At 38.6% G+C, this 72,089-nt stretch overlaps 2 protein-coding genes and 1 non-coding gene across 5 annotated transcripts; 1 reads left to right on the top strand and 2 right to left on the bottom strand.

The window, feature by feature from the left end:
• Positions 1-26,324: 26,324 nt before the first annotated feature.
• On the bottom strand, positions 26,325-26,431 carry LOC127263222 (small nucleolar RNA R71). Its single transcript, XR_007841396.1, has one exon. It is a non-coding gene; the product is annotated as a small nucleolar RNA R71 (small nucleolar RNA).
• Positions 26,432-32,121: 5,690 nt separating this feature from the next.
• LOC127262745 (uncharacterized) lies at positions 32,122-33,348 on the bottom strand. Its single transcript, XM_051291550.1, has one exon. The coding sequence runs from the start codon at positions 33,346-33,348 to the stop codon at positions 32,122-32,124; it is 1,227 nt and encodes a 408-aa protein (XP_051147507.1).
• A 25,783-nt stretch (positions 33,349-59,131) lies between these two features.
• Positions 59,132-62,930, top strand: LOC127263196 (biotin carboxyl carrier protein of acetyl-CoA carboxylase, chloroplastic-like). Of its 3 annotated transcripts, none has more exons than XM_051292222.1 (8): positions 59,132-59,505; positions 60,294-60,347; positions 60,448-60,581; positions 60,667-60,976; positions 61,845-61,916; positions 62,306-62,371; positions 62,515-62,585; positions 62,773-62,930. In XM_051292222.1, the coding sequence occupies exons 1-7, from the start codon at positions 59,365-59,367 to the stop codon at positions 62,536-62,538; spliced, it is 801 nt and encodes a 266-aa protein (XP_051148179.1). In that variant the 5' UTR covers positions 59,132-59,364; the 3' UTR covers positions 62,539-62,585; positions 62,773-62,930. The 3 variants fall into 3 exon arrangements, with proteins under 3 accessions (XP_051148179.1, XP_051148177.1, XP_051148176.1); XM_051292220.1 differs by having other exon boundaries at positions 62,767-62,930; XM_051292219.1 differs by having other exon boundaries at positions 62,515-62,791.
• The last annotated feature ends 9,159 nt before the right edge of the window (positions 62,931-72,089 follow it).

The raw sequence follows: 72,089 nt of genomic DNA, 5'->3' as shown, positions 1-72,089 counted from the left end.
TAAAATCTCACTAAACCGTGAAAACTTCTGACCTCATGAACAGTGGTAGGTCTTGGCCATTCTTGAATCGCACGAATCTTTTCTTCATCAACTTGTATACCCTTTGTAACACCCAGGCCTGCTCAAACCGGAGTGTTACCGCCACGCAACACCGGAAGGCTTAATTATCAACCAACTAGCCCTACGTTGTGGCACTAAAGCTAAAATAATGAATACAACTAAACAAGGATATAAAATTAAAGCACACCGGCTTATCAATTCAATAAGTAAAGTTCGAGTAAAAAACATAAGCTGGAAATAGTTCAAAAGGCATTAGTCCTTAAACATAATTACTGAATTTCAAAAGTATTATGGAAAATAAAGTTGTTGATGTAATTTTTCAACAAAAATAAAGTAAAATTCAAAGATATAGAAAATATCCTTAAACTTGATTAATTAGTGCCTGAGATTAGGAATCTCTAAACACTGTATGGTACAGAAAATAAACTGGAAAATAAAAGACTGAAATTTAAAGTGGTGATCCCCAAATCTGACTTTGCTTTGTTGAAGTTGATTGAAGATGCCTTGCCAAATGATTATCCAAATCCTTAAATATTCTTTGAAGAAACTGTACTGAAAACCGTCGCCCGAACGGTTACAACGTCTCCTTCCCAACCGTCTTCCAACCCTTCTCCTGCTGACACGTGTCCTCAGCAGACCAAAATTATCCCTATATTTCACTCTTTGAGCCGACCACAGATCTTCCGCCCTTTTGGCCCGACTGCCAATCTACAATAGTATGGGTCCGACTGCCAATCCTCCCGACTTGCAAACCATCTGACTTGTTTGGATTAGCTACAGACATCCCGACTAACAAATCACCCGATTTGTTGGTTCTGCCGCAGAATTCTGACTTGAGAACTTCCCGACCTGAGGACCTCCCGACTTGCGGACTTCCCGTCTTGAAGGCCACCCGATCTGCAGACTTCCCGTCCTGAGGGCCTCCCGACCTGCAGACTTCCCGTCCTGAGGGCCTCCCGACCTGCGGACTTCCCGTCCTGATGACTTTCCGTCTTGAAGACCTCCCGACCTGAAAACCTTCCAACTTGAGGTCTTTCCGTCTTGAGGACCTACCGCCCTGAGGTCCTTCCGTCCTGATGATTTTCCGTCTTGAGGACCTCCCGACCTGAAGACCTTCCGACCTGAGGTCTTTCCGTCTTGAGGATCTCCCTACCTGAAAACCTTCCGACTCGAGGTCTTTCCGTCTTGAGGACCTCCCGACCTGAAAACCTTCCGACTTGAGGTCTTTCCGTCTTGAGGACCTACCGACCTAAGGTCCTTCCGTCCTGATGATTTTCCGTCTTGAGGACCTCCCGACCTGAAGACCTTCCGACCTGAGGTCTTTCCGTCTTGAGGACCTCCCGACCTGAGGTCCTTCCGTCCTGATGACTTTCCGTCTTGAGGACCTACCGACCTGAGGTCCTTCCGACCTGAGGACTTTCCTTAGAAATAAACCTATTTTCCTTGATTTCCTCACGGTGTCCTTCAGCCAATTCAATCAACTCAATTGCCAGGCCCATTCTTCTTTTTACCTTGGGCTTTTAACCTAATTCTAAATTTCGTACGTAACAACTTGCCCGCCGCCAAGGGACTTTCAAACGCCATCTAACAATCAATGTTTGGAAGTTCATAAGTCACTACCCTCTTGAAAAATTCCAATAGCAACTGCACCAGTTACTGCCAAACTCCTGATTAACTTCCTTCTCCACAATACGAGCTTTTGTGAATCACAATCCCAAAACACTCTAACCATGACGAATCAATACATTCCTGCCCTTCCTTTCGACGGAACCCTCCCAGAGGGCCCATTTTCAGCCTCGAAAGTACTAACTCCGACGATCCGCCCATATTGCACTACTCCTGAAGATTCAAATCGGATGAGGGAAGTTTTGGAATCCCGAAATTCCTTGGCTATCAACAACCCTAACTACCAAGCAGTTCGCATTCGAGACAGCATCAAAACCCATCTCACGGACCCAAAAGATCCTTACCGCGCTTGGTATCGACGGGTAGCAGAACACTTCCAGACCCAATGGCGATCTCAAAAAATCGACCAGGCAATACTATTGTCCACCATGCCTATCAACCTGCATGAGAAGGTGCTGTTGGCCATGTCTGCCTTCTGGAATGCGGAAAATGGGACTTTCCTCTTACCATCGGGCCCCTTTGGTCCAACTCTTATGGATGTGGCAATGATCGCGCATCTCCCAGTCGTGGGTGAAGACCCTGTGATGGGAGCCCTAGATGGGCAGGAGCCATCAGAAGACCATCCGGGGTGGTCTTTACAAGGTGTGAAGGAATGGGGTTGGACAAAGTTCGCAACCGACCAGCAAGGGGCTCCAGGGACCCCCGTGACCGACCGGGAGCATACTGCTTTTATCCTTTTTTGGCTTTGTAGGTACGTCATTGTTTCCCCTTCCAAATGTGTTCTTCCTCCTCATCTCGACCTGGCCATTCATATCGCGTCAGGTCGGTTCTTTTCCCTTGGCACCCTGTTTTTAGCCAATCTGTTCGAAGGACTCACCAGGGTTAGCCTTCGTTTAACAGATAATGATAATAGAAAATTAGATACTGCCGCATCGGGTCCTTTTTGGTTTTTAGAACTTTGGTTCCGTTTTTACTTCCCCAACGCGTTCAACTTAGGATCTCCGCCCACTATGCCAAACTCTGAAAAACATTTGGGATTAGCCCTCAACCGACTCTGCTCAGGACGTAATAAACTTCAATCTTCCGATCCAATAATAACCGCAATTGTAACGGACACCCGCAGTAACTCTCGATTTTCTATGTATAAAAAATATGCGGGTTATGCTCCCGACCATTTTTGGCCCTTTCCGGCACCAAATCCTCTTCCGACTCCTGAGCCTTGTCCTCATCCCACCTATCCTTTCGCCTGGGACGTTGCTCTCAAACCCAGGTCTCTTTTTAGCAGCAAAAAACTTGATAAAAAAGGGCAAAAAACCTTTTACACTTTTAATTATGAACCTCAATTCATGGCGCGCCAGTTCGGCTGTTGCCAAGGTATCCCTGGACCCGTCGCTTGTCCGCATATAATTTTTCAAAGTCCCGACCGACGAGTCCTACCCAATTCAATCCCTTCTTATATCTCCCAGCTTACCACGTATATAATTTCCAATTCTTATATTCCTTTCCGCTCCAACCCTGAGACTGTAGATACATTCAATGAATGGTGGTCGGTTGTATGGCCCCTGATTTCCCCTAATGAGGATCGGTTGCTGAACATACTCCTTCCCCCCCAAGGATTGGTTCTAGGGGCGGCTAGACATACTAGCACTCAGCAACAAACAGCCGCCCCGGGAATCGGGTCTAGTGTTCCAGTGCGAAAAAGAAAAGCTTCCAAGCTGCAAACACCCCCGACCTCTGGGGCCGACCAGCAAGCACCAGCAGACCTTGGAACTACTAGGACGTCAGCAAGGACCCGACCCCGAATTGGTAATTTTTCATTCTTAACACCGTGAACCAATTCACTATATCGTAACTTTGATTCTACTTATTTCATTCACCAGAACCGACCTTGGTGACACCGACCACACAACCGACGCCAGACCCAGCCGACCATTCAATCGGACCTTTGGTCCAGACCAATTTGCCAATGAGCAGTCGGGCGGAGGACCCGACGAGGAGGCAAACTCTTCCTCCCGTACCGAGGAGTGGTCGGACCAGGCACCCGACCAGGAGGCAATCTTTACCAACAGTGCCTATAGAACCAGTAAGTCCTCTTATCAGCAATACTTAGGATTCTAATGACCAACCTTGGTATATTTAACCACAACAGTTCCATGATATTTTCACAGACACCTTCACCAATCGCATCAGCAGTAGGGGTCTCTTCAGACAGCGAGGGGACTACTTCCCAGATGGGTCGACTGCCATACATGGCATCAGACTCATCCATTTCGAAGGAAGAACCAGCTGCCCTTGCCGAAGCTGACCCTCAAGATGACGTCCCTGATGCTGCTGATCTTGAGATCGTCCAATCGGATGCAGCCGCACTGGAAACCGAAAGTGCCCCAGCTGCGGCTATCCCAGATGCTCCAGAGATCCCGGCTGCAGTGGCACTAGATGCAGCCGCCCAACCTGCAGCCGCCCAGCCAGCAGCGGCGCTACCTCCAGCAATCGAGTGGCAGGCAGAAGAACCACCTGTGGCAGCCCAACCTCCAGAAATGGAAGAAGTTTCTTCATCCGATTCGGAGACTTCTGTGAATTTGGTAAGATTAAACCAATCCATGCCACAATGTTTCTTTTGGAAAACACTAATTGTTTTATATACTACATTCCATAGGGACCCAGGTCGGCACCTCAGCGACCATTCGCAGCAGCCGACGTCGGCTGCTGTTATACCAGCTGTCCGCCCTACTCGACCGACCTCATTGCTGCCCCCCTCACTAACAGCAGTTCGCCCAGAGGTGACACATATCTTATATGAATAAATTTGCACCTCCCTTGAAATACTTATTGACACTGTAAGACTTGCAGGGGCCTTCAGACTTAGCTATCCTAGCGACTGTTCCGGTCCCAGCAGAGGCCCAAACTATATTCACTGAGGCCATTAACCATCCCCTGTCAGAACTAAGGTCCGACTTATTGGACAAACTCATTCAGACGGTTGGTGGCCTTCTTTTTTACACTCCAACGGAATCACCAGCCGTCCCCATTCTGCATCGGCTGATGGAGAGACTTACAGAGCTCAAAACTGAAGTGTTAGTTATTGGACTCCTGTCAGCCGAGACCCCCCAGCCCGACTTCGATCAAACAACACTGGAGAATTCTTTGGCCAAGACCCGAGAATCCCTTCAGCAAACTACTGGACGGTTGGGCGGTCTCCTTAGCACGAAGGCTCAAGTTGATGATGCCATTCAGAAAAAGGAGGCAGAATTGCGGGAGCTAAGGAAAGAACAGTCTACCCTGGATAAACAAATTACCAATGAGCAGCGTCTGCTTGAGAAGTACACCAAGAATGAGGCTGAATTGGATCAAGAGCTGAAAACCCAAACTCGATCCCAATTCATCAGAAGATATCAGACGGCTGCCAATACCAGAAGGCTATCCAGGGATGAAATCAAATGGACACATATAAAAACTGCCCTAGGGGCACTGTTGTAATACTTCCCCCTTTGTAACAACATTTGACTCAGTAATCCATTTTTCTTTCTTCTCTCAAAACAAGGATCACCTTTCAATTTCCAACTTTGTAGGAATCGAAACAAACTCCTTCTTTAAAAGAACACTGTTTCTCACATTTTAAGAAACACATTCTAAGGCATATTTTAAAAATCAAAACACTTGAAGTGTTAACAAACATGGCGAATGACCGACCTCATGTTCCATCAAACAACTGGGAAGGTGTTCTTCAACCCTTCTTTGTAGGTAATCACCCTATTGGAGGCCATGCAGAAGACTTGTTACATATACTCAAGCAACTAGACTTCAAATTCCGATTCTCCCAACGAGGAAGAAGAACCATTCATCGCGTCATCCGCCTGATGGAAAAAATTATTGAGGGATATGAACCTCTTCGTGACATCCTTAGCCGCATTCCTGATCTCCATCACCACATGGAAATGATTGAAAATCACGCAGCAACCATACTTCCAGACCTTGGTTGGGATAATATATTTTCCAATCAACGAAAAGTCTTCTCAAGATTACGGACCATTGTTGACCGTGAACATCAAGCCATAACAGACATGCAAGCACGTACCCATCAAGATCTAGACGACATGCAAAGCCAATGGGAAAGGTACCGACCAGATTTGGAAGATCTTATTGAAGAAGAACCAGAGCTAATATCCACTCACTGGGATGAAAAGTCTGATTCAGAGGCAGAAAATTTCTCACAAATACATGATGACTAACAAAAATGAACCTTTAAATAGGTTCGAACCCCACAAATGGGTTCTGAATAATATTTTGTTTCAGGCAATTTTGTTATCTGAAAAGGCAGGATAATACCTCTTCAGATATTTAGCATTAATACAATCATGTACTCTTCTCCCTTCATGATTTACAATAATGAAAGCGCCATTCCCAATATCTTTTTGAATAATGTATGGTCCTTCCCAATTCGGTGACCACTTTCCCAATTGGTCAGTTTTCTTATATGTAGGAAGAATGGTCTTCCAGACTAGGTCTCCTTTTTGGAATGTCCTGTGAAGAACTTTCTTTCCGTAACTCTTTGCTCTGATTTCACTCTGTTTCATACTTCGATCTATTGCATGGAGACGGTTAACATCCAAATCCTCCAACTGTTGCAACATAAGTTGTTGGTATTCTTTTGTAAGACCACCATCAGTAAACTCTGTTCGGCCAGAGGATACCCGGATATCGGCTGGTAAAACAGCATCTTGGCCAAACGTGAGTTGGTAAGGTGAGAACCCTGTGGCCGTATTTCTGGTATTCCTATGTGCCCATAAAGCCTGAGACAATAACAAATGCCATTTTCTTGGGTTCCCTTCAACCATCTTCTTTATAATCCCAATAATAATCTTATTTGCTGCTTCCGCTTGTCCATTGGCTTAGGGATAATAAGGTGAAGAATGATGTAATCGAACACCGAATTCTGCCAAGAAACTAGAGAACTTTTCCCCTGTGAAAACCAGGCCTTGGTCGGTTGTTATAGACTGAGGAATACCATATCTGTAAATAATTTGGTTCAAAACGAAGTCTATCACTTCTTTCTGATCCACATTTTTCAAAGCAACTGCTTCTACCCATTTGGTAAAGTAGTCAGTCGCGACCAATATGAAACAATGATGTTTCGATGAAGCAGGATGTATCTTACCAATAATATCCATAGCCCATGATTTAAAAGGCCATGGTTTTGCCAAAAATTGCAATTCGGTTACTGGCAAATGGTTTAAGTTTCCATGTCTCTGACATTCCTGGCAGCCTTTGGCAAATTGTATGCAATCTTCAAAAATCTTTGGCCAGAAAAACCCCAAACGATGAATGGCCCATCTCATATTCAGACCTGCCCGATGAGCTCCACATATCCCACCATGTACTTCTGTCATTACCTCTAGAGCTTCTTTAGACCCCAAACATTTCAAAAGTAACCCTTCAAATGATCTCTTATACAAAATTCCATTTATCAATTGAAAACGTAAAGCCTTCAATCGTGTCGCAATTGAAACACTCGCACCTGGATTCTGTAAATACATGATAAGCTCTGTTCTCCAATCGGGCACTGTTTCGCCGTCGGACTCATGCCCGATAGTAACTACGCAGTCGGGCTCCTGTCCGACAATCTCCTGCTCGACCATAACTTCGCAGTCGGGCTCCTGTCTGACAGTCTCCTGTCTGACAGTCTCCTGCTCGGCCATAACTTCGCAGTCGGGCTCCTGTCCGACAGTCTCCTGCCCAACCATTCGGTCACACATTGGGTCTGTCTTTTCTTCTATGCCCGCCTTGACCTCCGACCAAATATCCTCCAGAATTCCTTTACAGGCCCTTTGAGCCAACTCATCAGCACGTTGGTTTTCTTTCCTCGGAATGAACTCAATTATTACTTCTGAGATTTTTGTCAGTAACCGACCCACAATGTCCCTGTATCTGCGAAGATGAGGGTAATTGCAAACATATTGATTGTTTACCTGATTGACTACCAATTGAGAATCTCCCCTTATGATTACAGACTGGACCTTCCTGGCTATTAAAGCCTCCAAACCCAAAATTAAAGCTTCATATTCTGCCGAATTATGGGTCATGGCTTCCAATCGTAGTTGCAAATTGATCTTTTGACCATCAGGTCCTTGCAAAAAGACCCCTGCCCCTGATTTGTTTCCAGAGGTAGAACCATCAAAGAACATCAACCATGTTCTGGTACTTATATAAGGCACACATCCGACCTGTAGATTATCCAGATATGATGAACAACTAAATGGTCGGACACTATCACAAAGAAAATACCCGACTTGTGAGAATTCTGCTAAGAAGTCGGCCACTGCTTGTCCCTTGATTGCCCTCAAAGGGGAATGTTGAAGATCAAAAGGAGCCAATTTGATGGCCCACTTCATGAGTCTGCCCTTCATAGTAGGTCTCTGCAAAATCAATTTGATGAGATCCACCTTTGATATGACCTCAATTCTTCTGGGCAGCAAATAATGCTCGAGTTTAGTACAAGCGAAGACCAATGAATAACACATTTTTTCTGGCATAGTGTAATTCAGTTCTGGTCCTGTAAGGGTTTTACTGAGATAGTAGATTGCCCTTTCCTTCCCATCATCCCCATCCTGTGCCAATAAACAACTAACCACTTCATATGTATTTGCCAAATAAAGTTTGAGTGGCCGACCTTGTTTAGGAGGCATCAAGACTGGAGGGTGAACCAATGCCTGCTTGATAGCATCTAAAGCCATCTGTTGATCGGGACCCCATTCAAACGCATTTTTTCCAGCTTTCAACAATTTAGTAATGGGTCTGACCTTGCCAGCAGCATTAGAAATGAAGCGCCTCAAATAGTTCACCTTACCCAAAAGACTTTGGATTTCTTTAATCGTCTTGGGTGGCCGACTATCAAGAATGGCTTTAGCCTTATTGGCATCAATTTCAATTCCTCTCTCATGAACTAAAAATCCTAAAAAACTCCCGGCTGATATTCCAAAAGCACATTTGGTTGGATTCATCTTCAACTTGTACTTCTTCATTCTTTCGAATGCCTCTTCAAGATCTCTCAAATGTTCGTCAAAACTGGCAGATTTAACAATAACATCATCAATATAAACTTCCATAGATCTGCCAATTAAATCATGAAAGATTGAATTCATGGCTCTTTGGTAAGTTGCCCCTGCATTCTTTAACCCGAATGGCATGACTGTCCATTCATAAATACCTAAAGCCCCTGGGCACCTAAATGCTGTCTTAGTAATGTCTTCTTCTGCCAGAAAGATTTGGTTATAACCTGCATAACCATCCATCAGACTAAGGACTTTGTGCCCTGCTGCTGCATCTATCAACATGTTGGCCATAGGCATCACATATTCATCCTTAGGGGTAGCTAGATTCAAATCCCTGAAATCAATGCATATCCTTATCTTACCATTTTTCTTGACCACTGGCACAATGTTAGCCAGCCACTCCGCATAACGGCAAGGCTGAATGAAACCCACTTTGAGAAGTTTTTGGATTTCTTCCTTGATTTGAGGCATTAAATCCGGACTCATTCGCCTTGGAGGTTGTTTGTAAGGTTTACAACCTTCTTTGATAGGCAATCGATGCTCTATTAGACTTCTTGTCAAACCAGGCATCTCTGAATAATCCCATGCTAAACAATCAATGTTGTTTCTAATAACTTCGAGCATCATTGTTTGTTGCTCTTTAGACAAATAACCACTTAACCTGATCACTTTTGGAACCAATTCGGTTCCTAAATTAAACTCCAATAATGGGTCTTGTGATGAAGCTGTTGGTTCTGTTTTTTCTAATAAATCGGGCCAACGAAATTGTTCATCTTCTTGGAAATGAACATCCAGAATCTCTTTACTATTTTCTGCTTTATGTAATAACTGCTTTAAATAGAACTTATTAATAAGAGAACTACATACTTCTAAGCTTGTATCATTCATAACAAACAAATTATATGGGAATGGGTGTGGCTTTATCATGAGCCATACAATAAAGGTGTTCTTTTAATAGAACATCGAGTTCTGGCCAGTGACTTTATAACCCTTGATTGGGTATTCCCTGGCCATATACAACTGAGACATCGGAGCCAAATGACTGGAATAAAACACTGACTCTTCAACTTGTTCTGTTACATCGAATGGGTGTCATTCGCTTCCATTTTGAAAACCTGATTTCCTTCCCAGAACATTAATTGTTGGTGCAAAGTTGATGGCACACATTGAGAGGCATGAATCCAGTCTCTTCCCAGCAAGAGAGAGTATGTAGTATCTGCGTCCACAATAAAGAAAACAGTGGAGATCTTCTTAGGCCCGACCTCGATCGTGGCAACCATCATGCCTTCAGGCTTAGTCGGCTGCCCTGTAAAACTTGTCATTTCGAATTCCACAGGAGACAGATCATGAATTCCTTTCCCTAGCTTCTTGAGAGTCTTCAATGGCATAACATTAAAGACTGCTCCATTATCCACGAAAACCTTTGTGATTGGTTTCCTACAAATGTGAGCATTAACATACAGAGGTTTCAAATGAGAGATCGCACCCTCTGGAATAGGAGGAAACACAATCGAAGGTGCCTCCGTTTGAGGCTCGGAATCTGTAGTCTTTGCCCACTCTGTTTCCTCTAATTCGTCATCTGCCAAGAATGCCCATAAAGGTTCGTCCATAGTATCATCTACCAGACTTGCCCACATCGGTTCATCTCTCATCTGATTAATCTCTGTCATTCGACAAGGGATTCGTGGTCCCAGACGAGATTTAACCGACCTTGAACTTTCCTCTGTAGTTACAACTTCTTCCTTTGTCTTATCCCGAGATTGAACCGTCAAAGATTCTATGCGGAATTCCTCAGGAGATGGATTGATGTTGATCCGTTCACAATGTTGGCATCGAAAACCTCTAATTATTTCATCTGCCATTCCTTTATCTTTCCCCTGTCCCGACGAACTTCCTTTGGTATAGTCGGAAGCGCCTAATCCGTCATTCGGTTGCTTTCCTGAACAGACCCGACTGGACCGACTTTTTGGAGACTGAATGGCTGCTCCTTGCTCGTTGGTTGTTTGTTCTGTAAAGACCCGAATGGACTGATCTCCTGCCAAGTGGTCGGCTGCTTTTTGTTCGTCGGTTCGTTGTTTTGGTGAAGGAATTCGTTTCCCATACTTTGCAGCATACCTGCGTTTGGCATTGCGAATCTGTGTACGATTCATACCTGGGAAACGAGGATCTATATCAACTGGTAAAGGCTTTTTATTTCGAGCCCAATTGTTCCCGACTGCACCTGTTTTTCTGGTCGGGTGGTCACGCACTAAAACCTTTTCCTTCACCTCCACATTAAAAGAACCGTCTGGACGGTCCCATTTTTCAGCGACTGGCCTTTCAACAACTTTGAGTCGTTCTTCCGGTCGGCCACTGTTTGGCTGACTTCCTTTTTTTGTTCTGGGGCTTGCTTGAGCTCGTTCCCCTGTTTGTCCATCATTGGCCGAACTTTTCCCTGTTTCCGAACTTGGTTGGATGTTAACCATTGCCGTTGTTACTTTCGGAAACGGTTGCTGGTCTACACCTAGAGTGATGTATTTGAGCCGACCTGTCTTGATGGCCTTTTGAATTTCCTTCCTGAAATGAGTACACTGACTTGTATTGTGTGTGAAAGAATTATGCCACTTACAATATGGTCTCCCTTTGATTTCTTCTTTAGTGGCCAATCTTTGCCCCTTTGGAATACGGATCTGCCCATCAGTCAGTAGGATATCAAAGATTTCATCGGCTTTCGAACTATCAAAAGTCGGTTGCTCCTTTCCTTCAGATCCTGGTACTGGCTTCAATTTAGGGCATACATAAGGTTTTCCAGAAAGGATTTCGGCTGCCATCTCTTCTGACTGATTAAAATCAAAGTCACATGTTTCTGTTCCCATACTCGCCATATGTTGGCCTCTATTACGCCTGTTATGCTGATCTTCCTCTCTGAACAAAGACTCTAAACGTCCTGCCTTGGATGCAAGACTTGCCAAATCCTCAACATCCAGGGCAGTGAGTGCCTTTCTTAAACGAGTATGCATATTCCGGACCACTAAATTGGTCATCTCTTTCTCACTGATTACCGTAGGACATCGTCCCTTCATCAATCGCACCCTTTCTATAAACTGTGAAGCAGATTCTTCTGGATACTGTCTCAATTCAAGTAAATCAGTTAAAGAAACAACTGGTAAAGGATTGAAGAATCTAGCGTGAAATGCCATCTCCAGTCCTTCCCATGTCTGAATTTGTCCAGGAGGCAGACTTACAAACCACGAAAACGCCGTTCTAGTAAGAGATAAACCAAACAGCTGTAACTTATAAAAAGGGTTATTGCCAACTTCTCCTAATTGTGCTGTGAACCGACCAACATGTTCTATGGTGGAAGATCCGTCCTCCCCTGAGAATGCATGAAAATCGGGTGGTCGAAAATTCCTTGGGAGAGGGTGTTCATTAATGATCCTTTCTGGGAAAGGTCTCTGATATGCAGGGCGGTTAGCTATCTGAGGAGTTAATCCATACTGATCCCTTAATATATGTGCAATCTCATCAGGATCTACATGAAAGCGTTGATGATCAGGAACATGGAACGGATCCTGCACAGGAATATGAATAGGATCATGTATATATCCTTCAGGCCTGTCCTCCCTTGAATTGTTCGGCTGCGGATTGGTAACCCTTGGTCCCAGTGGAACATTGTTGGGAAAAGTCAAAGGAGATTTTCCCCTATCCATTCGGTTGGGATTTGTGGCACTTGGGAATGTACTATCCACGAATGATGGTCCTGCGAAATTTGCCTGTGGTCTGGACGGTGATACTCCTGGTGGAGTCTGAGTGGTTTGAAGACTAACCCTTGACAGTGCTTGATCTATCATGTTCTGCATCAGACTCTGTTGCTCACGCAACATGTTCGTTTGTTGCTCACGCAACATATTCTGCATAACCAAGGTATGCTGGTTGTTCATTTGTTGAACATAAGACCACCAGTCAGTTGGTGGTTGTGGGATTTCCCCGGCATTTGGCACAATAGGTGGTGGAACGGATTCTCCCACCGGTGCCGAAGATGATTGAGGTTGTGAACCTGCCATATGGACCCTTCCGATGATACGGCCGGATCTTAGACGTATGAAATTATCGCCGGAATTGGAATGAGCAATTTTGTCTTGCTCCCACTGTGGTCGCCAATTTGTTGATGTAATTTTTCAACAAAAATAAAGTAAAATTCAAAGATATAGAAAATATCCTTAAACTTGATTAATTAGTGCCTGAGATTAGGAATCTCTAAACACTGTATGGTACAGAAAATAAACTGGAAAATAAAAGACTGAAATTTAAAGTGGTGATCCCCAAATCTTACTTTGCTTTGTTGAAGTTGATTGAAGATGCCTTGCCAAATGATTATCCAAATCCTTAAATATTCTTTGAAGAAACTGTACTGAAAACCGTCGCCCGAACGGTTACAACGTCTCCTTCCCAACCGTCTTCCAACCCTTCTCCTGCTGACACGTGTCCTCAGCAGACCAAAATTATCCCTATATTTCACTCTTTGAGCCGACCACAGATCTTCCGCCCTTTTGGCCCGACTGCCAATCTACAATAGTATGGGTCCGACTGCCAATCCTCCCGACTTGCAAACCATCTGACTTGTTTGGATTAGCTACAGACATCCCGACTAACAAATCACCCGATTTGTTGGTTCTGCCGCAGAATTCTGACTTGAGAACTTCCCGACCTGAGGACCTCCCGACTTGCGGACTTCCCGTCTTGAAGGCCACCCGATCTGCAGACTTCCGTCCTGAGGGCCTCCCGACCTGCGGACTTCCCGTCCTGATGACTTTCCGTCTTGAAGACCTCCCGACCTGAAAACCTTCCGACTTGAGGTCTTTCCGTCTTGAGGACCTACCGCCCTGAGGTCCTTCCGTCCTGATGATTTTCCGTCTTGAGGATCTCCCGACCTGAAGACCTTCCGACCTGAGGTCTTTCCGTCTTGAGGATCTCCCTACCTGAAAACCTTCCGACTCGAGGTCTTTCCGTCTTGAGGACCTCCCGACCTGAAAACCTTCCGACTTGAGGTCTTTCCGTCTTGAGGACCTACCGACCTGAGGTCCTTCCGTCCTGATGATTTTCCGTCTTGAGGACCTCCCGACCTGAAGACCTTCCGACCTGAGGTCTTTCCGTCTTGAGGACCTCCCGACCTGAGGTCCTTCCGTCCTGATGACTTTCCGTCTTGAGGACCTACCGACCTGAGGTCCTTCCGACCTGAGGACTTTCCTTAGAAATAAACCTATTTTTCCTTGATTTCCTCACGGTGTCCTTCAGCCAATTCAATCAACTCAATTGCCAGGCCCATTCTTCTTTTTACCTTGGGCTTTTAACCTAATTCTAAATTTCGTACGTAACAAAAGTAGTTATAGTTCCTCCGATGAATCATATGACGTGGATGCATCATTTAGGTATAACAGAAGCATCATTACCTACAAAAAGGTAGTAGAAAGAGGGTCAACAACACGGTTGAGTAAGCGCAATTAATCGAAGATAAATTAATACAGTATAATGCCCTAAAATCATTTGAAGAAGATAATTTGAATAAGATGACACATATCACATACGGATAACTCACACACACTAGTATGTTAGCGTCTCCCTTATATCTCATTTCCATTTTCAAATAATGGTGATGAGTACATCACGAAGAAAACTCCATTAGGCCTTAGTTAGGGCCGGCTCGACCCGGTTTTCCAACCTTACTACTTCGTATGACACGTCACATAGTTACACATAACAAGCATAGGGTCACAACCCTCAAGGAAAGCTTCACAATGTGTATCTAAGGGTTCGAATTCCAAAGTACACGTAAGTAAATTTATTTATTAGCTTACGAGGGGTGTCAAATGGCCCACAACCCTCTAGTCTCCAATATAACATACCGTGATGGCGGTCTAAAGACCTTTTTCATCGTGAATGACGGGCACCTCAGAATCACCCAAAAAGGGAACCCACCATCTCGATCCCTCGACCTAGCCCATTCGAGTTCTAGTTCGAGGTTAGTTGTTATCCTAAAATACCTGTATACCCTCACGTGTTTGCAAGGACAGAGGTGGAAGGCTATGCCTTATCAATCGACGAGTTGATCGGCCTCGACGGATAATTTCAATTACCAATTTGACTTAATACTCAACATGTTATTAGGAAAATTTCAAAAGAGAGCTTTAAACTCAAAACATTCCAATTGCCAACATTTAACCAACCAAAAAGTTGAATATTAAAACCCAACAAGTTCATTATAATATCACTTTATTTCGCCAAATAAACATTAAAAAAATATGTCCATCCCAATAGGCATAATTCTTTTCCCCAAAAAAAACCATAACTAGGTTAGGGTAAAACTAGGGTTTCAAATCTATTCCACAAATTCTACGATTTTCAACTTAAGATAATAAAATAATCTTCACAAAAACCTTAAGGGGCATTATAATCAACATTCTAGAAAAAATTGACAAAACCTAACACTTTTAGAGCAAACCCATTTGAAAATAATTGTGAAAAATATTAATAGAGGGGTTCTAGGGATTATAACGTATAATCTATCTAAGATTAACCCCACTTACCTTAAGAGAAAAATCCAAGAGGGGAAGAGTTTGGAGAAGAAAATCTCCAAGGAAGAAGAGGGGGGTGGCGGCTTCTCGCTCCTGCCTCTGTCCCTTTTTTATTTTATTTTATTTTATTTTATACTTTATTAAACATAAAAGACTTGGGCATTTATTATTTATTTTTACCTACTTGGGCCAAATTGGTCCAAACTCAACTTTACTTCTAATTTAAACCCAATTTCTTAATTTCTTACACAAAAAAAAAACCCAAAAAAAAAATCCCAAAATAAAATTGTCTGACTCTGGCATCGGATTATGGCAAGTTCCGGAAAACTTCCAGCAAAAATTTTACGGGGTATTACACCCTGTGCACTAACAACATAACAAAAAAACATGCAATGCTAAACAAAAAAAGAACACTTATTCACATTAACATACAACTTATTCTTCCTCAATAGATCTAAGACAACGCTAACATATTGAATACGATCTTTCAAATCTGGGCTGTAAATGAGAATATCATCAAAGTATACGACTACAAATTTTCCTATGTATGTCCTCAACACATGATTCATCAATCGCGTTAAGGTACTAGGAGCATTTGTAAGTCCAAAAGGCATAAGACCCATTCATATAATCCTAACTTGGTTTTGAAAGCCGTTTTCCATTTGTTACCCTCCCTCATTTTAATTTGATTATATTCACTCTTTAAATCAATTTTAGAAAATAAAGTAGCACTATGCAATTCAAATAGCATATCATCAAGTCTAGGAATTGATGCCTATACTTAACAGTAATCACATTAATGGCCCTACAATCAATACACATTTTCCATTTACCATTTTGTTTTGGCACAAGTAAAACAAGAACAGAACAAGGGCTCAAGTTTTCTCTTACCCAACCTTTATCTATCAACTCTTGCACTTGGCATTAGATCTCCTTTTTTTTCCTCGGGATTGGCCCTATAAGCTGGCCGATTAGAAAGTTGAGCTCCGGGGATGAAATCAATTTGATGTTATATTCCTCTTAATGGTGGCAATCCTCCAGGTAGATTTTCGGGAAACACATCAGAAAATTCTTGCAAAAAAACATAAAACTCGGGTGATAGGTTAGACTTTAAATCTTGAAGTGGTAGACAATAAGACTTACACATCAAAATATAAATCCTATAAGTTTCTTCCCCCCGAATGGATCTAAAATCCTTTAGAGTGAGTAAACTCTCCTCAATATTGGCACTCATTTCGCTAACACTCAACTCACTTTTCTTTTTTCTTGTGTCTTACGTTTCTCTCGTGTTTGATTCTCTTTTCTCTCCTTCGATTCCTCGCTTGTTTTTCTTTAAGCTCACGAATGTGATTAGTTGGATAACCTCTTGATCTTCATGTGCTTTTTTGGGACTTAGTGGTTTCAACACCACTTTCTTGTCTTCGTATGTCAAGGTGAAGGTGTTCATCTTACTATTATAAATAACTTCATTATCAAATTGCCATAGACGCACAAGTAATATGTGGCAAGCTTGCATAGGGACTACATCGCACGTCACCTTGTTGTTTTTCTTGTGGATGTGGAAGTCAACTTCAACTTTTTTATTCATCTTTAACTCGCCACTACTATTCAACCATTGTAGGCAATACGGGCTTCATCTCAAACTCATACTTCTTCACAAATGCCTCGCTAATCACATTTGTACAACTACCATTCTCAATGATTACTACAAATTTTACCTTTGATCTTGCAATGGCAATGAAAGATATTTTCTCTTAGTATTTTCTCCTCATCAGGTTTGGGTAGTGTACTCAAGGCTCGCAACGTCACCACCATAACTTGATTATACTCCTCCTTGTCATTGGATAGAGTAGCTCCGGGAATATCCTCTAAAGCGGGCATTTTATCATGGTCAAAGTCAACCTCATCATCGGTTATTACCTCGCCAGATTCGGTAAGAACCATCGTACGCTTGTTAGCACATTCAGATGCATAATGCCCCTTGCCTTGGCATTTGAAACAAGTAATATCTCGGTTATGTGTAGACTTGGTAGCGACAACTTTCTTCAACTTTGATTTTGGTGCGTCAACCTTTAGCTCAATCTTTTTCTTTTTGGAATCGAGTCTTTTGTGTGGTCCGGGGGGAAGTGTTGTCCAATGCGAACTTTGGGGCAGCCTTTGTGCTCCGATTGCATGACTTGTTGTCCAACTTTTGCGTCTCAATTGCTTCTCAATCTTTATGGCACGTTGTAACAACTTCTCGATGTTTACATAATGATGTAACTCTGGGGAGTCTTGAATATCTCTCTGGAGTCCTCCCATGAATTTCGCCATCGTAGCTTTCTCATCCTCCACTATGTTAGCCTTTATCATAGCCGTTTCCAACTCTTTATAATATTACTCAACCGTGCGGGAGCCTTGCTTAAGTTCTTGCAGTCGTTGGTAAAGCTCTCATTTATACCAAGACGGTACAAACATTTTTCTCATTGTTCTTTTCAGCGACCACCAAGTAGTAATAGGAGCTTTTCCTTTCCTTCTTCTTTTGATGCAAATCTGATCCCACCAATTCAAAGCATAATCAGTGAATTCAAGTACTGCAATTCGTACATTTTTATCTTCCTCACATTCGGAGTAATCAAAGAAGAGCTCCATCTTTCGTTCCCAATCAAGGAAAATGTCAGGATCAAAACAACCATTGAACGTCGGGATTATGAACTTCAGGTTTCGCATAGGATCTTGCATACGGGATCTATTATGAGTTGGTTCCTAGTTATCATCAGATTCAGGAACATATCTTTCACGAGAGATTCGTCCTTTGGGCTCCGGGGTGTGACATCGAGGACTACGAAATTCTGGTGGATCAACTGTAGGCTTGGACTGCGCGCTAATAGAGAGGTGTGCAGTTAAAAGATCCAACTTCCGGTTTAGTCCGGCCATCTCTAACTCAAATCACTCATCGATCTTTTTTTTCAGGGTTGCATTGATTGCATCATAGATGAGTTTGGATTCCAAAGGAATTCGTTGTCTTTCTTCGTCACCTAACATTAGGATAAAGATGAATATATATATATATGTATAGCACGTTAGAATAAAAATTAAGGACAACCGCACTTAGGTTTCTCATCTTAGATAATAATCTCTCCGGGATGTGATGCACTCTCGATAAAATCACTTTTTTTTTCTCTGAACTCTTGTATCGCTCAACACAGGTGTTCTCGCCAATATTTTTGTCTGCTCTCAATCTCAGAAAGTTTTAGAGAAGATTCTATACTTGATGCCAGTAATCAATACATAGCACACATGCGCATTAACTCCAAACGCAAGATATAGAAAGAATTAATATGGAGATAGTAGAAAAAAAATTAGGAGAAAAATATGAAAATAAGTGGAAAAAGGATAAGAATGAATATGGAAATATTAAATAAGGAAAATTAAGAAAAAAGATATGGAAAGATGGGAAAAATGATAAGAATACATAGAAATATATTAATATTATATAGAAACGGAAACAAAATATTCTTAAGCCATTTTTTTCTTATTTATTTCTTTTTTCGGATTTGTTTACATTATTTTTTATTTTTTTGACTTTTTTTCTATTTTTTTGGACTTTTTTTTTGTCAAATCAGAACCGTGATATCAACCACAAGATTATCAACTAGCTCTGTAACTAGATGATCCGAACATAACCGAAGGATTTGAAAACTCGCAAACCACATGAAGTAATGTAATAGAAAAATACGGAATTTGGTGGAAGAATAGAGATGGAAGACTATGGATAGGAGAATAATTTTGCTTCTCAATCTACAAGGTTGGTCGGATAGGCACCACGTGAGAACTAAGTAGCATGCAACAAAACATTGCTAAACCAATAAATGAGTGGAGTGGACGCAACAAGTGGTCCAGCACCGATTGAGAGGCGTCAAACTGCCTCGAATCACTAAAAAACAACCTGATTTTGAACGACTACCAAGGATTGCATTGCACAATCTCAAATAATCAAGCAAACAAGAATCACTCTGAAAGCAAAATTTTTTTTATAAGAAACATCAAAGTAGTGTCTTTACAATGATAAACAAAACCTTTTTGTAGAGGACCTTGAGAGTAGAGGAAATGAAAAATTAGAAAATAAATAAACAAATTAAAAGGTAACAACTAAACTAGAAAACATAAAAGAAGAAAATATCTAATCAAGGAAACTAGTGAAAAGGAAATAAATACAAAGGAAACTTAATCTATAAGTAATATGGAAAATTTGGGATTTTTCCATAATTATTGATACTATTGGTGTTATTGATTTTCAGTCCTGATTCTTGACATGGAGGTCTCGGTATGATTGGTTAAGTGATTTTTAAGTCTCACACATAAGAGATGCAAAATCCGGCAGGTCTATCTTCAAAAATCTTTTCGAAAATTGAGTCCATGGCATGTTGGACTAAACTTGAGATAGCCATTTGAAACTTTTGAGCTCGGCTCTGAGTTATTGGTCCTGTTTGCAACATCGACGTGTCAATAGCCTTCATGATGATCACATCACTAGTCCAAGGAATGATTTTGGTATGAGATTCGCATTGGATCATCGATTTAACTAAAAATAATTCTCATGATGATTGATAAATTAGTTATAGGTATCAATAAGCTTTGACATCCAATTTTTTCTTAATGTGTAGACAATCAAGGTATGCCCATTAATTGCTCTAGTTAGGCTAACAAATCTAGGTATGACCATAGAAATTTAATTGCCTAATTGCATTATGAACTAGAAAAAATTAGTCGAATTACTACTACCTACACGGAGGAGTTAAAATACGATTGCATAATCCACGGGAGGTAACTCCTCAACTTGTGTGATTACGGATACTCTATTCAAATTGATATCAAACTATTGAATTAAATAAACTATTTGATTCAAAACACCTATCCAATTCAACAATCATAAATGCTAAATTTAGGAATTATGCAAATATCAATCATTAATAAGAAATCAATAAACTTATGAAAATCACAAACAATATAAATCTCAACCCTAATAAATCTTTGAACTAGGAAAAGGTCTACTCAGTATTCTTGAAAATGAAGAAAATAATAGAAATAGACAGAGAGCATGAGAGAAGTCTATTAGTGTCGTTCGTTTGCTGTCGAATGGCTCATCCGCCTGTTAAACAACTCTTGAACTGCACTACACACCCCTTCTGCTCCAGGATGCCTACTGCACACCCCTGATGCTCCTGGATGCCCAAAGCACACCAATTGCCATTTTCAGTATTAAATTCCTTTATAAATCTTGACTTCTTGGACCTTAAAAATAGCATTGGGCTTGGAGTTGTTGGTCTAAGAATTTTCTCCAACTATTCCTATCTTCCATCAATTTATTCAATTAACCTTTAAACCTGAAAATATCCAAATATGCAGAAATTCAGTAGAATTCATACCAAATCAACTCAAATAATCCAAGAATATAAACAATTCAAGTGCATGATATGAAAGCTATCATAAAATATTATTATCCTTTGATGTGTACACAACTCCTGACATAGTTTGTTGAATTATGTAGCTGGTGTGACACCCCGACCTGTAAGCCACACAAAACCGGGTGTATCGGGGTCGTAGACCAACCCCACAAGTCAACACGAGTCCTTCTAGCATGCTTATGTCCTCACTTACGGGCACCGTATGAGACTTTCCAAGGGGTCGCCCATCCTGAAATTACTCTAAGACAAACAACTTAACTCTAGATTCCTTTCAATAGGACTTCCGAAAAAGGAATGTGCACATTGTTGATATAGGTAGTCTATTTAATCTATTTAATTACTATCTAACTTTGGATAATCTAATATTGGCTCATCCACACATGGGAGTTGGCCAAGCAACGACCTAACTTCGAGAGATATCACATCCTCCCTCATTATAGAATGCAATGTTCATGTTACACCCCAAGGATTGTCAATCGCTAGGCCCTTTAACAGTCAGGTCGACGGCTGTTGGACTGTCGCAAGTCGTCTTTGATACCAACTGTGACACCCCAACCCACAAGCCACACGATTCCAGGTGTGTCGGGATCGTAGACTGTCGTCACTCATGCACACCCTGGGTGACTTTCCAATAGGTCACCCATCCTCAAATTACTCTAGAGCAACACGCTTAACTCTAGAATTCTTTTAGTAGGACTTCCAAAAAAGACTGTGCACATTGTTTACCTGAGTAGTCTATTAAATGTATTTAATTACTGTTCAACTTTGGATGTCCTAATACCGGCTCATCCAGACATGGAAGTTCACCAAGCAACGGCCTAAATCCGGGGGGTATCACAGCTGATGTTTAGTAGGCGTGTTTGGGATTTTTCGTTAAAAACTTATTAGACATTTTTCGCCGAAATAGTTTAAGTGTTTGCAAATGTTGCAGGGGGTAAGTTTTGATTTATGAATGTTCCTTGTTTTACATGTGTCTAATTTTAGAGTATTGGGGATTTGAGGTGATTTATCAGGTTCTCGTGGAGGGTAAAATAAAATATGTGACAATTAATAATGTTGAAGGCTACCACCACGAGTTGGAAAGATTTCTAAAATCTTTTTTGTTTTTATGACATGGGAACCCGCAGCCGCTATAAAAGTATGCACTGGATAAACCCCCGGACGAACCTAATACTCTGAAAACTAGGCTTGACAAGGCAAGTCACACCAGGCAAACCATATGTGGCAGGTGGACCTGAAGGCATTGAAGTTTGAACTCATGACCTCACGGTCACAAGTTCACTCCCCACACCACTAGGCCATCCCTTACGGAACAAAAAAAAAAAGGATTGCACGAGCCGGGATGACTAGGAGGCAAAACAGCAAAAAACCCCCCTGTGGTTTACCAAATCTGCTGAAAACCCCCTGTAGTCCTAAAACTCCAAAAAACCTACTTGTGAGACGCTCACCCACCCCTTTTAAATCACACTGACGCCGTTAAATTTTAGCCTTATCAGACCATTATGCCCCTGTGGTTTCTCTCTCTACTGTTCTTTCTTCTTCTCTTCTCCACAACTTCTTTCTTCCATTTTCTTTTCTTCCCCAAATTATTCTTCACACATCATTTTTCTCAATTTTTCTCTTCTTCCCATAGCAGTTCCACCCGCTTCTTTCTTTTTTTCTTTTTCCTCAATTTTTCTCTTCTTCTTCTCCAATTCTTTTTCAGGCCATAGCAGTTCCACCCGCTTCTTTCTTTTCTTCTTTTTTCCCCCAATTTTTTTTTCTTCTTCTTCATCTCTAATTGTTCTTTGAAGAATGAAGAATTGCAAAAGAATAAGAAGAGAAAGAAGCTGACGGGCAGAAACGGCTGGAGCAGGGAAGAAGGAAAGAAGAAAAGAAAGAGAATAAAGAAGAGAAGGGAAAGAAGAAGTGAAGAAAGAAGGGCTGAATATCAGTTTTTTTTTTCTTTTCTCCAATTTTATTTTTCTTTCTCTATCTCTTTTTCCCCAATTTTCTTTCTTCTTTATTTTTTCTCCCTAATTCTTTCGTACACGATTGCAACCAGCAGCAAGTTCTTTCTTTCTTCTTAGATTGATTTCAAATCTTAATGTCAAATTGAATTTTTAGATTTCTGGGTTTGGTAAAAACAGGAGAAGTATTTCTGGGTTTGGTAAAACAGAAGAAGAAATCGACAGTGAATAATAACTTACGCATTCTCATCTTCATCTTCATGTCCGGTCAATTAATTGTGATAAATTTGGTAAAATTTATGTTGTGTTTAGCAGATTTAAAATAAAAAAAATGAATGAGGAAGAAGAAGAAAGAAGAAGAACAAGGAAGAAGAAGAACGAGGAAGAAGAAGTTGTTGTAAAAAGTAGTCAATAAGGGTATTTTAGTAATTTTATACAAAAATATATCACTCTATGGACCAATAATCGCATTTTAGGCGCGTGATATACAACCTCCATTAAATCCTAACGGAGGGGGGATTTTTTGCAACATTTTACAAACCACGAGTAGGTTTTTTGGAATTTTAGGATTACGGGGGGTTTCCAACAGATTTGGTAAACCGCGAGGAAGTTTTTTGTTGTTTTGCCTAACTAGGAAGGTGAGAGTACTCTGAGAACTATATAAGTTTATGCTATATTATAAAGAATGTGTCATAATAGAAAAAATACAGAATGTATTTTATCTACCGTGTGCAAGGGTAGGAGACATAACCTTGCCTTAAAACCTTCTTTATGGAAATCGGTTAACAAGCATACATTGATGGTAACCCATGAAGTTTAATTATTTTTGGTACATTAATTGTGTTTTACGATGTTTCCCTTAAATTTTAGTTTTTGTATATTTAATTGTTGAATGGTTTAACATTGAATATGCTTTCATTATATTTTACTTTCACTCTATGGATACCATTTTTTGAGGTAACAATAATTTGTACCAATCGGTGGTCCCCGAACTCTTATCATTGGTTGGAAGCACTTCTCTATCACCCTCTTGGAAAAAAAAAAAAAACAAAAGATATCTTATGCTCTTAACTTCTCTTTTATCTAAAACTCACTATGATGCATATGTAGGTTGTATTATACAATTTTCTATTCTTGCTATGTTGGTTGACAAGGTATATGTACCATTTATCAATACAAATACCAAGGAGTTGCGACCTATTGCCGATCGACCATGATTAAAGTGTAAAGTGGACATTTGAGTTGAAGAAATTCTAAACCCATATCCTATGGGTGCACTGGGGTGTTAAGCAAAATAAATTTTATCCCTTGTGCATGGACCGAGATTGTGATAGAGTCCTTCACTGAGAGAAATAAGGATTTCTTCTATGGAGTAAAATCTCCTATAAGATCTTATGGTGAAGCATACATGCCTTGGGTGGAATGCAAGCACCGGACGGGTAACTGTTGATGAGTAATTGGTTAGTAATTTTACAACATAAGTTGCCCCAAAAATTTCTCTACTTTTCTATGCAAACTCCAATATGAATAAAATTATGTAACATCTATTACACAGGAACATTTGAGTTATTTTTACCCTGTCAAACACAGACACGGATTTAGAAAATCGTTTTACTGGTGGCACAATAAATAAATTAAAAATTAAATATATTAAAATATTAATATTAATATTAAAAAATAAACTATTATTGTATAAAAAATAAGAGTAATAAAATATTTTTTTATATATTTATATTTTTAAAATATACATTTGTTATTTTAATTGAATTAGAATTTTTTTATTTGGATAACAATGATATTTTAAATTTCAAATTTTAAAGAGTCCACTAAATGATAGTTAGAAATCACATGCGTTAAATGTTCATATTATATGCGATATTTGATTGATTTTGATTGAGTTTTACCTAATTTATATGCGTATTATTTATTTGGTGTGTGTAGAGCGCAAATATCAAATTTAGCGTAATTGGAAGAAAAGAAAAATTCAGATTTGCACCACCTAGTTAGTTATGGTCATGACTAACTACACCCTCTTGACATGGAAACTTAATTAAAGGCCAAAAAGCTCAGCTACAAAATAATTAGAGCAAAAATGGATCACACGCAGAAAGGAAGGAGAGAACGGCCAGAGCAGATACGCAGTAGAGCAGAAGACTGACAGACTCAAAGATCGCACATGAGCAAATCGACAGAGAATATTTCCCCTCCCACTATGACTTTATCTTTCTCTATTGTTCTTTGTTATTTGATTATGGAGTAGATATTTTTCTGGTTCGAGGGATGATAATGTTTTGGTTCTTGTGTTTTGGAGATTCTTGATTTTCTTTATAAAAGTTCTTTTTAATTATCAATATTTGTCTAATTCTGAAAATAACAATGTGATTTTTTGATTGATTGGATATTTTGGTACCGATATTTAAATTAGTTTGATAATCTAAAGTCAATTCAGGTAGGATATCTGTAATTGTATTCGCACTTGAATATGTGACAACCGGGTTGAATAATTCCTTATCGGGGGTTAGACAATTGAATCTAATTGCTCCTCTTAGGTAGTAATTATTTTGAATTGGGTTTTTCTAGATTAGAATGCAATTAGGAAATATTTCCTATGAGCGTACCTAGGTTTTTTAGCTTAATCAAGGATAGTTAACGGTCGCACCTTAATTATCTACACTGCAAGGAAAAATTGGTTGTCAGAGCTTGTTGATAATTATAACCAATTTATTGATACTTTAATAAGAACTAACTTTATTGAATTAATGATAAAATGCAAGTTTCATAACTACATCATCCCTTCAGGCAAGCATCCCTTTGATAACTAGTTCTCCGTTAATTTAATTGTTTTGTTATTTTGTCTTCATTAGATAATAAAAGAAAATTCCCCCCTTTTATTTACTGCATTAGAACGCAAAAGAGTGAATCACACAATCCCTGTGAAGACGATCCCTTCCCTTGTATTATATTAAATTGTGATCACAGAATAGGTGAATTATTTGATTGACCGTGCGACCAGTCAATTTTTGGCGCCGTTGCCGGGGATTGGCGCTTTTTTTTACTCTTTTATGTTATTTCCATTTATCCTCTTGTTTATGCCTTGTTCTTCTCGTACAGGTGAACTGATATTTAATCTTAGGATCGAGAAGTTGAGCGAAAGCTGCGAAAAGAAGCCAAACAATGAAACACTGCTCAAATTGCAAAGCTGGCTGATTCTTTAAACCACTTCAAAATCTCTAGCTTTAGCGACTCTGAAAGTGATCAAGAGACTGTCATGGCTGAGGATACTCATACTCTAAGGGAGTTGGCTGCTCCCGACTTGTCGCAACATCCCTTATGCATTAACTTTCCAACTCTGAATAACGCTATTGCTTTTGAACTGAAATTTGGCTTAATTCATTTATTGTCTTATTTTCATGACTTGTAGGCGAAGAACCTCACAAACACTTGCAAGAGTTCGATGTGGTGTGCTCCAACATGAAACCACCAGGTGTTCCTGACGAACAGATCCAACTCAGAGCCTTCCTATTCTCACTCAAAGATGCTACAAAGGATTGGCTCTACTATCTCCCACCTGGAAGCATCGACACATGGAATGAGATGAAGAAGAAATTTTTGGAGAAGTATTTTCCAGCTTCCAGAGCTGCTATTTTGATGAAGAAGATATGTGGCATCAAACAACAATCAGGTGACACACTCCATGAATATTGGGAGCGATTTAATAAGCTTATCATTAAATGCCCACAACATCAAATTCCTCCACAATTATTGATTTAATATTTCTATGATGGTTTATCATTGATGGACAGGAACATCATCGACGCTGCAAGTGGTGGAGCTCTAGTGAATTGCGAGGATGGCTGAGAATACACAATAGTTTGGCTCGAGGGATGTTGGACACACGAGTGGAAAGAGCAATGACCATTATATCCAATCGACGCAGCAACAACTTTCTAAGATGACGAGCTTTTTTCGCAAGATGGTCGTGGAAAAATCTAACTCGAGTGTCCAGGTCAAGCTGTGTGGAATATGCACAAGTGTAGGCCACTCTACGGATGCATGCCCGACCCTCCAAGAAGGCTATGCAATGGGTGTAAACGCTGCAAACTATGGTGTGAATGGACCTCCGGTGTACAACTCATACTCCAACACCTACAATCCAGGCTGGAGAGATCATCCGAACCTACTCTATGGAAATGCACAACAGAGTAATGCTCCTCAACCATTCGGAGCTATGCAGTAGCTACAACAACCTCGTTTCTATGAGAAAATCACTTCAAGCACAGACAAGCAACTCCAGTCCGTTTTTGGAAGACTTGGTGAAGTCTATGGCTACCACTACCCTGCAGTTCCAACAAGACATGAAAAAATTCCAACAAGAGATGAGATCGACAGTTGACAAATTACATGGTCAGATCAATCAAGTGTCAAATGAGGTAAGAAAACTACGTGAAAGAGGAAAGTGGCCCGCTCAGCCTAAGCCAAATCCAGCAAATGTCAGTGCCATCACTATCTGCAGCGATACGATGGTTGAATGTCCTTCCCGACCTAATCCAAAGAATATGAGTGCTATAACACTCTGTAGTTGGAAGCAAGTGGATGGTCCAACTCCCATCTCAAAGGAGGAAAGCGAAGAGGAAATTGAAAATGAGATTGAGAAGGAGGCTGATATCCACAAAAAGGTACATCCTAATTCTATTCTTTCTACTGAAACTAAATCGGCTTCTTTCCCTGATAGGTTGAAGAAACCAAAAAAGGCAAATAAACAAAAAGAGATGATGGAGATATTCAAGAAGGTGGAACTTAATATCCTGCTCTTGGAAGCTATCAACCAAATTCCCAAGTATGCAAAATTTTTGAAAGAACTGTGCACCAATAAGAGAAAATTGCGAGGAGATGAGTACATTATAGAGGATGAGAATGTTTCTCCTATTCTCAAAAGAAAGGTACCACCTAAAACAGGTGATCCAGGTATGTTTGTAAGATTGGAAAAACTGAGATAACTAAGGCTATGCTAGATCTAGGAGCTACTATTAATGTCATGCTATGATTAATATACGACCCTTTAAATCTAGGGCCTCTAAAAGAAACAGGAATTATTATTCAACTTTCTGATCGAACCAATGCTTATCTTAATGGTATGATAGAAGATGTACTAGTTCAAGTGAATGACTTAATTTTTCTTGTTGATTTTTATATTCTAGATATGCATGATGCACATTTCTTTAATCCACCGCCTCTTTTGTTAGGAAGACCTTTCATATGCACTGTAGAAATAAAGATAGATGTTAAAAATGGCACACTCATCTTGGAGTTTGATGGAGAAGAATTTCATTTCAATATTTTTAATCTCATCAAATGTCATGTTGAATCTGAATTGTTATATGTCATTAATGTTATTAATTATGTGCTGAAGGAAACTTGTGAAGCTGGTAATAAGAATAATGTTCAGAATTAATGCGAGACGAAGTCTAGCTCAAAGGCTATAAAGAAAAGCATTTTTTGGGAGACAACCCAAATCATTTAATTGTTTTCTTTAATGTTTTTTTTTTTTGTTGTTTAAATGCCCTTAATACTTTTGATGGTTTTGTTTGATTTTGTGTAGGTCTTTTAAAAATAATTACTGGCTCTTGGCATAGGTGCAATCGACTTTCTTAACCAAAAAAAAAAATTCAGATCAAGAGGTAACTTTTAGTCATGGTCATAACTAATTGGTACCTCCCATGCTAATTTTTTTTTCTTTTTTTTTCACCCACCCATCCAATTTTTAGAATGATAGAGAGTATTTAGTCATGACCATGACTAAACACTACCTATCACACTGTCTACTTCTCCCCTCCCTCTATCCAATTTTGACCCTAAATCTTCAAAAATAAATAAATAAATTCCTAAATCCTAATCTCTCTCTTTTTCTCTCTCTCTCACACCCGCGTCGATTTTCTCCACCCCTTCGCCGCGTCAATCCTCTGCCCAGAACGGCGCCGAACCGCCGATTGCTCCTTCTCCTTCTCTTCTTCTTCTTCTTCTTCTTCTTCTTCTTCTTCTCCCTCTTTTTCTTCCTCCCCCGTTTGATACCAGCCAGTCACGTCGCCCTCGCCAAACCCCGCCCAGACCGGCCATCACCCTCTTCTCCTGCTCTGTCTCCCACCGCGATCTTCCTCTTTGAAGAAAATGAAAATACAACTACTGTGTATCTTACAGTTGATTAACCAAGGAAGAAGACGATATATACAAAGAATCTACCTCTAACAAACTATGATAACCTAATGGACTGGCCCAAGAAAAATAAACCTAAATCAACCAAATAAAATATAACAGCAAAAAGAAATAGGCCCATTATATCCTAACCCAATTTATCACCATTGTCTTCAATCTTCTTAATTCTCTGCTTCTCTTCTCTTTCCATAACTTGACACCCTCCCCTCGAACCGAGCGTGTCCACACACAGCTTGGTACGAAGGTTTTTGAATAATGGTCCAGGTAGAGCTTTTGTAAAGATATCAACAATTTGGAGCTTGCTTCGTACATGCACCAATGTAATGAAGCCTCTAAGAAAATGACATCGAACCAAGTGGCATGCTATTTCAATATGTTTGGTTCTCTCATGAAATACAGGATTTTTTGCAATGTGAAGAGCTGATTGGTTGTCACAATGAAGAGGAATTGGCAATGAAACAGTCACCTTTAAGGCATTGAGGATGTACAAGATCCAAAGGAGTTCACATGTTGTGGTACATATGCTTCTATACTCAGCTTCAGTTGAGGATATACTTACAGTAGGCTGCTTTTTTGCTTTCCAAGAGATGAGACTGGATCCAATAAATATGCAGTACCCAGTTATAGACTTTCGAGAGTCCGGGCAAGTGCCCCAATCTGCATCACAATAAGCTTCTAGCTGAAGTGAGGAATCTGCATCAAACACAAGACCATGATTCATTGTCCCTCTAAGATATCGAAGTAGGTGGAGAGCAGCTTTCCAGTGTGATGATGTAGGTCTGTCCATGAATTGGCTCAACTGTTGTGTTGCAAATGCAACATCAGGTCTGGAAAAATTCAAATAAAGTAGTCTTCCTATAAGCCTTCTGTACTGAGAAGGCTCTTTGAGTTCATCACCATCTTTGAATGATAGCTTCAATCCGGCTGGCAGAGGAGTGGACACTGATTTTGCATCTAGCATTTTCATGTCCTCCAATATGTCAAATATATATTGTCTCTGAGATAAGGCTAAACCATTCTTTCGATGTTTGAATTCTATGTCAAGAAAGAAGTTTGCCTCTCCCAAGTCCTTAATTGTAAAGGCCTCATGTAAAAACATTTTTGCTTTTTGAATGAGATTAGGAGATGAGCCTGTCAACAGTATGTCATCCACATATGTTATTAAAATCAGTAGGTCAGTCCCAACATGCTTAACGAATAAACAATGATCATGAGTGGACTGATCAAATCCAAACTGAAGTACTTTCTCAGTAAGTGTTGTATACCATACACGACGAGCCTGTTTAAGCCCATAGAGAGATTTCCTCAGCTTGCAGACTTGCCCTGGATGGGTGTGGTAGCCGAGTGGAGGTTTAAGATACAATTCTTCGTCCAATGTACCATGAAGAAATGCATTGTTGACATCCACTTGTTGAACAATCCATCCTTTTGAGACAGCTATGGCAAGCATAAGCCTTACAGTGACGCTTTTAGTCACTAGTGCAAAGCAATCATCATAATCAATTCCATGCACTTTCAAGTAACATTTTGCCACCAATCTTGCTTTGTATCTATTTATAGAGCCATCCTTATTCTTTTTAATTCTGAATACCCATTTGCTCCCTATTGCTTTCATACCTTCAGGAAGGTAGGTTGATTCCCAAGTCCCATTAGCTTCTAATGCCTTTATTTCTTCATCCATAGCTTCAATCCATTCTTGTTTCTTAGCTTCCTCTAAGTAAGTGAAGGGCTCTTCTATTGCATTTTCAAGTGTATCATGAGCGCACACATAATCTTTCATCCAACATGGCTTTCTTGTGATTCTTGGTTGTCTCCCTTCCATCTCAAGGGTAGCAAGTACACTGTCTTCAGTCGCTGTTGTAGCAGATCTTGAAGTGACATCTTTGGATGAGAGTGAGGATTCACAACCAACAACATATTTGGATGAGAGTGAGGGTTCAGGGGGAGCAGAATACTCTGAGATGACCTCATACCTCACTTTCTCAATAGTTGAATCAGCAGTAGAATTTGCAGAACTTGAAAAACTCATTCTTCTTACTTGATCATCTTCAAATAACCTCACTGGGCTAGAAAGCACATCAGTCTGTTGTGCATAAGAGTGCGATGATGATTGATGTGTGAAACCTGGAAATATATGCTCATAGAAGAAAACATCCCTTGTAATTAGTATTTTGTTTGAATCAAGATCAAACACCTTATATCCCTTTGTGCCCCGTTCATATCCTACAAAGATGCCCTTAACAACTCTTTTGTCAAGCTTTGTCATTGAAGGATCATTGTTTGATGCATAACATAAGCATCCAAACACTCTTAAATGTTCCAAGTTAGCAGTGAATTTGTGGAGAACCTCATAAGGAGATTTCCAGTTAATGACAGGAGTAGAAAGCAAATATATAATGTAAGTTGCTACAAGAAGAGCTTCTCCCCAAAATATAGCAGAAAGTCCTGAGTGAAATAGCAGAGACCTCATTACTGTCAAGATGTGTTGATGTTTTCTCTCAACTCTTCCATTTTGTTGTGGCCTATAAGGACAAGACCTTTGATGTAGAATTCCATTTTCCTGCATCAAATTTTGGAAGTTATGGCTCAAAAACTCTGCTCCATTATCCGTCCTTACGGTTTTGACCTTGGTTCTGTATTGAGTCTGAACAAGTTTAATGAAGACTGAAAGTATGATTGGAGCCTGTGATTTCAGTTTCGTCAAATAAGTCCAAGCGCTTCTGCTATGGTCATCCACAATTGTTAAGAAGTATCTACTACCATTCAAAGATGCCTGACTATAAGGACCCCATATGTCAACATGAATCAACTCAAAACAAGAGTTTCCATAAGAAGTACTTTTATTGAATGAGAGTTTTTTTTGCTTTGCATAATGACAAGCATCACAAGGCGCATTAGGAGAAACAGGTTTGGATAAGTGTTGTAACACTTTATCGGATGGATGACCTAACCTGAAGTGCCAGGAAACTTCTTCATCAGCAGCCATAACTTCCAGTGAGGGATTTAACCACAAGTAATAGAGATGCCCTTTTAGTCTCCCCTTTCCAATCTCACATCTACTTGTCCGGTCCTAAATAGAGCAAGAATTAGCCACAAGGTTCACACATAGATCAGAGTCCAGGCACATCTTATGAATTGAGATCAAACAGTATTTGAAGTCAGGGATATGATAAACATCATAAAGAGTAATTGACTGATTTAGCTCTATACTCCCTGTGTGTGTTGCAAGCTAAGTTGTTCCATTAGGTAAGTGAATCTTAGCTGGCTTCTTCAAGAGTTTTAAGTGTTTAAAAAGAGATAAGTTATTGCTCACATGACATGTAGCACCTGAGTCAAGAATCCATAAGCATTTATCATCAAAGTCTGTATAAAGATTCATAAACTCCTTACCAGCATGCTCCACCTCAAGCATGTTCAAATGATCAGGTGGAGTTTTGGCCTTCATAAAGGCCTTTTGAATTTCTCTTTGGATTAACTCGGCTAGGGAATCGGTGGATAGCAATGGATTGAAGACAGAAGAACCACTGTCATCAGCAACTTGCATTGCAGTCTGTTGCTCTGTGACAATGTAAGCTCCCTTCATTTCACTCTTTCTCCTTTCTTGTATGGCCTTATACCAGTCAGGTGTTCCATTTAGCTTGAAACATGTATCCTTGTTGTGACATGTCTTCTTGCAATGTTCACAGATTATGCTTCTTTTGTCAATCTTTCTCTTATCTGTAACTTTAACAGCATGCTTGTGAAAGCTCATCAATATAGTGGGATGTGTTTCATGAAGCATACCATGTATTTTCTGTTGCTTTTCTACATTTGATAGTATTCCATACACATTGTTGAGAGATGGGAGGGGGTCCATCATCTGAATCTGACTTCTTACAGCATCATAAGAGTCATTTAACCCCATCAAGTAATCAATGATGTCTTGTTTGTTGATGTATTCATCCATCTCATTTTTGGTCTCAGGCATGGGAGCCAAGCACCTTAGTTCATCCTTTAGTTTCTTCAATTTTGTGAAGTAGGTAACCAAGCTCAGTCCACCTTGAGATAAGCCAGAGATTTCCCTTCGAAGACGATAGATTAGGGGGCCGTTGCACTGGCCGTATTCCCACAGTTCATGACTGGTGCTCACATATCCAAAGGCATCAGTCAAGTGAGATGCAATAGAGTTGAGGATCCATTGTAGTATCATGTTGTCAGTCTTTCTCCAAACAATGGCTGAGGCTACATCATTTGGCTTAGAGATTTTACCCGTGATAAAACCTTCTTTTCCTTTTGCAATCAGGGCACGCATTATCCCCCTACTCCACAGTAGGTAGTTAGTATCATTGAGCTGGGTAGTAATCAAGCTCATACCAGGTTGATCAGATGGATGCAACTCCAAGTGTGCCATAGATGTTACCACTTGAGCCGCTGCATTCAAGCTCTGTACATCAGAGGCAGAAGAATCAATTGACATGATTCAAGGTTGAGAACTCCCAATCAGATAAAGAGAAATAATGATCCTTTAATCGCAGAGCAGTAATCCCAATGCCCTAGGCGCTCTAATACCATGAAGAAAATGAAAATACAACTATTGTGTATCTTACAGTTGAGTAACCAAGGAAGAAGATGATATATACAAAGAATCTACCTCTAACAAACTTTGACAACCTAACGGGCTGGCCCAAGAAAAATAAACCTAAATCAACCAAATAAAATACAACAGCAAAATGAAATAGGCCCATTATAACCTAACCCAATTTATCACCATTGTCTTCAATCTTCTTAATTCTCTGCTTCTCTTCTCTTTCCATAACTTGACACTCTTCTCTCCTTCTCTCCTTCTCGCCGAACAACCGTCACCTCCCCCCGACGAATTGTCCTGCGCCCAGCCGAACCAGCCGAAACCAACCAGCCACCGAAGACAGTCCCGGAGACTTTGCCCTTTCTCCACTGCATCGCTGCTCTGTGAACCGCCGATGTCGTTCTGCTCTCCGATATTCGGTAGTATCTCTTCGTCCCACTATTTCTACTACTTTCAATCTTCAATTTTGGGATAATATGTTGAGATAGAGCGATTTATGTTCTGAATTTGCCAATTGAGAACTCCTGTGACAAGTAACTAGGAATTTTGGTGTGAGCTTTGAATTCGATTTTTATTAGCAGTGAGAGCGTTGTGGCATGTTAGTCCCAATTGACAATTTGAATTGCACATTGAACTCGCTTGGTTGACTCAAAGGTTGTATTTGTCTCTATGATCCTTGGAGTTCTATGTTTCGATTTTGGGTGGCTAGATATTGCATTGGCTCGATTATAACTATAGTGTGGCTGAAATTTGGGCTCCCTATTTGTTAAATCTTGTTTTGGTTTGTTAGGACTTCACATTCTTTGTTATGATCTTTTATTATCAAACGTTCTTTTGGATACTTTGTTGTGCTTGACTACTTTATTTTTGCAGAGAACTCATGAGACACTTCAAGCCTCCCTAAAAATGGCGTATGCGCAACTCTAAAGGCATTGACAAGCAAAACAAAAGCTCGCAATTGTTCCACCCCCTACGGACTCCAGGGAAGTCCCTTTCTTCTTCTATTGCTTTCTTTCCATTGAGGACAATGTATGTTTTAGGTGTGGGGAGAGAGTTATGCAAAATGTTTGGGCAAATTTTTTCATTTTGTGCTACTTTTATGCCTGATTTGTTGTTCTTTCGCATGTTTTTAGATTAGTCTGAAGTGAGTCAAATGTGGTTTGTGTGATAGGTTTGTCTAGCATGATTAATAACATTTGATTGGTGATATGTTGGGTCAAGTCGACGTTTGAACCCTGTGTGAGAGTTGACCCTATTTCCAAAAGTTAAATTAGAAAATAAATTTCATATATTCAAGCTTTTGGAAATTTCTTTCATGTGTAATTTGTAGTGCTTAATTAGATGACCTAGAACTTGAGTGATTATGCATGTTGAACTTGCAATCTTGCGTTTTGAAAATGAGAACGTGAATAGGTAACCCAATTAAGTCTTTCTTTATCACCCAACACAATATATTCCCCTAGTTAGCCCATTTGAGACTTCTTAGCCTATTGTTTCTTTTATAATAAATTGTCTTTTAGCCTAATACCCTTCTTTTGATTAAGCCTTCTCCGATTTGAACCCTATATTATAAAAAGTTACTTTAAGTCCATGTTGTGATGCACTTTATTTCTTCGGCACTAGTTAGAAATAAAATTTGGGTACGAATAAGTCGTAGTATGCAAGAATGATTATAGGTAGTGAAGGTATATATATATATAAAAAGGCAAAAGCCAAAAAAAAATCAAAAAAATCAAAAAAATAAAAAAAAATTAAAAAAATCAAAAAAAAAGAAATAAAAAAAATTAAAAAAAAAAAGAGAAAAAGAAAAAAAAAAATTAATCATTTTAATGAAGTATTTTTATTTAATTTCGTTATTGAAGTTTGGGTAGTAAATAGAATAAGGATTTCATTGTTTATGGCGATTTGTTTTTCATATGCTAGCATCGTGTTCTTATTGTGTTATTTTCTGACATATTTTAGCCCTTGTATATCCTTTTCCCCAGACCATAAGCCCTGCTACAACCCTTATTTAAAGTCCATTTGATTCTTTATGCTAGATTTGAATATTTCAATAAGGGAGATTTGATTTTTACTCAAGCCTATAGGATAATTTTTTGTTGCACTAGCTGAGTGTTCAGCCAATTATATACTTAATTCTTTCAGAGAGCATGTGCAAATACACTTTATCTTGTGAGGTTGACTTGGCTCGATGTGTTGAATTTCGGATTGAATTGGTTGTGTTGGATTTTCTTGTCATATTGAGTCACCTGCGATTTCTTTAGCTTATTTTGAATCTATGTTTGAGGACAAACATGATATAGGTGTGGGGAGATTTAATAGTTAGAAATCGCATATGTTAAATGTTCATATTATATGCGATATTTGATTGATTTTGATTGAGTTATACCTAATTTATATGCGTATTGTTTATTTGGTGTGTGCAGAGGGCAAATATCAAATTTAGCGTAATTGCAGAAAAGAAAAATTCAGATTTGCACCACCTAGTTAGTTATGGCCATGACTAACTACACCCTCTTGACATTGAAATTTAATTAAAGCCCAAAAGTCCAACTATATAATAATTAGGTCAAAAATTAAATAAAAAGAGAGGATCACACATAGAAATGAATGAGAGAACGGCCAGATCAGATACGCACAAGAGTATGAGACTGACAGACTCACAGACCGCGCATGAGCAAATCGACAGAGAATATTTCCCCTCCCACTATGACTTTCTCTTTCTTTATTGTTCTTTGTTATTTGATTATGGAGTAGATATTTTTCTGGTTTGAGGGATGATAATGTTTTGGTTCTTGTGTTTTAGAGATTCTTGATTTTCTTTATAAAAGTTTTTTTTTAATTATCAATATTTGTCTAATTCTAAAAATAACGTTTGTGATTTTTTTGATTGATTGGATATTTTGGTACCGATATTTAAATTAGTCTGATAATCCAAAGTCAATTCAGGTAGGATATCCGTAATTGTATTCGAAATTGAATAGGTAACAACCGGGTTGAATAATTCCTTCTCGGAGGTTAGACAATCGAATCTAATTGCTCCTCTTAGGTAGTAATTATTTTGAATTGGGTTTTTCTATATTAGAATGCAATTAGGCAATATTTCCTATAGGCGTACCTAGGTTTGTTAGCTTAATCAAGGATAGTTAACGGTCGTACCTTAATTATCTACACTGTAAGGAAAAATTGGTTGTCGGAGCTTGTTGATAACTATAACCAATTTATTGATACTTTAATAAGAACTAACTTTATTGAATTAATGATAAAACGCAAGTGTCATAACTGCATCATCCCTTGAGCCAGGCATTACCTTGATAACTAGTTCTCCGTTAGTTTAACTGTTTTGTTATTTTGTCTTCATTAGATAATAAAAGAAAATTCCCCCTTTTTATTTACTGCATTAGAACGCGAAAGAGTGAATCACACAATCCCTATGGAGACGATCTCTTCTCCTGTATTATATTGAATTGTGATCACGGAATAGGTTAATTATTTGATTGACCGCGCGACCAGCCACTAAATATTTTTGGATAATTGTAACATTTTAAATTTTAAGTAAGAGCACTAAGAATTTTACTGGTAGCACACTTATTAAATTATGAAAATATTCTTCTGGTGAAATAAAATCACCGGTGGCACATGCCACCACTCTTGTACACCTCTGTCCGCCCCTAGTCAAACACAATCACTTTTCCTATTTGGTTACTTAAAGACATGCTTGGTATCTATCATAGGCCACAAATACATAGACAGATAGTAGAGTACCCATTCAATACGATGATGATATGGAACGACCAAATGATGTCAACACCAAAGGTATGTTAGGGGTCTGGTAGGGCAACAAATAATTCTTTAGATAGCACCTAACATAGGCGAAATATGTCAAAATATAAAAAAAAAAAAAAAAAAAAAAAAAAAATTGCAAAATACCTAGATAAGAGGTTGGAGTCAGGTTACAAATGACTTGTATCAGACCAATAATAGGAATGCACATCCCGCCAAGAGTTGTTATAATAGTCAATGCAGCTCTAGATGCAATGAAGGATTCACTGGGAGAGGTTTGGGTAACCACGCAATGAGATCTATCGACCTTGATAGGCGTTAGAGCTTCTTGGCCATAAAATATTCAAGTAGCACATCTGGGCTTTCTCCTTGATGCAGTTAATTACCATTTCATAAAATGTCAAAACTTCAATTACTTCACATAGTTGTTTGTCAAGCATTCATGTGTTGTCACCCTAGAGTGATCACCATACATCACATGATTAGTATACAAAGTTGGTGTTACAACAGGCATAACAGAGTATCGGACTCTCAGATGCATCAAGTGGACATTAAGGTGTTGATTCAAATGTGGATACTTTAGTTAAATTCACATGGCAGCCTCCTTGGGTGGCCAAGATCATGGTTCTTCTAGGACCAACTGTTGATTGCCCACATTGACAACGTACAACAAACTTTGTGGCTATGTGCAAGGACTTTGGGCGCTGTCTTTAGAGATTCGATGTTGGGATCTCTGATACCTGGCCCCTTCAATTGAGTAAAGTTCAAGTTGATTGATTTGACTATTCATATCAACAATATATATTTTTTCGGAAGTCTACTTTAAGAAACTCTAGAATTAAGCGTGCGAGTAATTTTCGAATGTGGTGCTCTAGAGATTTCAGGTTGGGTAATGCCCTCAAAAATCTCCCAAAGTGGACGTGACTAGAGTTGAGTAGAGTTTAAATCGATTGATTAGATGACTCGTATTAACAATATACACATTCATTTTTAACTTGAAAGGACTTGTGGTGAGTTGTGAGACCGGTTTATAATCTTGAACAACCATCGGAGTTGCATGGCTAGCAAATCCAGGTGTTCCAACTCGGGACCCTAAGGGATGTCACCCTGGCCGGCCCCGCCTTTTTGTGTTCGTGAATGAGACAAATTTCAAATGTCTAATTAGTAATTAACAATCCTGATTATTCTCATTTTCGCATAGTAGGAGCACCTCATGGCATGTATAAAGCCTACTTACTGATCACGTTCCTCATCATTATATATTTTGTTATGTTCTTGGACTACGTAGTGTGCCCAATTATATTTCATCAAAGAGGGTAATTAGGTGGCAATTGCTTTATTACCCTTGTGCATGAGACTTGAGTTTTGTTTTGTTTTCCCCTTTTTTATTATTATTATTATTAAATGTCAATAGGAGTTTGAATTTTACATTCTAACATATTATCTATTTATAAATGGATTATTTTTTCCTTATATATACTACATTAAAAACATGACTACATTTATTTCTTTATTTTATTCATATTTGTTTTAAGGGAAAATTGATTTGTAACTCACCATTTATTTGTTTTGCTAAATGATTTGAATATATATTTTTATATAAAGTATAAGAATGGTATAAGTAATATAAAAATAATATGTGTGATATATTAATGTTTTTGAGAAATATGATATTTTTTCATAAAACAAACAAACTCAATCTTTTTAAATTTAATCCAAAAAAAATTCATAATTGTTAAATACTTCTTCCATCTTCTATAATTATGCCAATTTTTTTATTATTCGTTAAATTTATATATAATCTATTTATACTAAATAACTTTATTCACTCATAAATTTATTATTCTCAATTTAATAAATAATAACCAAATTGTACTTCTTTTTCTACTTATTTCATTTTCTTTATCGATTTTTAATAAAAATTTTTATAGTACTTTTATTTTACTTTTTATCTACAACAAATAAAATTTAACTTAAGTAATATTTTTCACATCACGTTTACAATTATTTATTTTAGTATTTATTACTTATTATTTTATTATAAACATGTCATAATTATATGTTTATATTAATCACATTTTTTAATCATTGTATTACTCTTTTCAAACTTTAGAATTTTCAAAAATAAAAATAAAAATTCAAATTCAAACCAAAATAAATCCTAAAAACTCACTTAAAAACATTAAATTCTAACTATAAAAAATATATATTTAATTAAAATGTACTAATATTTAAAATAGTTCAAGTCTATTTCCAATTAAATACTCCTTTAGGTTCCGTGGTTAGTTCATTTTCTTTTGGACATGTAATTTAAAAAATATTATATTATATAGTTAATTAATTTGATTAGGTGATGTAATAAAATATTATTTTAAATATTTTTTATTTATTAAAATATTAAAATAAAAATAAAAATATTTTATTTTAATTTTAAATATTAATTTTTTTATTTACTGAAATTATTTTAAAAATAATAATAATTGTATATATGGTAAATCAACAAAAAAATTAGTTTTTTAATAATTTAAATGTAATTAATACAATAAAATATTGTAATAATAAAAATTTAATATAAAAAAATACGTAAATTTTTTTTTAATTTTGTTGTTGTTAGAAATAGCTCACTATGACATACCAAATTTTATACTACATCATATACTATAAAATTTTTGGTATGGTATTTCAGTGTACCAATACCATACAAATATTTTTGCATATCAAATTTACGGATAAAAAGAATACCGAATTATAGAAATAACATGCATACTCGTACAAAAAAATATATACCGAAAAAATCATATTGTACAGGTAACGATGTATACTTAAATATTTTCAGTATACATAGAAACTAAAATTTTTTCAGTATTTCAGTATATACCGAATATATGATACGGTATCAATATTTATTTGATAAACAAAAAAAATTGGTAAGGTATACAATATAATTCGATATTTTTCCATATACTGTCCCGAACCATAACCGAATATGAAACGGTATTAGAATATAAAGTTTTACATCAAAATACGAAAATTAAAAATAATTTTATAATTGTGCATAAATAAGTTTTATTTTTTATATTTTTGAACAAAGAAGAAAAATCAAATCTCTCTGGGTTATGTTTGACACGAGATTTAAAAAATATTGATATTATATTGATAGTGGGTAAAAAGCATGGGTAAAAGACTTTTTAACCCTTGTGAGTGTACAAATGTAAAAAGTAGTGGCAATTGTATAATAATAATGAAAACGTAAGGGTAGTTTTATAGTGATATTGTTATTTATGGAAATGAGACTATTGATTTGGGACGAACAAAAATGATAAACAGGACTATTGTATTGGGACGGAGGGAGTATTATATTAAAAATAAATTTAAATTTTAAACATTATATAAATATCTTTGTTAAGAAGGAATTCGGACATCCAATCTAAAACTGATAGGTGGAGTGACCCTTCATTCTTTTATATAATAGGAGAGTTTCCACATATTTAGCAATGTGGGACAATATTCAACAGTTTTATCCCAACTTCTAAATTCATAACTAAATAAATAATAAAACAAAAGATAATAGTGGTTTATGTTATAAAATATATAACAAAATATGAAAATACTACTACTAATAATATATAATAATATAGATATTGTAATATATGTATAGATATATATATGTCTAGGGAGAGATAGTGAGAGAGGAGGTAGAATACGATAGCGAGAGAGAGAAACCAAAATTATTACCTTCATTTCATCAAGTACAAAACCTTTATATAGGCAATTAAAAAATGATTAGTCACCATATTAGACCATGTGGCATTACAATATTATAACACCTATATGAATATATAATGACTCATAACACTTCCCCTTAGGTGTTATTAATTGTAATGAATACGCTTCGTTAAAATCTTATTAGGAAAAAATCCAGTGGGACAAAAATCCTAATAAAGGAAAAAGAGTACGATATTCATGCATTAACAATACTTCCCCTGATGTGGATATTACTTGAAATATCGCTCCCTCTGATGTGGACATCATTTGAAATCTTGCAATCGACGCATCCCGATGATCTTTACTAATTTCTCGAACATTGCGGTCGGTAAAGCCTTGGTCAACAAGTCTGCTAAATTTTGGTCTGATCGAATCTGCTGTACATTTATTTCACCATTTTTCTGGAGATCATGAGTAAAGAAAAATTTCGGTGAAATATGTTTCGTTCTATCTCCCTTGATATATCATTCTTTCAGTTGCGCTATACAAGCTGCATTATCTTCGTACAAATTAGTAGGAGGATTATCTTTTTCAGATTTCAAACCACAATTCTGTAAAATGTGGTGAACCATTGATCTTAGCCAAACACACTCTCCACTGGCTTAATGAATTGCTAATATTTCTGCATGATTTGAAGATGTGGCGGTTAATGTTTGTTTGGTAGATTTCCAAGATACTACTGTACCACCACAAGTAAACATATAGCCAGTATGAGACTTGGCTTTATGCGAGTCAGAAAGATACCCAGCATCTGCATATCCAATCAATTCATGTCGAGATCCTTTTGGATATAATAGACCAAGTTCAATAGATCCTTGGAGATAACGAAAAATATGTTTGATTCATTTCCAATGTCGTTGTGTTGGCATTGCACTAAATCTGGCCAGTAAATTTACAGCAAACGCTATATCTGGTCTAGTACTGTTAGCCAGATACATTAGTGCACCAATAGCACTTAAATATGGTACTTCAGGACCAAGTGCTTCCTCATTCTCCTTTTTTGGTCTAAAAGGATCTTCAATAGGATCGAGAGTTATAACGACCATTGGAGTACTCAATAAATGTGTTTTATCCATTGCAAATTATTTCAATACCTTCTGGGTATATGCAGATTGATGTATCAAAATCTCATTTTCCAAATGTTCAATTTGTAGACCAAGACAGAACTTTGTTTTCCCAAAATCTTTAATTTCAAACTCCCTTTTCAAATATTCAATAGCTTCTTGAACCTCTCCAAGGGTTCCAATTAAATTCAAGTCATCCACATAGACAGCTATTATTACAAAATTCCTCCTATTTTTCTTTATAAAAACACACGGGCAAGTAGATTTATTGGCATATCCCTCTTTCAATAATGATTCACTGAGACGATTAAACCACATGCGACCAGATTGTTTGAGCCCATACAAAGACTTTTCTAATGTAATAGAATAACATTCTTTTGGCTTTGATTTGTATGCATTTGGCATGCAAAATCCTTCATAGATTTTCATGTATATATCACTATCCAACGAGCCATATAAATATGCAGTTACAACGTCCATCAGACGCATATCCAAATTTTCATGTACTGCCAAACTGACAAGATATCGAAATGTTCTTCCATCCATTACTAGAGAATATGTTTCATTAAAATCAACTCCAGGTCTTTGTGAAAAACCCTGGGCAACAAGTCTTGCTTTATATCTGGCAATTTCATTAATCTCATTTCGCTTTCGAATAAATACCCATTTATAGCCAACAGGCTTAACACCTTCAGGTGTTTGAACAATGGGTCCAAAAACTTTTCGTTTTGCCAGTGAATTTAATTCAGACTGGATCGTATCTTTCCATTTTGGCCAATCTATTCTTTTCCGACATTCATCGACTGATCTAGGTTCCGGATCCTTGTCATTTTCCATTAGATCAAGTGCTACATTATATGCAAAAGTATTACCAATAATTGTATCATTTCGGTTCCAATGCTTTCCAGTAGTAACATAATTTATTGAATTTTTAATAATTTCATTCTCTTCAGAAAAAATTCTATTATGATTAACATCCTTATCAAGTTTATCAGGATCAATTTCTCTAGAAATCTGATCCATGTTACTACTTGTTTCTTGAGGATTCAAATCCTCAATCCTTTCATTTCTTCCTCTTTTCTTTCGAGGATTTTTATCTTTGGAACCTACAGGTCTGCCACGCTTTAGCCGTGCATTTGATTCATTAGCACTTTGTATTTTGTCTCCAAGAATAACAATTTTAGCAGGTACATTTTCAGCAGCTATATAAGATCTAGTGACCCTGCTGGCGTCACAAAAAGCATCAGGCAACTGATTTGCTATTCCTTGAAAATGTAAAATTCTTTGTACCTCTAATTCACTTTGACTTATACGAGGATCAAGAAAACTGAATGGCATTTTCCAAGTAATTTCCCTTTTAAGTTGATCAGTTTCTCTCCCTAATATCGGGAAATACGACTCGTGAAAATGACAATTAGCAAAGCGAGCCGTAAACGAATCACCAGTTAACGATTTAAGATATTTAATGATAGATGGTGATTCATACTCGACATATATCCCCAATCTCCGTTCGGGCGGTGCAATTGGCACATAAACTGCGCACCTAAAAGTTCTCAAATGTGAAATATAGGGTTTTTCATTGTACACTAATTGTACTGGGGAGTAGCTATGATAGCTTGTCGGTCTTAATTTTATCAGTATTGCTGCATGCATAATTGCATATCCCCAAGTAGATACGGGAAGTTTGGATTTCATTAGCATAGGTCTTGCAATTAATTGCAGCCCTTTTATAAGTGATTCAGCTAGACCATTTTGAGTATGTACATGAGGTACAAGATGTTCAATGTCAATTCCAATAGACATGCAATAATCATCAAATGTCTTAGATGAAAATTCATCAGCATTATCAAGACGAATTTTCTTTATTGGGTGATCTGGAAACTGAGCTCGTAATCTAATTATTTGAGCAAGCAACCGCGCAAATGCCAAATTGCGGGTAGATAATAAACATACATGCGACCATCTAGTAGATGCATCGATAAGTACCATAAAATATCGAAATGGTCCGCATGGTGGATCTACAGGTCCACATATATCACCCTAAATTCGTTCTAAAAATGAAGGGGATTCAGTTCCCACTTTTGCTAGTGATGGTCTAGTTATTAATTTCCCTTTTGAGCAAGCAACACATATAAACTCATTTGTATTTAATACCCTTTGATCTTTCAAGTCATGGCCATTGGTATTTTCAATAATTTGTCTCATCATAGTATTACCGGGATGTCCAAACCGGTCATGCCAAATTATAAAATCTGTAGACTTCTTGTCTACCAGATATGTTTTAACCACATTAATCTTTGTGCAATATAATCCGGAAGACAATGAAGGCAATTTTTCTAATATATATTTATGTCCATCAATGAATTTTGTAATCAACAAAAATTCATTATTTGCCTCACTTGATGTCTCAATATGATATCCATTTCTGCGAATATCATTAAAATTCAACAAATTTCTTTGAGATTTACTAGAATATAGTGCATTTTGGATATCAAGTTTTACTCCTTTGGGGAGATACATTATCGCTCTTCCAGAGCCCTCAATTAATTTCGCACAACCGCTTATGCTATTCACCTCAATTTTTCCCAACTTCAGGTTGGTGAAATATTTCTTATATTTCAAAATGGTGTGCGTTGATGCACTATCAATGAGACATGAACTGTCTTCCATATTTTTCATTATAACGTGCTCAGCATTCATATTTCTTCTTCTGGGAGAAATATAAGAATAAATATATCAAAAATTTGGAGAAAGTACATAGCTATCATATGATTACAAAAAATAGGGAGTAAAAACTACATGTGTTACAAAAGTATATACACATATCTATATGCATTTATATCGCATTTCCGGGATTTTCATAGTACCTACCTTCAGGGTGTACTAGAAAATCAGATACATCTAGCTGCGTATTATCATTACATTTATCACCCCCACTTCCACTGGCAATGTTCTCTGAAAAATTAATTTTTGGGGGATTGACATTTTCCGGTGCTTTAACTTCTTCAGGTACTTTGTCTTTCTGTTTCAGGGAATTTTGGTATAGCTCAACGAAATAAGAATTGGAACGACAATTTCTGTACCAATGTCTTGTCATTCTGCAGCGATAACACTTATCCTCGTTTTTCTTTGAACTCTGACCAACATCATTCTAAAGCCGCTTCATAGGCTTATTTGATTCCTGTTCATCAAAATATCCCTGACGGTAATAATGCGAAACAAACCTGCCACGACCTCGTCCACGGTCGGCTCCACGTCCACGACTCATTCCACGTCCACTGCCTTATCCGCGACCTCGTCCGCGGTAAAATATAGGCATATTATTTAAACACTGAGTTGCATTCACTTCAGCAAATGGACTTGCACCAGTTGGCCTTGATTCGTGATTTTTTAACAATAATTTTTTATTTAGAAATTCCACAACCTTCCGAGTAACACAACAAAAAAAAATGTTATATTTATATGCACTTCCTTGGCAAAGCCTCGTGCTGATAACGTGTTATAAAATATATAACTGTTACGTATGAAATTTATAATTAGGTTAAAAAGCCCAAGTTAGAAGAAGATGTGGGCTTGTAATTGGGTCTGTTAGACTTTTTAAGGGGTATTTCAAGATAATCGGGTAAACTGGACGTTTTTTAGGAAATAGGTGGGTCGGTGAGTAAACAAGTCGGACGGTTCATAAGTCGGCTGGTCCGCAAGTTAGACGGTCCGCAAGTCGGACGGTCCGCAAGTCGGATTATTCGCAAGTTGGACAGTCCGCAGGTCGGATGGTCTGCAGGTCGGACGGTCCACAAGTCGGATGATTCGAGAGTCGGATGGTCCGCAAATTGGACGGTCCGCAAGTCGGATGATTCGCAAGTCAGACGGTCCGCAGGTCGGAAGGTCCGCAAGTCGGACGGTCCACAGGTCGGTTGGTTTGCGGTCGGACAAACAGGCCGGGTGGTCTGCGGTTGGACCAACAGGTCGGTTGGTTCATGGTCGGACAAACAAGTCGGAAGGTCTGCGATCGGACCAACAAGTCGGTTGGTTTGCGGTCGGATAGGCAGGTCGGTTGGTTTGCGGTCGGATAGGTAAGTCGGGAGGTCCGTGGTCGGACAAACAAGTCGGAAGGTCTGCGGTCGACAGGGAAGTCGGTTGATCCGCAGTTGGCTTAGTGAATCGTTGGTTGTTGTGGAGGTCGGATGCTGCGGAGAGCGAGTGAGAATAGTAGCTTGGTCGGTTGGGCTACGCGGGTAACAAGACGGTTGAGAACACGTGTCAGCAAAAGAGGAATTAGCAGACGGTTGATAGAAGGCGTTGTAACCGTTCGGGCGACGGTTCCAGGTACTATTTCAGAGGAATATTTAAGGATTGGGATCTGCAACTGGCAGGGGATCTTCAATCATCTTTAAACGACAGCAAAGTCAGTGATTCGGGGATCATCATTTAATTTTCAGTCTATAGCATTTATTTTCCAGTATTTTTCTTTTGTACCGCGCAGTGTTTAGAGATTCCTAATCTCAAGCACTAATTATATCAAATTCGAAGATAATTTTCTATTTTCGGATTTTACTTTTTATATGTTGAAAAAATAAATCAACAATTTGGCGACCACAGTGGGAGAAAGGCAAGATTGTTGATCCTACATCAACAGAGAATTTCATACGACTGAGGTCCGGCCGAATCATCAGAAAAATCAGTATGGCAGGCTCACAACCTCAATCATCATCAGCACCGGTGGGAGAAAATATTTCACCACCTGTCATGCCAAATCCATGGGAGATTCCCCAACCACCTACCGATTGGTTGTCTTATGTTCAACAATTGAACAATTAGCAAACTTGGGCTATGCAGAATATTTTGCGCGAGCAACAAAACATCATGTTGCGCGAGCAACAAAATCTCATGCAGAACATGTTAGATCAAGCTTTATCAAGGGTTATTCTTCAACCCACTCAGATGCCGCCAGGAATATCACCATCAAGAATGCAAGCAAATTTCGCAGGGCCATCATACGTTGACAGTACATTTCCAAGCGCCACAATGTTCAACCGGTTAGATATGGGAAAGACCCCTCTAACTTTCCCTAATAATGTTCCTTTGGGAACAAGAGTTGAAAATATGCAGCCAAACGCTGTCAGGGAAGAGAGGCAAGGAGCACATGTACAGGATCCCATCTTCATCCCTGATCATCAACACCCTTGTGTGGATCCTGAAGAGATTGCGCAAGTGTTGAGAGTGCATTTCGGTTTGAATCCTCAGATGGCCAATCGCCTTGCTTATCAAAGACCTTTCCCTAAAAGGATCATTAACGACTATCCACTTCCAAGGAATTATCAACCACCTGATTTCCATGCTTTTTATGGGGAAGACGGATCCTCCACCATAGAGCATGTGGGTCGTTTTACGGCACAATTGGGGGAAGTTGGAAATAATCCTTTTTATAAACTGCAATTATTTGGATTATCTCTTACCAGAACAGCTTTTTCATGGTTCGTAAATTTGCCACCTGGGCAAATAAAAACTTGGGAAGGTTTGGAAATGGCATTCCATGCTAGATTCTTCAATCCTTTACCAACTGTTTCTCTTACCAATTTATTGTAATTGAAGCAATATCCAGAAGAGTCAGCCTCACAGTTTATTGAAAGGGTGCGATTGATGAAAGGACGTTGTCCTACTATAATCAATGAAAAAGAAATGACCAATTTAGTGGTCAGAAATATGCATGGCTGCCTAAGAGAGGCACTTACTGGTCATGATGTAGAAGATCTGGCAAGTCTCGCTGCCAAGGCTGGACGTTTAGAGTCTCTTTTTAGAGAAAAGGATCAGAGTTTCAGACGTAATAAAGTTCAACATATGGCCAGTATGGAAACAGAAGCATATGACTTTGATTTTGATCAGACAGAAGAAATGGCAGTCGAAATAATTTCAGGAAAGCCTTATGTGTGCTCTAAATTAAACCCAGTGCCAGGAACTGAAGGAAGAGAGCAACCTACATTTGATAATTCAAAGGCTGATGAAATTTTTGATATTTTGCTAACTGATGGCCAGATTCGAATTCCAAAAGAGCAAAGGTTGGCTACTAAAGAAAAAATCAAAGGAAGACCAAATTGTAAGTGGCATAACTCTTTCACACACAATACAAGTCAATGCACTCATTTTCGAAATGAGATCCAAAAGGCCATTAAGGCAGGTCGGCTCAAATATATTACTTTGGGTGTAGAGCAACAACCTTTTCCAAAAGTAACCACAACAATGGTTAATATACAAGCAAGTCCTAGATCGGGAAAAGGAAACTCATCAAACAGTGCCGACCAGAAGAGAAACTCAAGGTTTGTGAAAAGACAATGGCCGAAAAATGGGATAATCAAGATGGTTCTTTTAACGTGGAGTTAAAGGAGCAAGTTTTGGTTTGGGACCACCCGACTAGAAGGACTGGCTTGGTCGGGAGCAAATGGGCTCGAAATAAAAAGCCTTTACCAATTGATGTGGATCCTCGTTTTCCAGGCATGAATCGTACTCAGATTCGGAATGCCAAGCGCAGGTATGCTGCGAGGTATAGGGATAAGGTCTCTTCATCGAAGCAGCCGAATGATATACAAGGTGCTATTGATTCTCCGGAAGGAGGTCGGTCCATACGGGTCGCCTCATCGAAGCAGCCGAACGACATCCGAGGCGCTGCTAATTATCCTGAAGAAGGTCGGTCCATTAGGGTCGTCTCATTTGAGCATTCGAATGATGTGCAAGGTGCTATTGATTCTCCGGAATGAGGTCGGTCCATAAGGGTCGCCTCGTCAAAGCAGCCGAATGATATGCGAGGAGCTGCTAGTTATCTTGAGGAAGGTCGGTCCATAAAAGTCTCTTCCTTAAGGCAGCCTAAGTATGTGCAAGGCGTCTTTGATTGCAATGAGGGAGGTCGTTCCATACAAAAAAAGGGTAAAGGAGTATCAGATGAAAGAATTTAAGGTTTCAGATGTCAGTATTGTGAGCGGATTAACATCAATCCATCTCTGGAGGAGTTTCGTTTGGAGTCTCTGACAGCTCAACCTGAAACTGATACCAGAGACGAAATTCTGGAAGCTGATTCAAGGTCTGTCAAGTCTCGACTAGGGTCACGAGTTCCCTACCGAATGACAGGATTTAATTGGATTGAAGAAGAACCCTTGTGGGCAAGTCTGGTGGATGATTATATAGAATAGCCAGAATGGGCAAAGATTTCAGATCCTGATTTTCAGTCAGAGGTTCCTCCAATAGTCTACCCTCCCATTCCAAAAGGCACGGCGTCTCATTTAAAGCCTCTGTATGTTAATGCTCATATTTGTGGGAAACCAATCATGAAGGTTTTTATAGACAACGGAGCCGTCTTCAATGTGATGCCATTAAAGACTCTCAAGAAGTTAGGGAAGGGAATTCACAATTTATCTCCTGTGAATTTTGAGATGAGTAGCTTTACAGGGCAGCCGACCAAACCAGAAGGTATGATGGTCGCTACAATTGAAGTCGGTCCTAAAAAGATTTCTTCTGTTTTCTTTGTGGTGGATGCGGACACCACATATTCAATCCTAGTAGGGTGAGACTTGATTCATGCATCTCAATGTGTACTATCAACACTGCATCAACGATTAATGTTCTGGGAAGGCAATCGGGTCTTCAAAATGTAAGCAAATGACAACCCTTTCGATGCGTCAGAACAAGTTGGAGAATCAGTCTTTTATTCCGGTCATGTACCCCCAATGTCTCAGTTTTTTATGGCTAATGAATACCCGAAGAAGGATTTTAAACTCATTAGCTAGAATTCAATGTTCTTTTAAAAGAACAGTTTTACTATATGGCTCATGAAAAAGCCAAACCTATTTTTTATAATATATCTTTTATGGAAGGTGCAAGTTTACAAGATTGTAGTGTACTTATTAATCAGTTTTATCTAGATCAGCTTTTGAAAAAAGTAGAAAAATTCAAAAAGATTCATGATGTTCATTTCCAAGAAGATGAACAATTTTGTTGGCCTGATTTATTAGAGAAGACAGAACCAGCTCTTTCAGCACAAGATCCTTTATTGGAATTTAACTTAGGAACCGACCTGGTTCCAAAAATAATCAGAATGAGTGGTTATTTGTTTGAAGAGCAACAAATATTGATGCTCGAAGTTATAAGAAACAATATTGATCGTTTAGCTTGGGATTATTCAGAAATACCTGGTTTAGAGCGAAATCTGATAGAGCATCGGTTACCTATTAAAAAAGGTTTTAAGCCTTACAAGCAACCTCCAAGGCGTATGAGTCCTGATTTGATGCCTCAAATTAAAGAGGAAATTCAGAAACTTCTTAAAGTAGGTTTCATTCGGCCTTGCCGTTATGCAGATTGGTTGGCAAATATTGTACCAGTGGTTAAAAAGAATGGTAAGATCAGGATATGCATTGATTTCAGGGATCTTAATATGGTCACTCCTAAAGATGAATATGTGATGCCTATGGCTGATATGCTAATTGACTCGGCAGCAGGACACAAAATTCTCAGTTTGATGGATGGTTATGCAGGATATAACCAAATCATTTTGGCAGAAGAAGACATTCATAAGACAGCATTCAGATGTCCAGGAGCTTTAGGTATTTACGAGTGGACGGTTATGCCTTTTAGTTTGAAGAATGCAGGGGCAACTTATCAGAGGGCCATGAATTCAATCTTTCACGATCTTATTGGTAAATCCATGAAGGTATATATAGATGACATCATCGTCAAATCTTCCAGTTTTGAGGAACATCTCAGAGATCTTAAAGAGGCTTTCAAGCGGATGAAGAGGTACAAGTTGAAGATAAATCCAACTAAATGTGCTTTTGGTATAACAGCCGGGAGTTTCTTAGGATTTTTGGTACATGAGAGGGGAATTGAGATCGATGCTAATAAAGCCAAAACAATTCTTGCCAGCCTACCACCCAAGACAGTTAAGGAAATACAAAGTCTTTTGGGGAAGGTAAATTATCTCAGACGGTTCATTTCCAATGCTGCTGGCAAGGTCGGACCAATCACTAAATTATTGAAGGCTGGAGGAAATGCTTTTGAGTGGGGACCAGACCAACAGGTAGCTTTAGAAGCTATAAAGCAAGCATTGGCTCAACCACCTGTGTTGATGCCTCCCAAAGAAGGTCGGCCCCTCAAACTTTATTTGGCAAATACGTATGAAGTGGTCAGTTGCTTATTAGTACAAGATGGAGATGATGGAAAGGAGAGGGCAATTTACTACTTGAGTAAGACTCTTACAGGACCAAAATTAAATTATACTATGCTAGAAAAAATGTGTTATTCTTTGGTGTTCACATGCACCAAACTTGAGCATTATATGTTGCCCAGGAGAATTGAGGTTATTTCAAGGATTGATCTCATCAAGTTAATTTTGAAAAGACCTACTATGCGGGGCAGACTTATGAAGTGGGCCATTAAATTAGCTCATTTCGATTTATATCATTCTCCTTTGAGGGCGGTGAAAGGCCAAGCAATAGCAGTTTTTTTGGCAAACTTCGCAGGTTATGAGCAGGAACCGACTGGATACACATCTTATGTAAGTACCCGAAATTGGTTAATATTTTTTTATGGTTCTACGCCAGGAGACAAATTGGGTGCAGGTGTTTTCTTGGAAGGACCAGATGGTCAAAGGGTCAAGTTGCAGTTGCAACTAGAAGCTATGAACCATAATTCAGCGGAATATAAGGCTTTAATCTTAGGATTGGAAGCTTTAATAGCCAGTAAAGTTCCATCCGTGATTATAAGAGGAGATCCTCAATTAGTAATTAACCAAGTAAACAAACAATATGTTTGCAACTATCCCCATCTACGCAGATACAGGGATATTGTAGGTTGGTTGCTATCAAAAATCTACGAAGTGGTAATTGAGTTCATCCCTAGAAAGGAAAATCAATTTGCAAACGAGTTAGCTCAAAAAGCTTGTAAGGGAATTCCAAAAGATATATGTGCAGAGGTCAGCTTTGAAGCAGAAGCTGGAACCAACTGGAGAACATAAACTATCATGTATCTGCAAGACCCAGGAGCGAATGTACCGATTGGAATACGGCTGAAAGCGTTGCGATTCCAGCTGATAGAAGGAGTATTATACAAAATAACATTCGAAGGATTACTTTTGAAATGTTTGGGGTCCAAACAGGCTGTGGAGGTGATGACAGAAGTACACAGTGGAATTTGTGGAGCTCATCGGGCAGGTTTGAATATGAGGTGGGCTATTCATCGTTTGGGTTTCTTTTGGCCAAAGATTTTCGAAGATTGTATACAATTCGCCAAAGGTTGCCAAGAATGTTAGAAGCATGGGCAGTTGAATCACTTTCCAGTCACGGAATTGCAAGCTATGGTAAAACCATGACCCTTTAAATCTTGGGCTATGGATATCATTGGTAAAATTCAGCCTCCCTCGTCCAAACATCATTGTTTTATTTTGGTTGCAACAGATTATTTTACCAAATGGGTCGAGGCGGTTGCTTTGAAAAATGTGGATAAAAAAGAAGTGATAGAGTTTGTGTTGAATCAAATCATCTATAGGTATGGTATTCCTCACTCAATAGTGACCGACCAAGGTTTGGTCTTTACTGGGGAGAAGTTTTTGGCAGAGTTTGGTATTCATTTGAACCATTCTTCGCCTTATTATCCCCAAGCTAATGGGCAGGCAGAGGCAGCTAATAAGATTATTATTGGAATTATAAAGAAAACGATTGAAGGGAACCCAAAAAAGTGGCATTTGTTGTTACCTCGAGCTTTATGGGCACATAGGAATAACAGAAATTCTACCACTGGGTTTTCACCATATCAGCTCACCTTTGGACAAGATGTTGTATTGCCAGCCGAAATTCAAGTGTCATATGGACGTACAAGCCTTACTACTGATGAGTTTACTGAGGAATATCAACAAATTATGTTGCAGCAATTGGAGAGTTTGGATATCAATCGACTCCATGGAATAGATCAGATTGTGAAGCAAAGTGAAATCAGGGCTAAGACTTATGGAAGGAAAGTTTTTTATAGAACATTCACAGAAGGAGATCTGGTTTGGAAAACTATCCTTCCTACATATACGAAGATTGATCAATTAGGGAAGTGGTCTATGAATTGGGAAGGACCATTTATAGTTCAAAAGGAGATCGGAAATGGTGTCTTTATTATTATAAATCAAGAAGGTAAAAGGATACATGATTGTATTAATGCTAAATATCTGAAGAGGTATTTTCCCATCTTTTCAGATAACAAGAAAGCATGAAACAATAATTTTCATTCGGAACCCGATTATTAGGGGTTCGAACCCAAAAAGGGTTCACTCATTATCAGATATTGAATCATGCAGAGAATTCCTTTCTTCTGAGTCAGAATCTTCATTCAAGTGATTAGGGATTAGTTCTGGTTCTTCATCAATAAGGTCCTCTAAGTCAGGTCGGTACTTTTCCCATTGATCTTGCATCTTCTCTAGATCATAGTCGGTGCAAGCTTTCATGTCTGTTACGGCCTGACGTTCACGATCAACAAGAGTGCGTAATCTCGAAAAGACTGCGCACTAATTGGAGAATGTATGATCCCAGCCAAGGTCTGGGAGTATGGCTGTCACATGGTGTTCAATCAAATCCATATGATGATCAATGTCAGGAAGGCGATTTTGTATATCCCAAAGGGTTTCATATCCTTCCAGTACATTTTCCATCAGGCGAATAACACGATGAATGGTTTTTCTGCCTCGTTGGGAAAATCTGAATTTGAAATCTAATTGCTTGAGTATGCATAACAAGTCCTCAGCATGGCCTACAACTGGATGATTATCCACGAAGAAAGGTTGAATAACGCCTTGCCAATTGTTTACAGGGACATGAGGACGATTTTGTGGCATTTTAATAAATATTTTCAGGCGTTCTCAAGTTTCAATTTGTGGTTAAAACTTTGTTCGTTGATTTGCAAGGGACTGCAAGTGTTTATAAAGGAGATGAGTTGGATCTGTTCCCTGGAGGGTCGGAGTTTTGGAAAGTGATCCTTAACAAAATGAGAAAAAAATTATTTACTAAGTCAAGGTTTCCAAAATTTTGCAGGAAAGACTCTAAAGTAGTTTTAATCTGAGACCATTTATCCTCTGTCTTGGAAAGTCGTCTGGTGTTAGCAGCTGACTGATATTGCCTTATGAGTTGGGATCGGGCATGAATCTTCAGTTCTTGGTCCAAGTCGGCTTCATTTTTCTTGTACCGATCAATCAGGCGCTGTTCGTCGCTTATGTGGCCTTCCAGAACAGATTTTTCTTGATGAAGTGCTCTTAATTCCGCTTCCTTCTTTTGCATTGATTCATATATGTGGATCTTGGCACTAAGAAGTCCGTCCAATCTTCCAGTCGCTTGTTGAATTGACTCCCTGGTTTTAGTCAGGGAAACCTCCAGACTTATTTGGTCCAAGTCAAGTAAGGGTGTTCCAACTGACAGGAGTTGAGCGAATAAGATGTCATTTTGAAGTTCGGATTGTCGCTCCATCAGCCGATGAAGAATGGGGGTAGCAGCGGACTCTGAAGAAATTTGAAATAGAAGGCCACCAATGGCTTGAAGAAGACCGTCAAGCAAGTCTGATCCCAGTTCGGGGAAAGGTTGATCAACAGCCTGTGCAATTATAGTTCGGACGTCCATCGGAATTGGAACAGCCGACAAAGGGGCTAGATCAGGGCATCCCTGGGAGAATGGATGTTTATTTAAGATTACATGGAGCACAAATATCGAGAATTACTTGTGAAAGCTTTACTTACTTCTGGACGGTTCGTGGTCGCAGAAGGTGCCAGGATTGTTATGGGCCTGGAAGGATGGGTGACTGGTATTGCAATGGCCGATTCGTCGGCTGCTTCAAATAGACGCTGTGGTATGGATCTGGGTCCCTGAATGATGGAAATATAGTGTATTTAATATCATGTAAACAGTAGCTAGTAATTTGGAAAAAGGAGTTTAAAGTGTCTACCAGGTTAACACAGGTCTCTAAATCAGAGGAGGGGATTTCTTGTAACTCTTGTAAAAGACCCCTCGGTTGAACAGCTGCGGGTTCTTCTTCCCGTCTGCCTGCTTCTGGAGCAGGGTCGGCTGCCCTTAGGTCGGCTACCCTTAGGTCGGCTGCTCTTTGGTCAGATACGTTTAGGACGGCTGCAGCCGGTTCATCGGGAGTGATACGGACGGCCGCATCAGAGACATTTCATTTAATTAGAGCGACCGACTCGAGAGAAATTGCAGCAGAGGTGGCCGCACCAGGGGCGACTGCGGCAGAGATGGGTCTGAAGCAACATAAGGCAACCTACCCATATGCGAGGCAGTCGCCTCAAAGATTGGATGACGTCCCTGTTGTTGCCAGGTTGGCATGGTGAGGGTGTGTTTGCGGAGGTTCGTCTCTTGGTCGGTGGTTCAGGTACTTGAAGTTGGTCAGCTGATGACTTTGGTGATTCTGCTGGGTTTGAAGTAGTCTAGACAGTCGCCCTTGTCAGGGTCAGACCTGAATATACGAATGGTGATGCATAAAAGTTTAAGGAAAGAATCAGTTTAAATCAGGATTACTGGAACATACCTGGACGGGGTCGGGTCTTTACAGGCGCCCGACCTGATGAACGGTCTCTCAAAGTCTGTTGATTTTCTTCAGAGAAGGGGATAGCTCGAGTCTGAGAAGCTCTTCTTTTCCTCTGTGGGGCGCCCGATCCATTGTCTGGGGCGATCACTTTTCTTCGGGTATTGGTCAATGGGGTCGCCCCTAAAACCAAGGTAGGTTGTGGTAGGAGAATGCCCAATAGACGATCTTTGGCAGGGGCAATTAAGGCCCAGGTGACCGACCACCATTCGCGGAAGGATTCAATTGAAGCTGGAGAAGTTCGGAAGGGAATATAGGAGATGGAAGTTATGTAATTGGTTAATTGGGACACATAAGGAGAAATCAATTCAGGAATAACTCTCCCGTCCGGACTTTGAATTATTAGATGTGGACAGGCGATGGGGCCAGGCAAACCTTGTTGGCATCCGAATTGGCGTGCCAAAAACTGAGGTTGATAACTGAAGGTATAAAACACTTTGTGGCCTTTCTTATCAATTTTCTTGCTAATAAATAAAGACCTAGGTTTACGAGCACCATCCCAGGAGAAGGAGTAAGTTGGATGAGGAACTGGGACTGGTTCGGACAAAGGTGAAGATACAGGGAATGGCCAAAACAAGCCGGACGCGTAACCGACGTACTTTCTGTACATGTAAAATCGGGAGTTACTACGATCATTGGCTAGAATAGCAGTTATGATAGGGTCGGATGCTTGAAGGTTATTGCGACCTAAACAAAGTCGGTTAAGGGCTATCCCTAAAGAATTGTCAGGAGTTGGAGCAACAGGGGGATGACCGAGTTGGAAAGCTTCTGGGAAATAAAGACGGAACCAAAATTCCAAGAACCAAAAAGGGCCCGATGCGGCGGTATCTAATTTTTTGCCATCCTTATCTGTAAGGCGGGTGCTAACCCTGGATAGTCCTTCAAAAATATTGGCAAGGAAGAGAGTACCCAGAGAAAAGAAACAACCTGAGGCTATATGTATGGCCAAGTCAAGATGAGAGGGAATGACGCATTTCAAAGGGGAAACTATGACATACCTACAGAGCCAGAAGAGCAGGAAGGCAGCAGGCTCCTGGTCGGTTACAGGGGTCTCGACTGCTCCTTGCTGGTCGTTTAAAAATTTGGTTCAGCCCCATTCCTTTACGCCAGCCAGAGACCAGCCCAAATGGTCTACACTGGGCTCTTGCCCATCTAGGGCACCCATTACAGGGTCTTCACCCACAATTGGAAGATGTGCGATCATGGCCACATCCGTGAGTCTGGGGCAGTCTGGGGCTGTAGGAAGGAGGAAGGCGCCCATCTCAGAGTGCCAGAATGCCGACATCGCTAAAAGAACTTTCTCATGTAAATGACATGGGAGAGTAGATAGAAGTATTGCTTGGTCGATTTGTTGGCGTTTCCATTGATCTTGGAAACGTTTTGCTACCCGTTTGTACCAGGTGCGGTAGGGATCTTTGGGATCCGTCAGGTGCGTTTTGATACTGTCATAGAGACGGATAGCATTGTAGTTGGAATTATTGACAGCGAGTGGGTTTCCTGCCTCCAAGACCTCCCTCATTCGGTTAGAGTCTTCAGGAGTGGTGCAGTATGGGCGAATAGTAGGAGTGAGCATTTTCGTCGCAACAAATGCTGTTTCTGGAACTGATCCATCGAAGGAAAGTGCAGGTATGTATTGATTTGCCATGATTTGGAGTTGCAGAGATTGAAAGACAGCAAAAGCCAACAGCGAAGGTGAAGAGTTTTGCAGCAAATATGATGTTGCAGCAACTAGTTGCAGTTGTAGAGGCGGTTTTGCAGGAAGGGGTATTGTTATATATAGATTACAAACTTCCAAACGGCGATTGAGGAATGGCGTTTGAAAGTCCGATGGCGACAGACAAGTAGTTACGTATGAAATTTATAATTAGGTTAAAAAGCCCAAGTTAGAAGAAGATGTGGGCTTGCAATTGAGTCTGTTAGACTTTTTAAGGGGTATTTCAAGATAATCGGGTAAACTGAACGTTTTTTAGGAAATAGGTGGGTCGGTGAGTAAACAAGTCGGACGGTCCGCAGGTCGGCCGGTTCATAAGTCGGCTGGTCCGCAAGTCGGACGGTCCGCAGGTCGGACAGTTCACAAGTCGGATGATTCGCGAGTCGGATGATCCGCAAGTCGGACGGTCCGCAAGTCGGATGATTCGCAAGTCGGACAGTCCGCAGGTCGGACGGTCTGCAGGTCGGACGGTCCACAAGTCGGATGATTCGCGCGTCGGATGGTCTACAAGTCGGATGATTCGCAAGTCGGACGGTCCGCAGGTCGGAAGGTCCGCAAGTCGGACGGTCCACAGGTCGGTTGGTTTGCGGTCGGATAAACAGGTCGGGTGGTCTGCGGTTGGACCAATAGGTCGGTTGGTTCATGGTCGGACAAACAAGTCGGAAGGTCTGCGATCGGACCAACAAGTCGGTAGGTTTGGGGTCGGATAGGCAGGTCGGTTGGTTTACGGTCGGATAGGTAAGTCGGGAGGTCCGTGGTCGGACAAAGAAGTCGGAAGGTCCGCGGTCGACAGGCAAGTCGGTTGATCCGCAGTTGGATGAGCAAATCGTTGGTTGTTGTGGAGGTCGGATGCTGCGGAGAGCGAGTGAGAATAGTAGCTAGGTCGGTTGGGCTACGCGGGTAACAAGACGGTTGAGAACACGTGTCAGCAAAAGAGGAATTAACAGACGGTTGAGAGAAGGCGTTGTAACTGTTTGGGCGACGGTTCCAGGTACTGGTTCAGAGGAATATTTAAGGATTGAGATCTGCAACTGGCAGGGGATCTTCAATCATCTTCAAACGACAGTAATGTCAGTGATTCGGGGATCATCATTTAATTTTCAGTCTATAGCATTTATTTTCCCGTATTTTCAGTGTTTAGAGATTCCTAATTTCATGCACTAATTATATCAAATTCAAAGATAATTTCCTATTTTCGAATTTTACTTTTTATTTGTTGAAAAAATACATTAACAATAACAAAATATGAAAATACTACTACTAATAATATATATAATAATATATATATTGTAATATATGTATAGATATATATATGTCTAGAGAGAGATAATGAGAGAGGAGGTAGAGTAGGATAACTAGAGAAAAACCAAAATTATTACCTTTATTTCATCAAGTACAAAGCTTTTATATAGGCAATTAAAAAATGATTAATCACCTAGACTATGTGGCATTACAATATTATAACACCTATATCAATATATAATTACTCTGTAACAGTTTATAAAATGTAGCTAAGTTTTTAATTTTATAAGTAAACATATTAATTAGACTAATTTCATAGAAAGACTAAAAAATAAAAGTAGAGTAATTTGATTGGAACGTAAAAATTACATTATTTCATAATTCATTAACGCACGCATGACGCACCATTCATCTCATTTAAATTAATTAATTAATTAATATATTATGTGACGTGTCATAAATGGGCCGAATATTTAGATTAGAAGCACTTTGGTTAAACCACCGCCGCATTGAAGTGGACCGACTTCTTCTTCTTCTGCAGACGAGACGAGCTGTCAAAACGACGCCGTTTTCGTGAGTTCCTTCCTTCCTTCTCGTACGTATCGCCCTCCACCTCGTTGGCGTCTCCTAACGTTCTTAATTTCCATCGCCTCGCCCCCTTCTTCCCCATACTACAATACAAATTCCTCCTTCCCATTCAAATTCCTCTCCATTCTTACTCCACTTTAGCCTCCGCCGATGGCGTCTTTCAGTGTTCCATGCCCCAAGGTTTCGCCGCCGCCGCCGCTGCTTGCTGCATCGCAGAAGCCTCGCAATGCCGCTTTCTTCACTCGATCTGAGTCCGGATCGAATCCTGCATTAGCGATGGCTTGCTCCCAGGTTATTTGTTTGCTGGTTTTTGGTAACTTTTGTGAAGTTTTGATTCTGCTGTTGTTATGTGGGTTGGGAAATGTTTCTGTAGTTAGTTTGCTTGTTAGGTGCTGTTCGTCTATAGATTGGAATGTTTTGAATGTGTTTTTCTTATTAGGATTGGCTCATACGCGAAATCAATTGCAACTCGGTAAAGCACTTGGTATTAGTAGGCATACGAATCTGTAGATAATGTCATATTGGATGCTTTTAATATGTAATTCAAAAGGTTGGAAATCAGAACGTTAATTTGGAAATAGGAGTAGGTAAGTATTGCTTGGATTGATCAGGTGTGTGGTTGTAAATGTCGTCATGTTGCTCAATTTGAAGCACCGCGCACATTGAAAATGTTGATTGATGATATGCAAATATTGGTAATGAGATGAATCCACTTTTTGAAATTATAAACTAATATTGAAACTATTAGCATTCAATGAGAGAGGAAGCTTTTCATAAGACAAGAAATTCAGCTATTCTGCAGGGTTATCTGGTATTGGGGCTCCTCCTAAGTAAGATGAATTTATCAGTGAATAAAAATGTAGAAGGCATGCACCTGTGAAGTGCCAAATCATCTGTGCGTTGATTCGCAACGGCACAATTTAAATCTATGATCTGGTGTCTGTGTGAATATTTTGAATGCGGGGAAGGTGTATTGCTAACAGTTTTAAATTCATAAAATAAGCAGTGATTTTCATCGTCCATGTGTAGCTTGGATTACAATTAATAGAATTTGCTGAAAGATTCTTTATATGCGACAGAGATATGGTCGTGGCCTGTTGGATGGCCTTAAGATGCATGCCCAATTGAATGATGTAAGATTTACGTTACTTTTTATCTTTTCTTTAATTTGTCTTTCTCGTCCCTGCTCTAAACTGAGGTTATACGAATATGAATATACGTTATACTGACTAGGTTGCTGTTGAGAAAGTATCAAATGCGCAGCCAGCACTTGATACGGCGCTAACTGGTGAATCTGAAAGCCAAGATGAAGTTCCATATGCGTCGTCTGCCTCACCATTTATGACACAAGTGATGGATCTTGTCAAGTATGTTAAGAATGTGTCCTTATAGCATCTATCTACCAACCATGTATACTGACCTCGCCATATCTAATCTCATTTACTCAATCAGGCTCGTAGATTCTAAAGACATTGTGGAGTTGCAGTTAAAGCAGATGGACTATGAGCTCCATATTAAGAAGAAGGAAGCACTGATGCAACCAACTCCAGTTGCTTTCGCTCCACCTCCTATTCACCAGGCTATGCATCCACAACTGCCTCCGGCTCCGACTGCTACTGCTGCCCCTGTTCCATCAACTCCAGCTTCAGCACCCACTTCAGCTGCCCCACCAAAACCGAAGTCATCACTCCCATCGTTCAAATGTCCAATGGCTGGAAACTTTTATCGTTCTCCAGCTCCCGGGGCGCCTCCTTTTGTGAAGGTTAGTGCGGATATTGTTTTTGGCATAAATTTAATGCCCTTTTTAATTAAAATTTATGATTTTTCCTTCTAAACAGCAAAGATCTACATTATCTTGAGCCTGTTTCTTGTTTTGGAATTTCACCTTTAGTTTTGTTTTCAGCTTCATATAGAAATTGATCGAATAAATGTATGCTGAACTTAATGCCAATTCTTATTTCCCAATGATTAATAAATAAACAATCCAAGTTGGTAAACAAATGGGATATTGATTGTATGTTCTTGTCTTTCTAAGAAGAATTCCTCACACGTATGTGTTACATGAGAAACAAAAATAACTGTTTAGTGAAATTTGAATATTCTATTGGTGAGGTAGATAGTCTTGCTAGCGTCTTCCCTACCCTCGCCCCCCCCCCCTCCTTTTTTTTTTCCCTCGCCTGAAAGAGGAATGCTTTCTAAAATTTCCAATTAGTTATGTGTTCCTAGTTCGGTTCATTAACAGGTGTGTTTGTTTTGTGTTTAGATATGGGGAATCGTGCTTATAATATAAAATATAATGTTGTGTTTATTTGTTGATTTTTTGTGAATGAATAAAGTATTATATAATTTAAATTGTATTTTTAAATAATATTTATTGAGAATCCTATCATTAAACAAATGATTTGAGTGAACAAACCTAGTGTTTTGCGTGTTCTTTTCTCAAGTGAACACATAAAATTTGATTTTTACTTAGCCACACTTATAAAGAGGCACTGCAAAATTAAAGAAAAAAAAAATAAGAAAAATCATTAGGACTATGTTCCATGCTAGTATCTTTTTCACTTGCCCGCACAAGCTTGTTTTTACTTCATTCGTTTGATCACCATGTTTGTGTTTGGTGGATTTTCTAGGTTGGGGATAAGGTGCAGAAAGGACAAGTGATATGCATTATTGAGGCAATGAAGCTAATGAATGAAATTGAGGTAAGCTCAAATCTTTGCTAAAACTCTTTTATTCCTTTATCTCCAATTACTGATACACCTCGGGAGCATGAATTTTAAGTTTAAGCGCACAAGAAATTCTTGAATTAGTTCATTTAGTTGGGAGTGTTTTTCTCAATGCTTATTCTTACTTCTTAGAAACGCCAAGAAATGTCCAACACTTGCCAAACCCTTCAGAAGAAATTAACTATGTGCGACTGTAATAGAAATGAAAAAAATTAATTATGATTGTTTAGCAGTCATCCCCTAGTGAGGTTGTAAGTGTTATTGCCTTCGATAACAAACGCTGGTGCCTTCAACTACATGAATTTACATAGGAGGAATTATACATGATTCGAAGTATAATATCACCACTTCATCATAATTTTCAGGCGGATCAATCTGGCACCATTGTCGAGATACTTGTAGATGATGGGAAACCTGTCAGTGTAGATCTGGTAATCACCGATTCTAATTCTCCTATTCATGCAGAAATTTCACTTCTATAGAACCAAATAATAACATAATGAATTGTTTTCGAGGGCTTTGTGTATCTATCTCCCTTCTCTGTATTTGATTTTATTTGCTACTCCTTTTGCAGCCATTGTTCGTCATTGAGCCGTGAGGAACGGATGAACCAAGTTTGTTGCCCATGTCGAAGTCAATCAAAAGGTAAGTTAAAAAAAAAAAAAATTGTGAAATTATTGCATTTCTGGAAAACTTCATGGATGCAGATTATGACTGCTTACATTGTTTTGGTTATTAAAACTCTTTATGGCTCTTGCGATGAACTCAGAATAATATATATAAATTATATATAGTTTTGTAATGGGAAATTATTGATCATTTTTAGTTGCAGATTTGCAGCCGTTGGGTTCTGTAAGAATTTTAATTCGTGCCCTTTTGGGAGGTTCTCTAAAGGACTCCATAGTTTAAGTATTTGATGCATTGTGTGTTATAAAATAAATAATACTCTCATGTTTAAATATATTATATATATATATATATATTGGCTGTTTAAATATTTTAGTTCATTCCACACCACCAAGCCCATCTTTTATGCGATTTGAATGGGTAATTTTACATTATATTTGGTGAAAGCCTTATTTATTTATATTAACATTCATTAAATTGTTCTAAATATTATATTTGTTATACTGTTAATATAGAATAACAAATAGAAATATTAATTATTTATACTGCGATCTATTATTTTATAAATTCAATACAAGATTTGATCAGGTGGATCCACAAAGCTCAAATAAATAGAGCTCAAAAATATAATATATAAATATTATATAGATATATGAATACATATCACCATCTACATCCAGAAAGTTGTATACTTCGGAAAATCTTGTATGGTTTGGGAAGGGGTGTTGATTGTTCAAACAAAAGGAACTTTGGTTCCGTGTGAGCAAGTTAGAAAGATTGACAAATGGAACCAGCCAATTTAATTAGTTCTTAATAGCCATAAAATGATTATTTTATGTTAATTCTTTTGTCAAAGAATGTTCCTATTCTCTAGAGGATAAGAACCAACTATGTAATTCTACATTATTTAAGACCTCTTAATAGATGTATTTCAAATTTTTTTACCAATTTTTGAAAAGTTGCATTCGTTAATATTATGGTTAATAAGTTTGCTAAATTATTATCTGGTCAAATTTATTGTACATAGAGTTGTTAAACGAGTTGAGCGAGCTCGAGTATGTGGTGTTCGAGCTCGAATATCCTATCGTAACCGGCTCGGCTCATTTACAAATTCGAGCTGAAATAGTGGCTTTTAAGGCTCGAACTCGAGTTCGAGCTTTGCTCGAAAGGTTCAAACTTGAGCTCGAGCTCAACTTGAATTATAAATAGTTTTTAATGTATATACTTAATGTAATAAAGTATTAATATTTCTTTAACAATAAAAATTATTATGCAAAAAAAATAATAATGATACAACAACTCTATGTAAGGCAAGAGTTTGATTTTTTGGGGGTGATAGTGAAAAAATTGTTAGAAAAGCCACCTTGCCGGAACTCTAAATAAAGCTACTGGTAGTACAAAAACAAAGTTTTCCGAAACAGGTGTGCGAAGGTAGGCTGCAAGGACGTTCCTGACTTTCAAAGGGCCCGCGGCGAAATAAAAGTTAAGGGCCCTTAAATATATATATAATATTTTTTACCTATAATAAAATATAAATAAAAAAAAAAATATTTTTTCTAGCCTATATTTTAAAAATTGCGTAACGGCTTCCTTATATTTTAACAAACACTATATGAAAACCCCGCCATGCAAAAAATATAAACGAAAAGTCATATTCTCATCACAAAAAAATATAAAAATGAGTCTAATGAAACATTTTTTAAAGTATAAGGGTTCATGCTATTTTTAAAGTATACAGGGGATTTACACTAGTTTCGAAATCACAAAGGAGTTATTGATAATTTTGTCTAATAATAATAATAATAATAATAATTTTTTCTAATATTTATTATCTTTTTTGTGCAAAAAAATTAATTAAAGTAAAAATAAAAGACCCTTAAATATATATAAATGATCTACTCCGATTTTCTTTTTCTTTTACCTGTAATAGAATATAAATTATTAAATAAAATAATTTTTGTAGAATTTTTTTAATAAAATATCAATAATAGTATTAATATTAACAATCTTAAAACAAAAATTAGGGGTTATAAATAATTTATATATTAAATAATTTATATATAACATAAATAAGTAATTGGCTCAATTTAGATTGGGCCCTAGGCGGTCCCCCTTTTCGTCCGGGCCCACGGACGGCCTGGTAGGCTGCAGCTACCTTTCAATAACTACAATAAAAAAACCAATTATGGTGTGTTTGTTTGTGGATTTTACTTTTTGAGTTTGAATTTGTGATTAGTAAATGTTTGAATTTGAATAGTAAAAGGTTAAATTTGAATAGTTGTTTGATATGATATAAATAGATGTTGATGTGATATTTTGAATATAAAATAAATTTATAATATAATATATAAAAAAAAGTATTATTTGATGTAATATTTTTAGAGAAAAGAAAGAATGTAAATAGTAAAAATCTGTGGTAAAAATATTAATAAAAACTTGATTTACAATGCAACACTAGTGATCTCATATTAAAAAAAAAAAAGAAAAAAAAAAGAAAGCTAATTCAGTGAAGTCATGTGGTCAAACCCCGACCCTTATAGGTCACCTGCTACACTTGGTTCGTCTACTGTGATTTGTTTTGTCGGACCTAGTTTGTAAGGTATTAGGTTCAATTGGGAGTTTACCTAGAACTCACTCGTCGAGTAGCGACTGCGAGTCCCTACGTTATCAAAAAAATAAATAAAAAATAGCAAAAATTATAACATATATATAATATGAATCAATAAACTTACCAAATTTCATATGAATTATACTGAGAATTCCATAAAAGAAAATATTTTTGATCAAAACTCTAATAATACTCAGTATCTGCATTCACAAAATCCAAAATTTATTAATAAATAAAAAACGATATGTTTTAGTGGTAAATGAAATAAATATAAAAGTTTACCTTAATATTGAAATCTCAATAAATACTAGTAGAAAATATAAAAAAAATAAATATATTATAAAGAAGATTGTGAATCGATAAAACTTTCAGGAAATTCAACTTCTTCAAATATACTTGATTCAACCTTAATTGCACGCATTCCTATAAAATAATATGAGAAATCTAGTACAAATATATAAAATGATCAAACATGAAAAATAAATAAATAAATAATATGAATTCAAATTACTTACACGTGATTTATTTTTGAGTACGTAACAACTACGAATCAAATAATTTACACACAATAGAATTTGTACTATTTCAACAGACATAGAAGCACGCCGATCATCAATCACTCTACCTTCAGCACTGAATGCAGATTTTGAAGTCACTGTTGTGACGGAGACAAAAAGTATATTTGCAATTTGCTGGATTATAAGGGTATTGCAAGAATAAACGTGAAACCGAGTCGAGGATGGATCCTCTTTCCGAAAATTAGATACGCCCGGGTAGTGCCTCCGGTGGCTGGCGTTCTAACCAAAAGATAAAATGGTTTTCGTCTCCAATGAGAGTGGCACCTCTAATCGTTGAAGCTCCGGCGAACAAAAACGAGAGAGGAACTGAGCTGGGGAGGTTGCCGGAAAGCTGGAAGAGAGGAGAGAATGACGAGAGAGTTTTTGGTGTTTAGAGTGAAAGGGGAGCCCTTTATATAGGTGTCTCCACTCGGCCAAACTAGCAAGGGATCAATTACGATCATAATTACGACCTTAATTATCGATGCAATTTATTATAAATTCAAACATTCCGTTTGAAGCAGTCGTAATTGATTCCAATTACAAATCTTCCGTTTGAAGCAGTCGTAATTAATTCTAATTACACACTTGCCGTTTGTGACGATCGTAATGTATTCTAATTTCAAACATTCCGTTTGAAACAATTGTAATTTATTCTAATTCCAAACTTTCCGTTTGAGATTATAATAAATCTATCTAACGGATAATATTTTATCCAAATAATACTGCGACTTAGGTCATATACCCTAGTTTAATTTGGGGTTACAAATTTGGTTTGTCTCGAGACATGCAAAATAGTCAAAATATTAAGCAAACCTCATATACAATAAATAAATAATATTTATTTATTTGGTACACTGGCCCATTGCATTTTCACTCACAAAATAATCGATTTCAAAATAACCGATTATCCAACAATCCCCCACATGATTAGAAATGTCCATAAAGGACAGAAGCCCAGTTCAATCCCGGTGAGACATTGACATATCAGGAAATGTAGTTTTTGGCTTTGAAACTTCCATAGTCAACATTACAGAGTGTACTAGTGGCCCAGTTGACGTGATGCATTGAACTGTTCCACCTCTGCGTGCACTGAGTCAATAATATTGACGTGTCGCTATCTCAGTCTCAACTTTGTTATCACATTTTGATCCATTTCGGCCATGGATCTCGTCTTTGGATTCATAAGTGTTTCATTTGAAATGGCCCACACTTCATACTTATATAGATAATCCTATATCAAGGTATCTAACTCACACCTTTAGGATCATTAAGAGTCATTGACTTAACCTCACCACTTTTGCATATTATAACACTCATTGAGTGTTCGTGTTGTACTCTCACAGCTTAGTTTTCCCATTGAACCAAGGTTTGAGATTTCCAAGTGATTTGGTTGGGTTACCACTGTAATTGTCTCTATCTTGTGGATTTCAAACCCATTCCCTTTAGCAGTTTGTACATTTGATCTCTCTGCAACTCTTTGGTTAGCAGATCTGCTAGGTTTTCTATTGATTTTACATATTCAATAGTCAAAACCCCACTGGTGATCAAATGTCTTACAATGTTATGTCTACGTCGAATATGTCGGGATTTACCGTTGTAAATTTCATTCTTAGCCCTTGCTATTGCATCTTGGCTATCCAATTGGCATCGCAGTACCCTTCGAGTACCGGTGGATATTTTTCATAGTGTATGCCAAAATTCAGAGTATATATAAGATAACTTAATACTCTTACTAGCGCTTTCCAGTGTTCATGACTGGGGTTGCTAGTGTATTGACTCAACTTGTTTACAAGACAAGCTAGGTCAGGCCTTGTACAATTTGTTAAGTACATTAGGCTTCCAATAATTTTGGCATAGTCTTCTTGAGCCACATGATCTCCCCTATTCTTGCTCAAGTGTACGCTGAGGTCCATTGGGATTTTCACTGGAGTGTTTTCGTAAGCATTGAACTTTCTCAGTATCTTTTCCACATAGTGAGAATGAGTCAAAATAATACATTTGTCTTGTCTTAGAATTTTTATTCCAAGGATGACGTTGGCTAGCTCCAAATCTTTCATGTCGAAGTTACGACTCAACATGCATTTGACCTCATTGATCTGACTGACCTCTTTAGCCATGATTAGTATGTCGTCTACATATAGACATATTATGATAAAACTGGAAGGTGTTTCTTTGATGTAAACACACTTGTCACACTCGTTTATTTTGAAACCATTTGATAACTTAACATTATCAAATCTCAAGTGCCATTGTAAAGGTGCTTGTTTCAGCCCGTACAAAGACTTTATTACTTTGTACACCTTTTTCTCTTGGCCAGGAATGACATATCCTTTTGGTTGTTCCATATATACTTCTTCTTCTAATTCAATATTTAGAAAGGCAGTCTTCACATCCATTTGGTGAATCTCAAGATTGTTTAAAGACGCAATCGAAAGAAGTATCCGAATGGATGTTTTCCTGGTTACCGGTGAATATGTGTCGAAGAAGTTAAATCCTTTGGTTTGTTTGTAGTCTTTTACTACGAGACAAGCTTTGTATTTTCAATAGACCAATCAGCCTTGAGTTTATTTTTCAAAACCTATTTACACCGTAGTAGTTTGCAACCTTCGGGTAGGTCAGATAACACCTAAATTTTATGCATTATTGAGTCTATTTCACTATTTATTGCTTCCTTAAAAAAAGAAGCATCGGGACTAGATAGTGCTTCCTTGATCGTTGCTGGATCATTGTGTAACATATATGTAACAAAATCCGGACCAAAGGTTTTCTCGACCCTTGTCCTTTTGCTACGGCTAGGCTCTGAAGCCTCTTGATCAAGGTTATTGGTCATTTGTCTTTTTACACCCCATAGTTCTTCATCTACGGATTTTGGGTTGGACTGCATCATTTTCTTACAAGGGTAGATATTTTCAATGAATGTGGCATTCATTGATTTTTTCGTAGTTCCCTCGGTCATCCCAGGGATTTCCGATTTGTGAACTATGAAACGATAAGCACTACCGTTTAATGCGTATCCGATAAATATGCAATCTACCATTTTTGGGCCGATAGTGACTTGCTTTGGAGGCGGAACTTCCACTTTTGCTAGGCATCCCCATACTTTGAAGTATTTGTATTTGGGTTTCTTTCCTTTCCATAGTTCGTAAGGGGTGGCATCATTACCCTTAATTGGAATCTTGTTCAGGATATAATTTGCATTTAGTACCGCTTCCCCCCACAGGTTTTGGAGAAGTCTTGAACTTATCAACGAGGCATTCATCATTTCCTTAAGTATTCGATTTTTGCGTTCTGCAACGCCATTCGATTGAGGTAAATATGGAGCCATTTTTTGATGAATTATACAACTTTCGTTACATAATTCTTCGAATGGGGCCACATATTTGCCACTTCTATCACTTCGAACTATCTTGGTTTTAGAGTCAAGTTGATTTTCTGCCTCGGTTTTGAAGTTCTTGAAAGACTCGATTGCTTTGCTCTTTTTCCTTAATAGGTAAAGATAACAATACTTTGTGCAATCATCGATAAAGATGATGAAATATTTCTTTCCACCTCTAGTTTGCACAAATTTTAAATCACATACATTGGCGTGAATTAACTCTAATGGCTTAGTCTTCCTTTCGACAAACAGACAAACGTAAAGGGTAATTTTGCCATTTTGGCCTCCACACAAACTTCACATTTGTTTTGAGTGTTCACCTCTTTTATATTTATTAAATTCATATTTACTAATCTTTTTTATAGCATTTAGGTTTAAATGACCTAATCTACAATGCCATAAATCAGAACACTCAATCAAGTATGAAAAAGAAACAACTTTTTTATTATCAATAGGTGATGCTCAGCGCACGGCCATTACATTCAATTTGAACAGCCCATTTGTAAGATAACCCCTAGCTAGGAACATCTCGTTTTTCGATAATATAAATTTATCTGCTACAAAGATAAGTTTAAAATCATGCCTAACTAGTAGCGATCCTGAGACGAGATTTTTCCGAATGTCTGGCACATGCAGGACATCTTTTAGGGTTAGTTTTTTGCCAGAGGTTATCTTCAGCACCACGTTCCCTACGCCTTGGACCTCAGAAGTTGCGTGATTTTCCATGTGCAACTTCCTCTCTTCGGTCTCCTTGTAGGTCAAGAAGTTTTGTTTTGTCAGAGCAAACATGGCAGGTTGCTCCAGTATCAATATACCAAGCTTTCGGACTTTCCACATTATTTGTTTCGTACACAACAATGACAAGGTCGTCACTATTGAGATCACGATCAGTCCGGTGGCTCGTCTCGACTAGTTGGGAATTCGGCTTCTTTTTTTTCGGTGCCTTGCAGTCCTTGACCTGGTGTCCTGTTTTACCACAAGTAAAACAGTTACCTGTAAACTTGGACTATTTGGCTTTGCCCTTGAACGTTTGAGTTGGGCGTGCACGTTTTCTGGAGGGATCTCCGACCAAGTTGGCTTTAGCAATATCTCCACTTTTAGCCTTGTGCTGCTTTCTGTTGTCTTTCTCTATCCGGATTCAGACAATCAGATCTTCAAGCCCCACTTGCTTTAGCTCATGCTTCAGCCCGTGCTTGAAATTTCTCCAACTCGGGGGCAATTTCTTGATCATCACACTCGTGATGAAATTTTCTGGTAGTGGCATCTCCTTGTCGATAACAAAGTGAACAATATGTTGAAATTCTTCCACTTTTTCGACGACAGACTTTCCATCTACCATCTTATAGTCCCATAAACCGGGCCACAACAAATATTTTAGACCCGGCATTTTCGAACTTATATTTTTTCTCAAGGGCATCCCACAACCCTTTCGCACTCTTTATTTTGCAATATACATCATAAAGAGAGTTAGAGAGACTACCTAATATAGTATTTCTTGTCATGTAGTCTCTGTGTGGCCACGATGCATAATTTGCATGCGTCTGCTGGTCTGCACTAGGCTCTGGGTTAATTGGGCCATCGTGCAACACGAACATGGCAAACCCAATCGCAGTCAGGTAGAAGAGCATCTTCTCATGCCACCTCTTAAAGTCTACTCCCGTGAATGGTTGTGGAACTTGTACATGAGGCATCATCCGTGGGCCAATTCTAGGACGAACAGTTTGGGCCGAGAATGAAGTAGAGGTGTGGCCACAAACCCATGAAAGCCCCCATATCCCCCAGGGGCAAATCCAAAAAACATAGGGTTATCCATAAAGGGAACTGGCCCAAGTGGAGGAGCAACTACCTTGTCTGCGGCTCCGGCGGCGGCTCTAGCCACTCCTTCGGCGATGGCTCCAGCGGCAGCTCTAGCGATTGCGGAGGCTCCAGCGGCAGCGCTGGCTTTGGAGATTCCTGCGCCTCCTCCGGTGGCAGCTTCGGCAACTCCTCCAACGGCGATTCCGGTGACTTCTCTGGCGGTGGCTCCGGCGGGGGTTGACATTCTCGCAAAGTACTATCTAATTTTCGATTGTTGGATTATATGAGTATTACGAGAATAAATGTGAAACCGAGTCGATGATGGATCATTTTTCTGAAAATTAGTTATGCCCGGGTAGTGCCTCCGGTGGCTGGCGTTCTAACCCAAAGATAATACAGTTTTCATCTCCAATGAGAGTGGCACCTCTAATCGTTGGAGCTCCGGCGAACAAAAACGAGAGAGGAACTGCGTTGGGGAGGTTGCCAGAAAGCTAGAAGAGAAGAGAGAATGAGGTGATAGTTGTTGGTGTTTAGAATGAAGGGGGAGACCTTTTATATAGGCGTCTCCACTCGGCCAAAATGGCAGGGGATCAATTACGATTTTAATTATCGATGTAATTTATTCTAACATCAAACTTTCCGTTTGAAGCAGTCGTAATTGATTCTAATTACAAACCTTCCGTTTGAAGCAATCGTAGCTGATTCTAATTACAAACTTCCGTTTGTGACGATCATAATTTATTCTAATTTCAAACCTTCCGTTTGAAACAATTGTAATTTATTCTAATTTCAAACCTTCCGTTTGAGATTATAATAAATCTATCCAATGGATAATATTTTATCCAAATAATACTGCAACTTAGGCCATATACCCGGGTTTAATTTGGGGTTGCATAATTTGGTTTGTCTCAAGACAGGCAAAATAACCAAGATATTAACCAAACCCCATATACAATAAATAAATATTATTTATTTATTTTTTCTTAATTAATCTAATTAATTCGGTACACCGGCCCCTCGCATTTTCACTCATAAAATAATCGATTGCAAAATAACCGATTATCCAACGCAATTATCTTTGATAAAATAGGAAACCTCAATCTTTCTTGTTTCCACCAACTAAGAATATTCAAATTTGTATTTTCATCACAAACGTATCTTTTTCTAAATAAACATTCAAA

The sequence above is a fragment of the Andrographis paniculata genome, unplaced genomic scaffold (assembly GCF_009805555.1).
Source record: "Andrographis paniculata isolate CXL003 unplaced genomic scaffold, ASM980555v1 Contig66END, whole genome shotgun sequence".
In the NCBI taxonomy this organism is placed as follows: Eukaryota; Viridiplantae; Streptophyta; class Magnoliopsida; order Lamiales; family Acanthaceae; genus Andrographis; species Andrographis paniculata.
This window is presented reverse-complemented; position numbering and strand designations above follow the sequence as displayed.

Bases quoted from the DNA above. Each gene is read 5' to 3' on its own strand.
- LOC127262745 (XM_051291550.1), bottom strand. From the start codon at position 33,348: ATGTCAATTGATTCTTCTGCCTCTGATGTACAGAGCTTGAATGCAGCG.
- LOC127263196 (XM_051292222.1), top strand. From the start codon at position 59,365: ATGGCGTCTTTCAGTGTTCCATGCCCCAAGGTTTCGCCGCCGCCGCCG. The intron at 60,348-60,447 runs GTAAGATTTACG...TATACTGACTAG, and splicing joins TGCATGCCCAATTGAATGAT to GTTGCTGTTGAGAAAGTATC. The intron at 61,917-62,305 runs GTAAGCTCAAAT...CATAATTTTCAG, and splicing joins AGCTAATGAATGAAATTGAG to GCGGATCAATCTGGCACCAT.